A 72,089-nucleotide genomic window follows, 5' to 3' on the forward strand; every position below is an offset into this window, starting at 1 on the left:
ACCTGGCCAATTACCGCTCCATTAGTCTACTCTCCATCATCAGTAAAGTGATGGAAGGGGTCATCAACAGCGCTATTAAGTGGCACTTGTTTAGCAATAACCTGCTCACTGATGTTCAGGTTGGGTCTCTCAGCTCCTGACCTCATTACAGCCTTGGTTCAAACATGGACTAAAGAGCTGAACTCAAGATGTAAGGTGAGAGTGACTACCCTTGACATCAAGGCAGCATTTGACCAAGTGTGGCATCAGGGAGCCCTAGCAAAACTGGAGTCAATGGGAATCAGGGGGAAAACTCTCCATTGGCTGGAGTCATAACTAGCACAAAGGAAGATAGTTGTGGTTGTTGGAGGTCAATCATCTCAATTCCAGGACATCACTGCAGGAGCTCCTCAGGGTAGTGTCTAGGTCCAACCATCTTCAGCTGCTTAATCAATGACCTTCCTTCCATCATAAGGTCAGAGTGGGGATATTCACTGATGATAGAGGTGTCAGCTGTGGCTCAGTTCATAGCACCCTCGCCTTTGAATCAGAGGGTTGTGGGTTCATGTCCCACTCCTGGAAAACCAAGAACTGTGATTGTACTCAAAGAGTTGCAATCTGTGACTGTTGATAACTCGAAAGAGTATTCACTGATGATTACACAGTGTTCAGCACCATTTGTGACTGCTCAGATACTGAAGCAGTCCATGTCCAAATGTAGCAACACCTGGACAATATCCAAGTGGCAAGTAACATTCGTGCCACACAAGTGCCAGGCAATGACCATCTCTAACAAGAGAGAATCTAGGCATCGCCCCTTGACATTCAATGGCATTACCATTGCTGAATCCCCCGCTATCAATATCCTGGGGGTTACCATTGACCAGAAACTGAACTGGACTAACCATATAAATACTGTGGCTTCAAGAGCAGATCAGAGGTTAGGAATCCTGCAGTGAGTAACTCACCTCCTGACTCCCCAAAGCCTGCCCACTATCTACAAGGCACAAATCAGGAGTGTGATGGAATAATCTCCACTTGCCTGGATGAGTGCAGCTCCAACATCACTCAAGAAGCTTGACACCATCCAGGACAAAGCAGTCCTCTTGATTGACACCTCATCCACAAACACTCACACCCTCCACCACTGACACACAGTGGCAGCAGTGTGTACTATCTACAAGATGCACTGCAGGAACTCATTAAGGCTCCTTAGTACCTTCTAAACCCACGACTGCTATAATCTAGAAGGACAAGGGCAGCAAACACATGGGAACACCACCACCTGGAAGTTCCCTCCAAACCACTCACCATCCTGACTTGGAAATATATCGCTGTTCCTTCACTGTCGCTGGGTCAAAATCCTGGAACTCCCTCCCTAACAGCACTGTGGGTGTACCTGCACCACATGGACTGCAGCAGCTCAACACCAACTTCTCAAGGGCAAACAGGGATGGGCAGCCAGCGAAGCCCACATTCCATGAATGAATAAAAAAAATGGCTTAGAGACCTCTAAGCACAGAATTGTCAATGAAGCATGAAGAAATAAATAAGATAACCACTTGACAAGCACTGGTTCACAACTTGTTCAGACATGATGCCCAATCAATGCTTCGATGGGGTAAAATCAAATTAGTCCTGTGATGAGATCTGTGCATCCTGTCTGATTTGCAAATCAAAACCATCTGGTTTGTGTCCTGCAGGACAAAGCTTATTCATGACATGTCAGTCCTTTGGGAAAGGTCCATCTGTAAGCTCACAATCTTTGGTTATTTTATTTATTTCAATCAGACATGTGCAAAGTCCTTCAAATTACTCATAACTTGGAGCTAAAAAAACATGCAAAAAGGTATAATTCAGAAACTTGATGGTTTGAAATGAAATGGAGCTTTTTAATGCCTTCAGAGTCACCAAAACCTTTGTATTTATAAAACGGCCATCATGGCTATTGTGTTATAAAATGTTTAATAGTTGTTTGGTAGCACAGAGCTTGAGTATTGCTGAAAAAGGACGTTTTGTCAAAGCTTTTCGCCTTGCACTCAACAGGACAATCGCAAGAATACCAATGTCAGAGGGAGAAACAACTTTATACTGTAAGAGAAGAGTGTGCTGATTGGTTGGCAAGTGAGCTCTGATTGGTAGAGGCATTGCCATGGAGAATGCATCAGTTCTGATGACTGACAGATAACTGCCAAGCATCGTTTGAAATTTAAACCAGGCAGCTTGACTCCGATTGGTCAAGACATTGCCCTGAGGAATGAACCAGCGAACGGCTACCACTTATTTTGTTTAGTTGAAACAGGCGCAATGTGTGTACATGTTCTTTCTGTCTGCAAAGAACAGTGCCCTGTTTATTAATATATGTAACTTCCAGTACACACAAATGCAACACATTGCGAGCCTGATGGACAATCTTAAATTTGTCTGCATAATTCTTAGCACATTGAGGATTATTTAGCAAATGTTGTCCAATTGCGGAATCACACCTAATGTTTAATATTGAAAGTTATTAGCTGCCTATCCTAGTCATAGATTAAATCATTGTAGTTTGGTAAATAAAAGCAGTAAAGATATCCTGGGCAGGATTTAACCCTACGGAATTAATATCTCAATATTTCACCCACATAAAATGAAAAGGGTGATTTCGCCCTGGAAAATGTTGCATCTTAGGTTGATCTAGGTATCAACTTAAATGGGTTTAATGTATTACTTGATTCATAACCATTATTAAAATTGTTTTTAAAAACCTGGGCCTCGTAAATTTCTAGTTTTGGAATTTTAAAAAATAGCACCAAATTAGGGACCCAAAAAACAATTGTAAATTCAAAGCAATTGAAAATCAGTTTTTATTTTGCATCTGAAAGCTGAAGCAAACAGGCAAAGGGCTAAAACAGAAGCAATAATGGAGGTGGATCATGGAAATTTTAAACATAGGGCAGGGTTTTTCATATGGTAGGCGGGCTGGGTGGGAGCGGGCGCGTAGCCGATTGATGCCCGCAATTGGCTCCGCCCCACCATTTTACTTGGGCCCGCCCAGCGTAATATGTGACCAGTAGCGCTTAGCGCTACCTGTGCGTGCGAGGGGAGGAGGGAGAGTCGAGTCCAGCTCTCGTTAAACAATCTCTCTGAGGCACAGAGCTGCCTCAGGGAGATTGAATGGATATTAAAATAATTAAATGAATGATTTAAAGATTTATTTAAACATGTCCCCTCATGTGACACAGTCACATGAGATGGGACATGCTTTTATTTTTATGAAAACTTTTTTATTTAATAAAACCTTTAGGAAACCTCATCAAAACGCGAAGGCCACTTGGGCTTTTCGCCTGCCTGCCAACCTTAAGGTTGGACAGGCAGCATTTCTAATTACATGAATTACTTTTTTAAAGGCCTTAATAGGCCGTTTACATATCGGCGGGCGGGCAGCTGACTCCAGCGCACACCCACCGAATGAAATATCGCAGGACTGCGCGGTGACATCAGAACACACGCCCGACGTCATCGCGCATCATTTTACGTGTTGGTGTGTCAAGCCCGCCCCCGCACGTCGACTGAACAATTCTGCCCATTATGTATGAAAGAGAGATATCAAAAAACATGTCTGATCCGTCCAGACATGACATAGATTGAACCCCAATCATACAATCCCCGGGAAGAAGAAAAAAAGAAAAGACCTCAGGCCAGTTTAGGAAGAAATTCTGAGAAATTCCTTACCAACCCCTGAAAGCAATCAAGCGAGGTCTTGGAGATTGTTGTAACCAACATACTAATCACTGCTATTCACACCTACCTTCTATTGATCAAGATGTCTTCTACTTATTCAAGTTCCCTATGGTATATCCATACCCAGCACATATGATTCTCTCTGAAAATAGATAATCCCTGGCATCAAACCCAATTCTTTCACAGAAACACTGGGACAGGCCACTCAGCTCAACAGGTCTATGCTGGCACTTATTCTCTGCACAAGGCTTTTCCCAATATCAGTATATCCTTCTATTCCTTTCTCCCTCATGTACTTATCTAGCTTCCCCTTAAATGCATGTATTCTACATTCTAAACACACTCTAGGTAGCCAAGATTCTCCTGAATTCGCTATTGGAATTATTAATAACAATCTTCTTGCTCCTGGTTTTGGTCTTCTCAACATGTAGAAAAGTTTTGTTTATGAAACCCTTTCATAGTATTAAAGACCTTTGTTTGGTCGTCGCTCTCTTTTTTAGAAGGGTGCCAGCCTGTTCAATCTATCTTGTTATAATCTCTCAGTCCTGGTAGAATCATTGTAAATCATTTTTGCACATTCCCTAGTGCCTCTATATTCTTTTCATTCCCCTGCCACACCATCACCTCGCTGCTTCATCACACCGGGCACCATATTTAAAGTGCAGCCGCATGCACGCCTCTCAGTGCTTCCAGCCCAAGACTGCTGCACAGAAGACATGGCCCCAAAAGGCAAGATGACTGCAGCCCCTCCGGTATGTCCTTCGAGCACCTTTTGGATGCAGTGGAAGCCCGCCATGATGCCTCTGCCCCTGCTCTGGGCGAAGACCAGCAAGTAAAGTCACCAATCCAGCATGGGAGGAGGGGGCAGTGGTGATCAGCTCTAATGCCCTGCAAAACAGGACAGCCAACCAGTGCCGCAACAGGATAAATGGTCTCATCGTTCTGCCAGGGTAAGTCACTCTTGTCATCACTCTCAACTCAAACTCTCACAAACCCATCACACATCACAGGGATCTCACACGTCAAGGGACAACACCACTAACCCTCACACACACCCTCACATTCCCGTCAGGCTCATACCGTCTCGAGCTTGTGTCCTCATCCCGTCCACGGATCCGCTCACCTCACAAACATCCCACACAGTGCAATGTGTCCTCCTCACACTCTCTCCATCTGTTTTCATGCAGGAGAAGCTGGCTCATAACAGCAGGGAAAGGTCCGACCAGGGGTGGAGTGGCCCACATTAGGCCCCTCACTCACTTTTACAAGTGTGCCATTGCACTGATTTGCTGAGAACGTGGACCATGCCTGAAGTGATGGTGAGGTCGGCAGTGAACACCCTCGTGAGGATCCTGCATCACATCATCCCTCTGTCAACACAACTGAGAGTGCCCTCATTTCTGCTTGTGACTCTGCTGCGATGCACTAATTATCTCTATTCTGATTCACAGGGAGCTCTGCCAAATGACCCACACCCTCAGCCAGCCAGTCCCTCAGCTCCATCAAGGTCCTCACCTCCAGCCAAGAGGACACCTCCTCCATTGAAGAGCTGGAAATAAGCAGATTGGAATACCTATCACAGCGCTTACCCACACCCTCCACCAACACATCTCCGTGGAATCTGGATCTAGAGCAGGCTTGGGTTCACAATCTGGTGGTCACCGCGTGGACATGTGTCCACGTGGACATGCAGAAGGAGGCAGGTTTGGCTGAGCTCCCTGGCACTCAGAGGACTGCTGGGGAAGAGGCATCTGTGAGGTCCGAGTCAGATGATGAACCTCCGTATTAGGCCTTCCACCACATCCTGGAGAGTTAGCAGAAGGCGGGAGAATATCACGCAGAGCTGTTGGAAGCCCTCAAAAATGTAGCATGTGAGTCAGAGGGGTGCATCCGCATGCTCTCTGATGAAGTGATGCCCACATGTGCGCATATGGAGTTCTCCTTGGGAAGGATGGCGGACACCATGGAGACCCTGGTCCAGCAGAATGCGGAGATGCACGCAGACCTACACCCCATCGTGGTAGCTATGGGTGAGTTCCTGCAGTGGCAACGTGAGAGGGAAACGGGGCACCTTGATGTCCCAAGTGCTCTTTCCCCTCAAAGAGTCAGGCCAGGCCCGTGGAGACCTGAAGGGAGCAGGAGCAGCAGCTGGATACCCCTGGGTCATCCACTCAGGAATCTTAGAGACTGTCCTCTCCCTCTGAGTCCCCGTTGTCTGTGGCCCCCTTCAACCTCGTCCTCTGTCACTGCAGAAGGAGTAGCTGGCCCACAGGAGGACAGCCAAAGCAAGCCGGGGCCCCCAATGCCTTAGATCTCCAGAGGACCCATACCGAAGTCATCAGAGGCAACAGGGCCACCATTGCACAGGCTGTCTCCACCCCTGCTGTGGATATCAGGGCAGCACCTAGAAGTCTAAGGCGTTCAAATTTAAGAAATTCTGATCACAGTTGGTTGCACGGGTGAACACATTTTGTAACTTTACAATCTGAAAATATATTCACTTTCACTGAATAATGTGTAATGGTGTCTTTCAGCTTCACTGAGGCTTTGCGAGTCCTCCCACTGCACCTGCACCAGCGCCACCCTCGCCTGCAACACAGCCGGTCCATGAGTGAGTCTGGAGGGAGAAGTGTATGTGTGGCGGGCCCTTTTGGGGTCGCTTGTAAGCACTCTCCCATGCACGTGGATCCATCCCACATCACACTCATCTCAATGTCCTGAGCATTTTCAATGCTGCCTGCTGGGGTTCACTTTCAGTGACCATCTGAGCTGACCTGCATCTCCGCCCATCCAATGATCACACTCCCATGCAGCACCTATTCTCGCCCACCATGACTCATTTCACTTTCGATTTAGCAAGCATGATGCATCTAACATTTTTCTTCAGGTCCCACGTCCTTTCCCCTCCCCCAGTCATCCATTTCCCTTTCCCCATCACTTCGACCCCTCTGGCATCACCTTCCACCTCTCCACCATCACCTACCAGCCACAATCCCTTTCCTTCGGGGATGTCCAGGTGAACGTGCATGTTCCCTTCCTTCCCAAAAATCCCACCCCCATCAACATTAACCTCCCCAGCCTCCTCCTTCCCAGCCCCTGGGCCCATGTCTGCCTCCAAGTCCCTACGAACCATCCTCGCTGTCCCTTCTACAGATATCGTCGCACCCTCACCCTCCCAACCTACCACCTCACACTGCCCTCGGTCAATCTCACCATTCCCTCCTCTGACGCCCACCCTCAGTTTGCTCCGCAGGAGGCAGTCATGGACTCAACAGAGCCCTCCCTTGCACAATCACCTCGACATCTCCCCCCGTCCGGACTCCTTCCCCTCTTGGGACTCCTTCCCCTCTTGGGACTCCTTCCCCTCTTGGGACTCCTTCCCCTCTTGAGACTCCTTCCCCTCTTGAGACTCCTTCCCCTCTTGAGACTCCTTCCCTGCCCTGGATTCCACCACCCACCCCCACCTTAGTCCCCCCCTTCCTGACTCCTTTTTCCACCCTTACTTATTTCCCTCTCTGGACTCCTTCCTTCCCCTGAACTCTTCCCTCCCTTCGAACTCCTTCCCTTACACCTTCCTCCCCACTTACACCTACCTCCCCAGTTGCTGCCTTCTCCCCCGTTACCCCCCCGACACCTTTGTTCCCTGCCCCCAACCTTATCCTCCCAACACCTTTGTTCCTCCCAACCTCACTGACACATCTTTGTAACACCCCCTCCCAACCTCATCCCCCACTGACACCTCTTCCACTCCCAGTCGATCCTAGATGTTCCTCTCCCACCCCCCAATGCATCTTCCTCTCCAAAGCACAGCTGGAACTTCCTATCCACTCCCTTGACGATCTGTTGTGAGCAGACCCTCAATGGTGACTTTCCAACTTCCATGAATTGCTTTGGGGCAGAGCCATGTCCATGAGAATCCACCCAGCATGCGATGGATGTTCCTCCAGTGGGCTGTTGCTGTTGGGCTCCAGCATCTTCTCCTGCTCGGATATCCGCGACGTGAGCAAGGCTCGGGTGGTAAGTCCTGATTTCTGCATGTCACACTTGTCAAGATGTGTTCTGCACCGGTGTGTTTTGCTGATGTGGGCGGATGATCCAGCGTGGGGGGGTGATTCCGGCGGGCTGGGCTTATAATGATATGCAATTACAATGAGGTTCCTGGTGTGCGACGGTGGGAAACGTGGCCTGCCATTGAAGGACAGGGCGGACGATTGCAAAATGGTTTCAGGACGTTATGAAACTGATTTTTGGCCTTCTCGCCATATTGTCCGCTCATGCCATCAAACACACCTGATGCCAGAGGGCACTGAAAATTCCGCCCAGAAACTCAGCTACCAAGACAATAAGCATTAAGAAAGCTGTGGTCATGGGACAGCCGTGATCACACTAAATTGTCATTATTGGCTGTTCCTTGATTCCACAATGACGTCTACTCAGGGTTGTGAGTTTCTGACATGAGCCTTCATGTGACCACCAAACAGGCCAATTCTCAACTCACAGATCTTTGGGCACATGAGGCAGGATGCCCCACAAGATAGTGGGATCCAGAGTGCAAGATTTGCTTTCTTGTCTTTCCTTCTCTACACTACTCTGCCTCATCACCAAGACATTGTGGCTCAAAGCATAATGCAGCATGATAGACAAATTGTTGCCATTTTGAACAACGGATAGCAAGCTCCTCCCAGTCATTAATGTCAATGCTGCTGCGCTTCCAGGAGAGTTTCAGTGTCTTTGTAGTATTTACTTTGTCTTCACCTGGAATGTTCGCCTGTTGTGATGAGAAAATAGGATCTGGCGGTGGGGGGGAGGGGAAGGTTTTTGGCCGTCTGGACAGTGTCCAGTCCACTGAAGTTGATTTTTCAAGTGTTTTGCCCAGAATGCTTGTGGAGCTGGTTTCAAGAAGGACACTTGTGTTTGTTCGAAGATCCTCCTCTTGAATCCGGCAGAGGCATTGCTGATGGAATTTCTTTAGTGCTCGTGCTGCTGATGCATAGTCCGGGTCTCACCACAGGAATGTGGTGACGACAACTGCTCTTTACACTAGGATTTTTGCTGACTTGTGGAGGTCTTTGTTGTCAAACACTCACTGCTGTAGTTTGTAGAAGGCTGAGCTGGCACATCTGATCCAGTGTTGGATCTCCCTGTCAATAGTGGTCTTTTTAGAAAGGTCACTGCTGAGATATGGGGCATGCTCAACATATTCCCAGGGTCTCTCCTTCAACATATATGGGAGATGGAATATTTGGCCGACCAAGTGTGGGCTGAGTTTTGTTTTGGCAACATTCAAGGACAGGCCAAATCTCTTGTATGCAGACTGGCTTGCAAATCTGGTGTAGAGTGGGCAATGACACTGCAGTCATCCGCAAACTGTAGACATGTATGTCTATAGTGGTCGGTTTAGTTTTGAGGTTAAGAGTTTTCCATGTAGGCGACAGTTAATATTGACAACAGAGGGCAGTTGATCTTTGATGAGGTGCATACCCATTGTCAGGTAGGTTGTAAATAGTATGGGGATTATTACACAGCCTTGCTTGACTTCGATCTAGATTTCGAAGGCGTCTGTTTAAGATCTCCCATTCGAGACAATTGCAGTCATATCATCATGAAGTTTGTGATGAAGTTTCTTGGACATCCAAATCTTTGGAGCACAATCCACAGAGCCTTGCAATTTACTGAGTCAAATGCTTTGGTCAGGTGGATGAATGCAATGAAGAGTTCCTGGTGTTCTCAACATTTCTCTTGGATTTATTTGGCAACAAAGATCATGTCAGAGGTTCCTCTGGAAGGTCTAAAGCCACAATGGTCTCTGGGAGGATTTCCTCAGCCACAGAAAATAGGTGATTCAGCTGAGTGCGTGTCATTCCCCTCTGGACAAGAGGGGAATGCCTCGATACTTTTCACTCCCTGATTCATCTCCCTTCTTGAAGGTAGTTATAATTGTTGCATTCCTGAAGTCAGGGGTGGGACAGTGTGGGGGATGGGAGGGGTGGGGCAGGGATGGTTTCTTTTGCCTTCTAAATCTGTAGGGTGAGTGCATGGAGTCTTGATGTGAGCAGAAGTCCACCAGCTTTGAAGATCTCAGCTGGAATACTATTGGGGCCACAGGCTGTGTAATTTTTCATCTGTTTGATTGTTTGTTGCTGCTCTCCCATGGTTCACCCATGGATTCTACCACAGGATACTGGGGGATAACCTGGAGAGTATCAGGTGTGATTGTTGTCTCACAGTTGAGGAGTTGTTGAAAATGTTCTTTCCAAAGTGGACAGATGACACTGTCAACCTCAAGGGGAGAATCACAATCCTATGAGCGAAGGGGATTTTGTCCATTTGATCTTGGTTTATGGGTGGCCCTGGAGGCTTCAAAAAATTTTTGCATGTCTTGATGGTCAGCACATTGTTGGATCTCTTGGGCTTTCTCATCCCACCATATGTCCTTTATCTTCCGGATTTGTCTTTGGGCATCAGGCTTGAGCTGTTGGAATGCTGCCTTCTTGACTTACAACCTTGTTCTGCCAGGCAATGAAAGCGGTTTTTGTTTTTGTTCTAAGAGGTCATATAGTTCATCATCATTTTCGTCAAACCAGTCCAGGTGATGACGATGCTCAAATCCACTGGTACAGACACAGGAGTCTAGTTCAGCTGATTTTATTTGATTCCACTGTTCTAGAATCGAGTTGGATGTGTGAAAATTTTGCAGATTGAACATGAACTGCAATTCGAATTCCTCTCTTCAGTCGGGCTGCTTTAGGACTGAGACATCAATGCCAGGGTTAGCCATGATGCCAATGTCTGGAGTGGAACTATTGGAAAAAACAGGGTGGCAACAGCCAATGCAAATGGTGTCCTCCTGTGGTCAAAGTGTGCTCAGCATGGCCTCATTATAACAAACACCCTGTTCCACCAGAATGACAAATAGAGAACCACATGGAGACATCCAAGATCAAAACAGTGGCACTTCCTCGATTATGTCACTGTTTGGAATCGAAACACACATTTGGAATGTCTGTATCATTTAATCCACATGGGGGAACTGATATCGGCTTGGACAGGTCATAGGCTTGTTTGATCAGTAGTGAACATCCACCTAGCACCAAGACATCACAAAACCCAAAAGTCCAAGGGAAAGAAGATCAATGTCTCAGCCCTAAAGCAGCCCAATTGGACAGAGGAATTCACACTCAACAACACCCCGCTGGAAGCGGTTAGCAAATTCTGCTACCTTGGGTCCACGGTGACAATCTGTTTCTTGATGTAGAACTCAATACATGTATAGGGAAAGCAGCTACTGTTCTGAGTTTGGGTCCTTCTGTCTTGGACTCTAGGCACGATACTTGGTTCTTCAACAGACTGTAAACATAGTCTGGTATCTGTTTAACACTTGTTTATTAGTACAACATCTAAACAGGTTACAGAGTAGGCACGTAGCTCCTAGGCATGATTCCAACCTTTCTAACAAATGGCTGACTGGTGTCAGTGGTACATCATCATCTACGTCATATATTAGCATATCCTGTTAACCATTTATACTAAACCTCCTCCCAACTATACTATCCTACTTTTTAACAACATGAAAATACATATTTAACTATTTACATTACATTTCTGTAACTCCCTTTTTTGACAACCACAGATTTTAGCCAACTCCAACTTCTACTCTTTCCCTCCCCAAGTAACAGTCCTGGGGGATTCAGTCTCCCCCAGGATTCTCAGCTCTTAGGGAAGACTCTTGGAGACATGAGAGCTTTCTTCTGCATCTGGTAGGTCATCATCCTCCGCATCATCAATGCTGAGAGCATTCCTGGGAAGCAGAATGTAGGTTTCAGGATGACTGAACTGCACGAACAGTGAAGACTTCTCAGTGAAAGACTGACCCAAAAGGGTAGACTGAAGAGATTCAAGCTTTGGACCCTCTCGGACTAGAACAGAAGAACTCAGGACTTCCTGAAGATCTTGTTGCTCCTTTGAAGGACTCTGGGAAGAAGCTTCAGAAGAGGAATGATCTTCAGCTTCAGGGAAGACTGTCACAGTTGTATAATTGACTACTGTATCAAAGACTGAAAAGGCATTGAAGATCTGAGGTTTCAATGAACTTAGACAACAAAGGAAAAAATGACAAAATTCCTGTAAGCCTTTCAAGAAAAGAAGAGATGACTTTCTGACGATATTTCATAAGGAATATCTACTGTCTGTAGATACTGGCAAGACAGCCACACTTCTCTCTGTACAAGGTTGCTCCACTCTGGGCAATGGGAAAAATTGTTGAGAATATGGAGACAAGACAGCCTCATCTTCTGTACATACGAACATATGAAATAGGAGCAGAAGTAGGCCATTCAGCCTCTCAAGCTTGCTCTGCCATTCATTATCATGGCTGATCCATTTGTGTTTTGAATTCCACATTCCCATCTACTCATGATAACCTTTAATCCTTTATCTACCTCTGCCTTAAAAATATTCAATGACCCTGCCTCCACTGCCTTTGAAGGCAGAGGGTTCTAAAGTCGCACAACCCTGAGAGAAAAAAATTTCTCCTCATCTCTATCCTAAAAGGGAGATCCCTAATTTTAAAGCAGTGCCCCCTAGTTCTGGACCCACAAGGGGATGCATCCTTTCCATGTCCACCTTATCAATATCGTTCAGGATCTTATATACTTCAATCAAGTCACCCCTCATTCTTCTAAACTCCAGTGGAAGCAAGCCCAGTCTATTTAGCCTTTCTCATAAGACAACCCACTTATTCCAGGTATCAATCTAATAAAACTCCTCTGATCCACCTCCAATGCATTAACATCCTTTGTTAAATAAGGAGACCAAAACTGCACACAATATTCGAGATGTGGTCTCACCAATGCACTGTACAATTGAAGCATAACATCCTTACTTTTATGTTCAATTCCTCTCATAATAAAGGGTAGCATTCTATTAGCCTTCTTTATTACTTGCTGTGCCAGCCATACTAACTTTTTGTGACTCATGCATCAGAATACTTAGATCCCTCTGCACCTCAGAATTCGGCAGTTATTCTCCATTTAATAATGCTCTTTTTTTTATTCTTCCTGCCAAAGTGAACAACTTCACATTTTGCTACATTATACTCCATCTTTTTGCCCACTCACTCAACCTATCTTTTTCTGTCTGCAACCTCCTTATGTCCTCTTCACAACATACTTTCCAACCTATCTTTGTGTCACCTGCAAATTTAGCTACCATGTCTTCACTCCTCTCATCTAAGTCATTGGTCTAAATTATAAAAAGGTGAGGCCCCAGCACTTACCCTTGCGGGATTCCACTCATCACATCCTGCCAATCAGGAAAAGATCCATTTATGTATACTCACTATTTTCTGCCAGCCAGCCAATCTTCTATCCATGTTAATATGTACGCCATGAATTTTTATTTTCTGCAATAACCTTTGATGTAGCACCTTATCAAATGCCTTCTGGAAATCCAAGTACAGCACGTCTACAGGCTCCCCTTTATCTGCAGCGCATGTTATCCCTTCAAAGGACTCCATTAATTTGGCTAAACATGATTTCCCTTTTGCAAAACCATGCTGACTCTTCCTGATTGCCACATGTTTCTCTAAGTGCCCAGCTATAACCTCCTTAATAATCAATTCTAACACCTTCCCAATAACAGACATCAAACTAACTGGCCTATAGTTTCCTGTTTTCGGCCTCCCTCCCTTCTTGACTAGAGGGGTTATATTTGCAACATTCCAGTCTGATGGAACTTTATCAGAATCTAGTGAATTTTGGAAAATTAACACCAACGCACCTACTACCTCATTAGACACCTCTTTTAAGATCCTAGGATGAAGTCCATCAGGACCCGAAGATTTGTCAGCCCACAGCTCCATCAGTTTGCTCAGTACTACTTCCCTGGTGATTGTAATTTCACCAAGTTCCTTTCTCCTCTCCACCTCTCAATTTACAGCTATTACTGGAATGTTTTTGTATCCTCTGTAGTGAAGACAGAAGCAAAATATTTAACAAAAGCAGAATTACCTGGAAAAACTCAGCAGGTCTGGCAGCATCGGTGGAGAAGAAAAGAGTTGACGTTTCGAGTCCTCATGACCCTTCAACAGAACTGAGCAATATTAGGAGAGGGGTGAAATATAAGCTGATTTAAGGTGGGGGCGGGGGGGAGAGAGAAGTTGGGTGGGGGTGCGTGGTTGTAGGGACAAGCAAGCAGTGATAGGAGCAGTTAATCAAAAGATGTCACAGACAAAGGAACAAAGAGGTGTTGAAGGTGGTGATATTATCTAAACGAATGTGTTAATTAAGAATGGATGGCAGGACACTCAAGGTACAGCTCTAGTGGGAGTGGGGTGGAAAGACTAACAGGGCATTAAAAGTATAAATTTAAAAATAATGGAAATAGGTGGGAAAAGAAAAATCTATATAAATTATTGGAAAAAACATAAGGGAGGGGGAAGAAACAGAAAGGGGGTGGGGGTGGAGGAGGGAGTTCAAGATCTAAAGTTGTTTAATTCAATATTCAGTCCGGAAGGCTGTAAAGTGCCTAGTCAGAAGATGAGGTGCTGCTCCTCCAGTTTGCGTTGGGCTTCACTGGAACAATGCGGCAAGCCAAGGACAGACATGTGGGCAAGAGAGCAGGGTGGAGTGTTAAAATGGCAAGTGACAGGGAGGTTTGGGTCTTTCTTGCGGACAGACCGCAGGTGTTCTGCAAAGCAGTCACCCAGTTTATGTTTGGTCTCTCCAATGTAGAGGAGACCGCATTGGGAGCAACGAATGCAAGCGACAGGGAGGTTTGGGTCTTTCTTGCAGACAGACCACAGGTGTTCTGCATTGCGGTCGCCCAGTTTATGTTTGGTCTCTCCAATGTAGAGGAGACCGCATTGGGAGCAAAATATTTGTTCATTTCATCTGCCATTTCCTTATTATCTACTATTAACTCCCCACTGTTGCTCTCTAGAGGACTAACACTCACTTTAACTTTCTCTTTTTAAATACCTGTAGAAACTCTTGCTGTCCATTTTTACATTTCTAGCTAGCTTTCTCTCATCGTCTAATTTCTTTCTCTTAATGAACCTTTTAGTCATTCTCTGCCATTCTTTATATTCTGGTCGATCATCTGACCTGCCACTCATCTTTGCGCCGTTATATGCTTTTTCCTTAAGTTTGATGCTTTCCTAAACTTCTTTAGTTAACCATGGATGGTGGGTTCTCTCCTTAGAATTTTTCCTTATAGTAGGAATATACTTATTTTGAGTATTCTGAAATATTCCCTTAAATATCTGCCACTACTTCTCTATTGATCCATCCCCTATCCAAGTATCCCAGTTAACTTCAGCTAGCTCAGGTTTCATGCCCACATAGTTTCCCTTATTTAAGTTTAAAATACTAGTCTTAGACCCACTCTTCTCCCTTTCAAACTGGATGTAAAATTCAATCATATTGTGGTCACTGCTACCTAGGGGTGCCTTCACTCTGAGGTCGTTAACTAATCCTGTCACTTTACACAACACCAAGACTAATATAACCTGCTCTCCGGTTGGTTCCAGAACGTGCTGCTCTAAAAAAAACTCTCGAAAACATTTTATGAACTCCTAATCCAGGTTACTACTGCCAGTCTGATTTTTCCAGTTTATATGTTTCTTCTTGTATACTTTATCCTACGTTGTGGTTACTCTTAGGGGTCCTGTAGACCACTTCCACTAGTGACTTCTTTCCCTTACTATTCCTCATCTCCACCCAAACCAATTCCATATCCTGATCTCCTGAACCAAGGTCATCTCTAACTATTGCACAAATGCCATCCTTGATTAACAGTGCCACCCCTCCACCTTTACCTACCTTTCTATTCCTCTTGAATGTTATATACCCCCTCAATATTCAGGACTCAATCCTAATCATCCTGCAGCCATGTCTCCGTAATGGCTATCAGATCATATTTATTTAATTCAATGTGTGCTATCAATTCATTTACTTTGTTATGAATGCTGCATGCATTCAGATATAGAGCCTTTAGTTTTGTCTTTTTGTTATTTTGTAACATCTAGTCTTGACTATTGGTGTATTCTTAGGTTTCATCTCTCCATCCCTTCTTGCTTTTCTATGGCCCTCATTTCCTATATTACTATTACGAGCTTCTGCCTTGAATCTAACTCCTTGATTTGCCACATCTACCCAAGCTTAATCCCTCACCACTCCTTGTTTAATTTAAAGCCCTCTCTACTTCCCTAGTTATGCGATTCGCAAGAACATCGGAACCAGCATGGTTCAGGTGTAGACCGTCCCAATGGCACAGCCCCCACTTTCCCCAGTACTGGTGCCAGTGCCCATTTTTACCACACCAGTCTTTGAGCCACGCATTGATTTTATATTTTATATGCCCTATGCCAATATGCATGTGGCTCATGTAATAATCCAGAGATTATTACCTTTGAGTTTCTGCTTCTTAATTTGGTATCTAGCTACTGACTATGCAGAACCTCCTTCCTTGTCCTGCCTATGTCATTGGTACCTACGTGGACCACGACAACTGGATCCTCCCGCTCCCACTGCAAGTTCCTTTCCAGCCCTGAGCACATGTCCTGAGCCCTGGCATCGGGCAGGCAACACAGTCTTCTAGACTCTCGCTCTTTGCTGCAGAGAACAGTGTTAATCACCCTCACTATGCTTCCCCCTTCTACCTCTACATTCCCTTTTGATCCAGTGCTTGAATGGCTTCTTGTACCATGGTGCCACAGCCAACCTGCTCATCCACTTTGCAGCCCTTACTTTCACACAGGTTGTGAGCACCTCAAACCCGTTTGACAATTGCAAAGTCTGAAGCTCCTCCACTACTGTCTGCTTGGTCCCATTACCTGCCTCACTCAACAGTCACATCCTCTTGTCCCTTGCTGCTGACCAAAACAGATGACAGTCTTCTAAGAGGTGTGGCCATCTTCTGGAACAAAGTGTCCCGGTATATCTTCCCCTCCCTTATCTTGTGCAGTGTCTGCATTTCGGCTTCCAGATCAATAATCCTGATCCGGAATTCCTTTAGCTGCTTACACTTTCTGTAAATGTGTTTGTCATGTGTCACCTTGGTGTCCAAAAGTTCCCACATTCCACAGCCGCAACATAACACCTGTCCTGCCATTGTTACTTATGTTATTTAGTTAACTTAATTTAATTACTCACTTAATTAACTTACAATTATTCCTATGTACACCACACTACTTTCCCCCGAGCATTCCCACATGAACCTAATGAGGTGAATTTCCTGTAGACAATCAACTTGGAGATAAGATTGCTGTACAGTATTCTGCAGATTCACAAGTGCTAAAGATTCCACTGCAGCTTCTGTGCTGACCTCCAGCTCTGAAGAGACTTCCAGCTGGGACTGAAGTATGGGTGGTAATTGATTTTCACCCTGGGAAGGTACCAGCTCTTGAACACTGTGATCCTCTATAAACTCTGACCTGGGCTCAGGCAAAGTTTTCTCTGTAGATGGAACAGCAGCAGATAAAGTAAGCAATAAATTGGTAGATTCAGTGGAACTAATATCTGAATGCTGCTCAGCCACTAAAAGTACAGCTGATTCTTCTAAAAAGACAACAGAGGCTTCATAAGGGATATCCAACAGTGGGGAAAATGAATCATTCTCTAGGGCCTCAACCTCCAAGAGTTCACTCAGTACTGTAAGGGATTCTTCCTCATCATACTCCAGGAAGATCCAATTCAAGTCAAGCAGGTCATCATGCAGATGGTCACCATCTGCTGCAGTGCCTTACTTCATGACGAACTGAGAGGTTCACAACTTCCTTGTCTATCCTGGGTCTGGTGGATGGTGTGTTTATGAAAGAAAGGAACATACTACTGATCATATAAAGTTCCTCAGCTTCAGAAGTCTGAATTTCCACTGCACCTATAAAAAAGGATGAAGATTGTTGCATGAACGACATAGTGCAAATCTGGGATGATTCTGCCCAAAGTGCAGTCGTGGGGGTAAAGCAACATTTTACCCGCCGGCCGCGATGGTGGGTTTTCACACCATATCATCCCAAACCCATCACATTATTTATGCATTCCTGGGAAACATGCCATTTCCATGGCGGGCGGGCTCTCATTCACCTGCCCACCATCACCTCGCCGCTGCACCATGCCAGGCGCCATGTCTAAAGTTCAGCCACACGCACACATCTCAGTGCTTCCAGCCCACGACTGCTGCAGGGAAGATGTCCACAAAAGGTAAAAAGACTGCAGCCCCCAGGTTTAGCGACATGTCACTAGAATGCCTTTTGAATGCTGTGCAGTCTACCCCTGCTCTGCCTGCAGGATAGGCAGCGGCGTGACCAACCAGGCTTGGGAGGCAGTGGCAGCCGTGGTCAGTGCCAATGCCCTTCAAAAGAGGACATCTACCCAGTGCCACAAGAGGATGAATGATCTCCTCCGTTCCACCAGGGTAAGTCTCTCTTCTCATCACTCTCAACTCACACGCTCACAAACACATCACACATCCACAGAAATCTCACTCACTGCCAGTTCAAGGGACATCACCATTCACTCTCCCACACTCACCGTCATTGTCCTCATCTCGTCCATGGGACCATTCACCATCCCCACACACGCCAGGCACGCTTATCACCTGGCCTGGCAGGCATCTTGCTTACACAACAGGGGGAGGTCGCAGACCAGTGGAGGAATGCCTGAAATCAAGTTCCTTGTGAGCTTTGAAAAAAGAGCCATCCAGCTGACCAGCAACTATCTAGAACAAAAATAAAAATAAAAATACCTGGAAAAACTCAGCAGGTCTGCCAGCATCTGCAGAGGGGAACACAGTTAACGTTTTGAGTCCGTATGACTCTTCAACAGAACTAAGTAAAAATAGAAGAGAGGTGAAATATAAGCTGGTTTGGTTTGGTGGGGGGGGGGGGTGCGGGGAGATAACCAAAAGATGTCATAGACAAACGGACAAACTATCTAGACCGGTCCTGTGCTGACGGTGAGATCGGTGGTGCTATACCAAGTTAGGGTCCAGCAGTGCAATATCCATTAGACAGCCACGCTGTGAGTGATGTGTCCTGTTTCACAGGCCACTGCCATGCACTAATTATCTCTCCTTGCTTTTGCAGGCACATCTGGAAAACAGCCGACAGACTCCATGACCCAGGGTCTACAATCAAGCCCCAAAGAAACCTCTGAGAAGGAATCTGAAAGCACCCTCCTTGAAGACCCATCACAGCGCTCACCCACACCCTCCACCAGTGCAGAGACACACACCTCGGTGGGACCTAGCTTTAGAGTAGCCTCGGAAACACAATCCGGTGAGCACATTGCACTGTCTGATCCACAGCAGGCGGCAGCAGGGATTTCCCTCGTGTCCGGCGCTCAGAGGACTGCTGGAGGCCAGAAATTTGCTGGGTCCGAATAAGATGACGAGCCTCTGGACTCAGTCATGTCACGATTGCAAAGGCAGGTTTAGGAAGGGATGTCCGCTGCACTCCTCAGATTGCAAGGCACGATGGAGGAGTCTGTCCACATTCACTCTGAGGTGATAGTGTAGGCATGCCAATGCACCGAGGTCAACCCTGGATGAGCTCCAGATGGCGACCACCATGGAGACCTTGGCCCAGGACGTTGCTCCTGCACTGCTGCATGGACTCAACTCCATTGCTAATGCCATAGTTGGCCTCCAACAGTGTGTGCATGAGGAGTGCCAGGCAGCCCGATCTCACTCCAGCTACCCCTTCTCCTCAAGAATTCAGCCTGGGGCCCTCCAGCATCCATAGGGAGGAGGATCAGCAGGTGCACACCCCTGGGCCCATCCATCCAGGTGACTCTGGGAGTGTCCGGCCCATCCGAATCCCCTCCTCCTGTGATCTCAGCATCTCCAGCTCCACAGGCTGAGGAGGGTGCCCCTGCCACAAAGCAGGACCCCGAAAGCAGTCTAGGGCCCTCAAAGTCTCAGCCCTCCAGAGGGCATCTGCCAAGGTCATCACAGACAGAGCATAGCAGTCAGCAAGCTGCCTCCATCTCCGCTGTTGATGTCCGGGAGCACCAAGATGTAGCGGCAGGGTTAGAAAAGTTAAGAAGAATTAGTTGCACAGCCTGGGCACAGGTGTTAATCACTTGTACGTACTATTCACGATTGTTAATAAACTTGCAGGAATGTCTCCCTACCTATAGCTCCTTGTTCTGGTGAGCAGTGTTCTTGTCACTCAGATGTGAAACCTTTCTTCACAAGATAAAGGCAGGTATCTCAGTCCAGGGCCTCTTCCCTGTGCTCTGTGCAGCCTTCAGACCAAAGTCATGGTCCAGCCTCATACTCCCTGGACACATTACTGATGCCTGCGCCTCGGTGGTGCTGGTCATTGCTGCCAGAATGTTGTGGGCAGGCGTCACCGAGTTCCATCATTCTCTTTGTGTGCTCTCAGCACCTTTAAAGTGGGGCTGGCCCACACCTCTTCAGCATCTGTAACTACTGATGCTGTGCTCCAGCTCCTGAAGGGGTCAGGTGCTGAAGGTGGACAAAGGATCAGATGCTTCTAAAGTTTCATAGCTGCGTTTCCATGATATGACCCTGACCACAGAGCACAAGCGAGATGCCCTCGGCCAGACAGGAGTCAGACCTTCTCAGAGGCTACGTGAAGATCTATGGAGTATCCTCACTGCATGTCGCATCATTCTCCTGCAAACGGGCGACTATTTGGGCCTCCACTGCGTCTCCATGACCGGAACATTCTCATGGAGGGTATTCGCGCTGCCATAAGCCAGACTGGAGTCAAACGTTTACAGTTGCAATGTGAGGATCTATGGGGTCTCCTTTCTGCATGTCGTCATCATCCTCCACAAATCTAGCAGCTATGAGGGCCTCCTGAGCGCGCCTGCCCCGTCTAGACAGTGCAAGGACCTCATCCTCATCATCGTCACCTTCAAGGACTTCCTCACCCTCATTGGCATTCTCCTCATCGGAGGAGACCTCCAGCTCCTCAGCCAGCACCTCTCCCCGTTGCAGTGCCAGGTTGAAAAGGGTGCAGCAGACGACGACAATGCATGACACCCCCTGCAGACCGTATTACAGGACTCCAACAGACCAGTCCAGGCACTGGAATCTCATCTTCAGCATCCCGATGGTCTGCTCCAAGTTGCGAGCTGCAGCATGAGCCTCATTACACCATCACTCTGCTGCAGCCTGAGGCCATCACATGGGTGTCATCAGTCACAGCCTCTGCAGCTTCTGTGTTTCTGGTGGTCGTGCACCAGCTTCATATTCAGTGGGTGGAACCCCTTGTGATTGATGTAGTCGACTGCTTGTTGCGGTGGAGATCTGAGCGCCACGTGAGTGCAGTTGATCGCACCCTGCACCTGTGGGAAACCCGAGATCTGGACGAATCCAATCGCCCTTGCATCCTGGCTGTCCTGGTCCCAGGCGACATGCTCAAAGTTGTGTGCCCTCGCAAAGATGTCACCTCATGGATGCATTTGTGGGTGGAGGCTTGTGAGATCCCAGAGAGGTCACCAGTGGAGCCCTGAAAGGAGCCACTAGCATAGAAATTGAGCGTCGTGGTCACTTTCACAGCAGTGGATGCCCTCCATGGCCCTGTGGCACCAAATTCTGCAGTAGCTGACAGATGTGACCAACCGGTTCCCTAGACATGTATAGTCTTGAGCAACACTGGTTCTCAGTCACCTGCAGGAATGAAAGGCGGCATCTATAGACCCTGAATCTAGCTAGGCGACTACCAGCAATGGCTTGCTGTGGCTCTTCGGCAGCATGTGCGGAAGCCCTAGCCGCCTCTTCTTCCCGACGGTGCTGCTCCTCCCTCTGCACAGCCAGGAGTCTCAGTCGCTCTCTCCTCTGTCGTCTTCAGTCTCTGTAGACTTCACAGCCTGTGTCAAGGCAGTGAAAAGCTTTGGAGAATTTGGTGGCGCTTTGATACCTGTGTTGCTTGAGTGGGCAGATAAGCTAGAAGCCCAAATCCAATCATACCGATGTGGCTGTGCCTGAACTGTTTCAGTTGCAGAGGAATGGTCACTTTATGCAGGTTTTCCTAATGCATGGCCGCTTCCCTTGCCCACCCTAACCTCCACCCTGAATGCTTGTGCATTATATTCAACAGCAGGGCTGCCCTTGCCTGCCCCCCCACCCAAGTCACCTCAATATGGCAGGGATACCCTTCGTCTCCGCCCCCCAAAAGTCACCTTTGTTTCCTCCCCACCCCCCCACAAGTCACTTCAACCACACGGCAGCCTTTGCCCCCTTCGCCCCCACAAGTCACTTCAACGGCAGGGCTACCCTTGACTCCGCCCCAATGCTCCTCAATCTTGAAGTCCAATTGGTGACCCTGGCAAGTGTTGCACATCGTTACTGTGCACTTACCTCCAATTTCCCCTCAAAGTGCAGTCCGTCAAGTGCAAACCTCTTATGTGTTGTTGTGAAACATATCAGCGTGCTTTCCCGTCGACGTGGGTGGATGATCCAGTGGTGGGGTGGAAACAATACCAGTGGGCTGGCCTGATAATGATATGCTGATGTATTACAATGAGGCTCCCGACATCCGATGGCAGGAAACATGGCCCGTCGTTGGCGGGCTGAGGGGACGATCGCAAACTGGTTTCATGCCATCGTGAAACCACTCACACCACCAAATGCACCCAACACTGGCGGACACGGAAAATCCTGGCCAGCGAGTCGTTCAAATCATGAGCATCATGTATTTTTTTAAATGATTCCTAGAAGAATGCCAACATCATCACTCAATCAGGATAAACTTTGATTGTGAAGAACCTAGAGTGAATTAACGATTTTTTGTCCATTGTAGCTAAGAGCAGCAATAATCCTATCTTTAATTGGAAGGTCAAGTAATTTAATGTCTGATGGATGAAGGGCCATTGGCTGATACTAGTCGATGTCATCTATAAATAAGTTAACAGCTGCTCCAGTATCAATTTTAAAAGCAGTATTGAAGCCCTGAAGTTGGACTGTAACTGACCAGTAGTCTGGATTATGATTATCTACTTCCCCAGGTACTCTATAATTTTGTCTTTTTCTTGACATCCCATTTCTTGGAAAGAATGTGTTTCATAAATTCTTTCTGGTCTTTGACTTTGATTAGAATTACTGGATTTGCAGAAACACTGAAAGCATTCCACGCCATCCTGGCATCTATGCTTGTTTTACGTACCACTTCGCTTTCAGACCCTTTTGCCTGCTTTGGCAGGCTTTCTTGTGGGTGGGGTCACTTCCCGTGGGCCTACCCATTTAACAGAGTCATGTGAAGCCTCGGAGTTGGCCCGAATTATAGTTTGATTCGTGCTTGGAGCTGGGGTCGCATCACGCACTAAACTGCCTGCTCAATAGCAGGGTTCCGTGGTGGATTGAAAAAGGCATCAAAGGCTAAGAATGGACTCATTCTGTCTGTTATTGGATCTGCTGCATAAAGAAACTAACTTGAAGCTTTGGCTCCTTTTTGTGAAGACCTGACACCGCTTGGTACCGGAGAAAATGGTGTTTCCATAACTCCCACTGCCGGCCTCTCTGCGGGACCTCGAGGCAGTCAGATGGTTGGGGAAAGGGCAGGGCCTGCTCACTAGGTACGGCCATTGTTACCTCTTCCCAGTGTGCCTCCTTATCCTGCCGAAATTTCTTTGAGCTGCCTTCAAAGCTTTCTTTACTCTGTGGTTCCTTCAATAACGTCAATGTGTCTTTTTATATCGACAACTCCATGGCTGTCACCATGTTCTGAGATTGGGTCCTTCTGTCTTGGACTCTTGGTTTTGGACAGACTGTAGACATATTCTGGTATCTGCTTAACACTTGTTTATTCATATTACATCCAAGCAAGTTACAAAGTAGGCATGTAGCTCCTGGGTACGATTCCAACCTCTCTTTCTTGAGAGTCTAACACATGACTGACTGGTGTCAGTGGTACATCATCGTCTACATCATACATTAGAATTTCCTGTTAACTCTTTGTACGACAACTACCACTTTTGGCCGACCCACAAAGTATGTATGGAATAACCTCAAGCTGACTTTTAGGAGCAAGAACCGGGTTTATGAAAGCTGTGTTTGCAACTCCTTGTTGTATGACTGTGAAACATTGACAACTCTCAGCTATCAAAAAAGGAAGTTCAAAAACTTTTATCTTCGCTGTTTATGGCACATTCTGGGCACCTCATGGAAGGACAAAATCACAAATATGGCAGTCCTCTTAAAGGTTAATCTCCCAAGTATGTTGACATCTTGGCGCTCATCAAGCAGAGGTGACTTTGCTGGCTTGGGCACATTCGCCGGATGGAAGACGGCTGCATACCTAAGGATTTTCTCAATGACAAGTCAGCCAGAGGCAGATGACCTGCAGGATGCCCCAAGCTCCACTTTGGATGCTTACAAGCATGACATGAAGGCCCTAAATATCTATTCTTATACCTGCAAGATACCAGTTGTGACAAAGGAAAATAGTGACATCACCTGTGGGTCGGCAAGCACCACCATGATGATTAGTGGCTACACTGGCTTGACAACAGGGACCAACACCAAAAGCAAGAAGCCTAAAATAACACCTGATAACTTCACATATGGCACGTGTGGCAGAACCTGTTTCTCACAGATTGGTCTCCAGCCATCAGCAAAAGTGCACCATATGAAGCTCCACCACCCCCCTCCCCCAACCCAACAGACTTGACATCATCTTAAGCAGACAGAAGGATGACAATGGCAGCTCAGACTGTACAAGATATTAAAAAGAATAAGCCTCTAATTTCTTAGAAATTCAACTGACTAAAGTGCATTCAGTATGGTAAGTATTATTAGTAATAAACTGAATTAAATAATATCAAAGAGCATAAATTTGAGCTACTACAAATTGGCTTTGAGCCCATCAATGGTAGATACAGCAGGAACATATAATTGAAATCACATTTAACAGCAGAGTCACATACAACAGGAAAGCAAATATTGAAATGAGGTGATCAGAACATTGTTACACCTTGTGAAAAATTGAGTCATATAAATAACCATAAGCTAAAGGAAACACATATATTGGCTTTCTAGGCTTTTAAAAAAATGTTCTGCAGCACATAATTGTTACTTTGTCTGCATATAGACAAATTTCCCTTACATTGGTGTACTATTTCCCACCAGAAGGCATCAGTCCTTTGCCCAGAAAAGGCAGCAGCAAGACTTAAGACACCAGCAGTAATGGTGAACTTCATGAAAATTTATTTACAGGAATATAGAAGAAGCCATATTATGTGAAAGAAAAGGACAGGGGTAGCTTGGTATTCAGAAATTGGACTTTTCTGAAAGATGGTTACTATGTAAACATTATATGTATTTCAAAGGTGATTGATGCTATTCCAACTTGCATATCATGCAGTATTATTCTACCATTTTCATTTGTTCAGCCTCTACCAAAAAGTACGAACATAGTATATTAAGACAGTTGATAGTTCTTTATAGACTTCTTACATCATCACACCATCTTGAAGCAGCACCAATGTGAACCCATAATCTTAGTGTAAGAAAATAGTGGTTAGCGGAGACACACAAAATATTCCAGGAAGCATCTTTCCAATGCCTTCAACAGGAACTCTCCACATAATGGTCCAAGAAGCTGCTATAACAGTGAATCGCTTTTCTCTCTGACAAAAACCACCCAAATTCTGAGATGAATTTTTTTCACTCAAAGGGTTGTGAATCTCTGGAATTCTGTACCCCAGAGGATTGTGGATGCTCCATTCTTGAGTATATCTAAGGCCAAGATAGAGATTTCAGGTGGCTCAGGTAGAGGATATGGGGAGCGAGCAGGAGTGTGCTCATGTTTCTTATGTTATGTTCAACATGAAACAGGGTTGAAACTGGTATCTTCCCGGGCAGTCAGCTCAGAACCATACCTGGAAGTGTATTCAAGCACTAGAGGAACTCTTGCCAAATTGTCCCATTCAGGATGTCATTTGGTTCAATTACAGCATCGATTCAAAAAAGGTACACACAAGAACCACAATTAGCACAAGGAACTAATTTATGTATCGTGATTCAATTGCTCAATGTTACAACACTAAAACCTTTTAGAAATACTCTGACTTTAAGGTCAAAGATGACTTTAATCACTTTCTTCCCTTATGCTCGCAAACCCGTGATTTCCTGGCCATGAAAATTAAGGGACAATAAAAGTGGCTGGTTGATGACTGGATAATCTGTCATTGTATTTGTTTTTTCTTCTTCTCTGTGAAAGACTGTTCTCTGTTAATACACAAACAAGATACCCAATACCAATTATTTTTTAGACAAACATTCCTGCAATACTTTTCTAAACAGTGCGAAACACCATATGATTATGTAGATGGGCTGAAAGTTGTATAAAACTGATTAATATGGCTGGAACATAATCAATCATCTTGGAAAGGCATACAATGGAGTTTACATAGTAACCCACCAACAAGTAGAGGTTGTTAGTAAGTAACAAGTGGTGAAGGAATTCTATTAAATTATAAATATGGAACCAAAAGTACATCATTTTAAGATTAACATGTACATCACAAGTACGGAATTCTGCTGCTTAGGAGCAGGTGAAATATCCCTGACCTATTCTGTTGAGTAACCCATTGTTGGAATGTAAGAATTAACTCAATTGAAGCTGCTTATCAAGTTTATTACAAGTGCTAAGTTCATGCACCCTTTCCCATATTAAGTGTAAAGCTGTGCTTCCCAAACTATTTTCCAATGTGACACCTATTTTAAAACTTGAGCAATAATGTGACTCCAGGTGCCAGCAAAAAAACAGCAACGAAACAGCACAGTAACATTCTTAGACTTAGAGAGACCTCCCCATGTCTAACAAGAGGCAGGCAAAGCACACGTTCTTAAGTCTGTTTCCATAGCTAGTTTTCCCTGTAACAGGCTGCTAGCCTGTCACCTATTATATCAAGCACGGCTGACCAGGAGACTCTCCCACTTTTACTGGCTGACATAGGCATATGGGAAGGATTTACAGGTTAATAATTAACCTGCTTAGCCATGTTATGAATGCACCTCTGAGGGCCATCAAGTCCTGAAGTGGGACTTGAACCTGGAGCTTCTGGTTCAGAGGCAGGGATGCTACTTACTGCGCCACAAGACCTATTATAAGAACATTCAATATGTAATTATTAAAGTTATGCTGTATATAAATGAATTTTTTTTTAGTATTTGTAAAAATATTATTTTAAGTGCTCATTAGTCCATTACTTCACCTGAACTACTCCAGCTTGTGGACTTGGTCAGGAAGCAGCATACATTTGGAATCAGTATTATTGGATCTATAGCAACATCACACCAAGGTTCCCTGAAAGTCATCTTGACATCATTGATTTTAATGTGAGGCGAGCCAAACACAAAGGATTTAAAATGATAAAATAATATTCAGTCTCAGAGACTGCAGTTTCATTGTGGGTCCTGCTACACATAATGCAGCTTTAAAATAAAATGGATTTAGTTCACTAGGTAAGTTACCTGAATGTGGAGCCGTGCTCCTCCCAACCAGAGGCCTGTCTTTGAGGAACATGGTGTGCTTTTTAAATAGCCACAAAACATAAAGTACAAGTTACTGGCCACTGAGGTTTCAGCCAGGTTTTCCGTATGCCCGTGGACATGCCAGCTCTTCTTCGCCCACATACAAACTACTGTAATCAGTCCATTTCTCCTCCTCTCACATATACACATTCAGCCCCTCTCTTCCTTCCCAACCAGTGTGTGGGGGGTGGAAAAGCTAACAGCCACCACCCCCACCCTTTGGTCCAGTTGCCAGTGCCTCTAAAGCAGTCAGTCGCCCATGGTAAGATGCATGTACAACAGACAAAGCAGCAAGTTTGAAGTCGCCACTCACCTTCCCGGCTCAGCCACATGATCTCTGCTTTTCCCCCACACTCAATTAGTCACTGAGTTATGCTTGCCTGCCTCTGCCATGGTGATGCAAAAACATCCCAGGCCTGTTCAGCACTCACCACTCAAAATGTTTTCTAAGGTTAAAGAACACTTTAGGCTCACCAGCTAGCCTTTACTGTTTGGCAGTATCAATCCATTGGCTTTAGCACCTCTGGACTGGATAGTCTCCTCTCCAGTCACATTTCTGCTTTGGAGGTGGAGATCACGACCCAAATGCCATCTCTGTGACCCCAACCTATTAAACTTGAAAATATAGATTGAAGTTTTTTTCTCTTTAGGCCTTGCTGGGTGACATACCTCAAAAGAGGCCTCCAGGTTTGTCTGATTGAAAGGCAATCGGAACTTTCCAAATGCTAACAACAGAATAAAAGCAAATCTACATTCCTCCACTTGAGTACTGCAAGCTGGTACTCAAAGAACCCTAATTCCTGATATAAATAGATGACTGGTATCTATTTAGGCTTATGAATTGTGCCCCGTTACATTAAAATTGGTCATTTTAAATGTGCAACTAGTTGGGACGTGATGAGCCCAACATGGTAAAACCTGTAATAGCTTATTTTAAAAATCTCAAATCTATATATGCACTATTATAAACTTTTATGTCCAGTTATAATGGAAACTGTCGATGCAAACAGGCTCTGTTGTAATTACATCTTCCTACCTGTAGTGGTCGTATAGTATTTCAGCTTTGTATCCCTAGCCTTCACAACATATAAACCCCCTTATTCCAACAAACTCATACTTCCTAAATTATTCTAAGATTAGCTATTCTGGTTTTATTATAACTAGTTTTAAATAAACATTGTAAATTAAAAAACAAAAATTCTCATTTTTTTTTTGAAGAGAATGGGAGGGGTAAATGTCCAGCAGCAACCAATTTGCTCTCTTTGTTTATGTAGGTTGATAGATACACAATGGACTGACACCATTATTCCAATTTTTCTTCCTCATTTATCACATATAAAGGATGTTCATTTTAAGCTAAAATCACTTCATAAGTAATAGCAAACCAAGGCTAGCCTGAACGTGTGGGCAAGACCAGCTATAAATGATTGTTGACAACAATATACAATGTACAGTATTTTTACTAAGTGAGACAAGATTACAGAAAAAAGCTTAACAAAATGGTGCTGCATGCAAGTACTGTACTTCAACAAATCTGACACTTAAGCAATTATCAAAAAGTAAAACTGAGTAGCAACATTCATCAATACACGTACAGTGTGTGAAGGGTGATTTCATTACACTGATCTCCAATACAAATTATACAGGGATTTTGAACAATGAACTTAAGATAATACATGACCTCAAAAGGTAAAGACATGCCAAAATAATTTGTTCTCATCTTCACTTTTGGAGTTTTCTCCTTTAGTTTTCACGATCCAATGCTAAGGCAGTAATGTTGAATCTTATTATATCATGGCACAAATATACCTTCCCCAAGCAATATTCCTTTTAAAATGTTTTTATTGTGTGGCCAACTTTTTGAATGTGTGTTACCTTTAGTTTTGTATGTTATTTAACACAGCACATGGTCTTCGTGGTACCTTCCCAGCTGCTGCATATGCAGGCAGCTTAGCGAGAACATTATCCCCACGTCTTTTCTTCAATACTTTGATGGAATGTGGGTATCGCTGGCAAGGCTAGCATTTGCTGCTCCCCCACTCCCCCCTAATTGCCCTTGCAGTGAGTGCCATTGCAGAGGGCAGTTAAGAGTCAACCACATTGCCGAAGGTCTGTAGGCCAGACCAGGTAAGGGTGGCAGATTTCCTTCTCTAAAAGGCATTAGTGAACCAGATGGGTTTTTACAACAATCAATGATGGATTCATGCTCACTATTACAGAGACTAGCTTTCAATTCCAGTTTTTAATTGAATTTAAATTCCACCAGCTGCCATGGCGAATTTTAACCTATGTCCCCAGAAAATTAGTCTGGGCCTCTAGATTACTAATTTAATGACATTACCACTACACCACTGTCTGCCCAGGAGGGATCCATCAACTATGGAGGTCAGATATTAACTTCTAAAAGGTTACAGCAACAAATGAATTTTTCAAATTCATGATTTTCATTTAAGTCAACCAGCATTTTTGTTTGCTCCCCACTTAAAAGGTAAAAACCGAGTGTGTTGCCTACTATTTTATCATAAGGTCACACACTTAAATATAAAGTGTTAAAACCCATTAAACTAATAAAAACCTTCTTGAAACAAGTTGATGTCCAACAGCTTATCTAAAATAGCATTCTACATAATTATCTAAAAATAAGTTTCTACTTTTTCTAGGTTAGCTGCAGAAAAGTATTGTGTCACGTGGCGTGTTTCAAATGACAAAAACATGCACCACTAAAGAAAAGCATTCCAGCTTTGCCTTTGCTACTTTCTCTGCCTCTGTGAATGCCTTGTGGTCTTGACGGGTCCTTTCACCTTCTTTGGGGTTGCTGGAGACATTTTAGGAGACCCACGCCGAGGTTTTTTAATCGCTGTTGGCTTTTTGGCCAACTTCACTGGCATGGGCCTGGACTTTTTAGCCACTTTTTTTGCTGATACTTTCCTTGACGGCGTGCTCCTTTTAGTAGCGACTGCTTTCTTCGGCGTGGCAGCTTTTCGTTTTTGCAGCTTAGCCTTGGCTCGTGGAACTGCCTTGTGCCTGTTTCAGATTGTAAGCATGAAATGTCAATTAAGCAGTCTATAAACTGCAGTCAAATGGCAAAAAGCTGGCAATTTATGATCATCATTATTGCTGGTATATTGCTGAGCATCTAATAATTTTATGCAACTGGACTGGAAGTTTAATTAGAAGAGAAAGTTTTAAAACTTTCTGTCTGCCATAAGAATTGCTTAAATGTCTGTCGTTACAGTTTAACCTCCAACTTTCAGCAAGGAAATGCTAAAGGAAAGAAAAATTTTAAATTTCAGGTACATACCCTTTGTCAATGTTCTGACAAAGGCTCTATAGTTTTTCTCTTTCCAGGTGCTGATGGGACTTGCTGTGTATTTCTAATATTTCCTCTTTTTATTTCAAATCTCCAATGTTTCCAGTTTTATCATCTTAGTTGAGTCTTTGCCTCTTTCAAATGCTGGTGCACTCCACAGCTTCTAACCTCAATTGATGAACTGGATACACTGCCAGTACAATGATGCTTGTTTATTATACATAAATCTTTCCTTTGGCTCAAATTTAAATCCTCAAAATTTTTAGTGCAAACATAACTCGTATACCTTTTTTTAGGTGGCTCGTCATCAGATTCTTCCTCTTCTGACTCTGATTGCTCTTCGTCATCATCCTCCTCTTCCTCCTCCTCAGATTCTTCCTCCTCTTCCTGATGCTGCTTTTCTGGGAAAAGGATACCAGGGCTAAAGAAAAATGTTAGGAATAGTTAGTCACAATTAGTGTCTTGTTTAATACAAAGAAACCTTAGTGTCAACAATTTTTCTAGAGTTCTCTGGAGTAGCAGCTTGGGCTATCCTGTTACTATGCAGTAAAACAGCAAGCTATCACAAATAAGGATGATCAAAGGGTTCAGAGTATTTAAGGTTGTATAAGATTATCCTATCATAAAGACCTAAATGAGCCCCACAAGGAAATTAAAATTACTTAAACACCATAAAGTAACAGCTTAACACTACCATTATTGTTAAATAGAACACATCAAAAAATAAATACACTTGTTTAAAGAACTAAAAAGTGGCGATGTCACATTTTTTATTGCATGTGGCATTTCTCTTTCCTTCAAAACCTCCACATACATGATGAGGGGGGAAAAATTCAAGGACTCCATTCCTGCAAGAAATTCACTCCGTTTTAGTCTTCCTCCCATCTCGCATACACGAGGTTTCTTTTTGAATCACAGAATTTATTTATTTGCCTATAAAGCAGGGGTGGCCTGGGGGCCGGATCCAGCCCGTTGCACCTTTTCATTCAGTCCGCGGTGAGGTTTCAAAACGTGCACGCGATGCAGATGTCTCTGCCATTTTAGGCCTCGCACTTCCTAGCCCATCTCCCAAGAGCTGTTGAAATCTGGCCCAGCCTCTTCAAATCTTGGAAACCAAGGAGAACCAGAACTCGAAAGTCCAAATAGGCAGACGCTGCTTGAGCTCTAGCCTTCTGAGCGGGTTGAAGACAGCACAGCGACAAGCCCCAGTCGGTGAGGACTTTCTTCATTCTGCCCACACCATTTGTGCCACTTTAGAAGCAGCTCCCGCTCGCCAGACAAAATGAAGCACAGCCTCGTGGGAACTGAGTTCACTTTCTGGCTGCGCTTCTCTTGAACAGTTAGGAGATACCGATCACGGATGGTTGATTTCTGCATAATTGTGGAAGGCAGGCAATTAGCTGTACTCCCCCTTTGATGGAGCAAAAGTTGGTAGAATCGAAATTAGTGCAAATCCCTCAGGGAGCCTGAGAGTAGTCTGCCAGGAACACTGAGCACATCTCAATACAGGTAGAATTTCTTAAATGTCCGACTGCTTCCTTCCAGCTATTTTGTCCGGAACCCTCTGTTCCCACACAATACACATGCTTGGGCTTTTGTTGTGCATGTTATTCTCACAGTTTCCTTAAAAAAAAATTTGACCATGGATGGGGAGTGTTGTGTTTTTAATGAAAAATAGACAAACAAATTTTTTTTATGGAGGTGAAAGGCAATCCCATGTGCCTGATTTGTGGAGAAGCGGTTTCTGTCATGAAAATAGTCAACGTAGAAAGACACTACAGCATGAAGTACATCAAATATGAAGAATTTCAAGGACAAGTGCTAGCGGGCAAAATTAAAGCATTTAGAATGCAAGCAATTTTCACAAGACCGAGAAAGGCAATGGAAAGTGTTACGCAAGCCAGTTATGTGGTAAATGAGCTTATTCCAAAAAAAGCTTAGACCTAATTCAGAAGGAGGGTTTGTGAAGGGGTGTATCGTTGGAACCGCTGCTTTACTAGCTCCAGAGAAAATTATTTGAGAGTGTGAGCTTATCTCGCAGGGTCGTGTCAGGTCTAATTAATAATATGGCTCAAGACATTGAAAAGTCTCTGAAAGATTCTGCAGCTAATTTTGAGTTTTACTCTCTGGCCACTGATGAGACAACAGACATAACAAATACATGCCATCTGGTGATTTTTCTGCAGGGAATCACTGCAGATTGAGATTCGAGAGGGCTTGCTTGCATTAGTAGCAATGCATGGCACCACCAAAAATGAAGATATGTTTGCGAAGGTTACATCAGCAGCGCACAGGCTTCAGTTATCATTTGAAAAATGGCCTTAAGATGGCGCTCCAGCTATGGTTGGATCTCAAAAAGGATTAGTTGCTCTAACCAAGAAAGAAATGAATCTCCTCAATCTTGATCCAAGTGAGCTGAGTGTATGTCACTGCATCATTCATCAGGAGAATCTGTGCACGCAGTCCATGCAACTGAGCAATGCAATATCGACAGTAGTATTGAGGCTCAGCTAGGGGAGTATGCTGATGCAGTTTTACGAACTGAGGAACGAAGTGAAACTTTTCATGGAGACAAAGGGAAAACCGGTATCTGAGCTGAGTGACAAGCAGCTGTGTAACTTGGTTTTCATGGTCACCATTACACAGGATCTGTCTGAGCTCAATGTCAAATCGCAAGGGCCCAACCAGCTTCTTACTTCCCTTCTTTCAAATGTGAAATCACTTGAAGCCAAATAAAAGCTTTAGAAATGCAACTGGAAGAGGGCAACACAGTGCATTTCCTAACCTTCAGAAACAAAACCTGCAACAGTGGAGTACGCCAACTTACTTCAGAAATTTTGGGAGCGATTTCAAGACCTAAAAGTGAAGGAACTGGAATTAAATATTTTTGCCACACCGCTTAATATTGAAGCAGTCAATGTACCTGAAGACCTTCAACATGAAGTTATAGAACTGCAAAGCAACATTGAACTTAAGGCTAAATACAATAACCCGCCTCTGCTGGAATTCTACAGACTCCATGTAGGTACTGATAGAGTCATAGAGTTTTACAGCACGGAAAGAGGCCCTTTGGCCCATCGTATCCGTGCCTGTCATCAAGCCCCTATCTACCCCCATCCCATTTTCCGGCACTTGACCCATGGCCTTGTATGCTATGGTGTTTCAAGTGCTCAACTAAATATTTCTTAAATGTTGTGAGGGTTCCTGCCTCTACCACCCTTTCAGGCAGAGAGTTCCAGATTACCCCCTAACCTTCTGGGTGAAAATATTTTCCTCAAATCCCCTCTAAACCTCCTTTCCCTTACCTTAAATCTATACCCCCAGGTTATTGACCCCTCCAATAAGGGGAAAAGTTTCTTCCCCTATCTACCCTATTCTATGCCCCTCATAATTTTGTATACCTCAATCAGGGCCCCCTTGGCCTTCTCTGCTCTAAGGAAAACAACCCCAGCCCAGGCAACATCCTGGTGAATCTCCTCTGCACCCTCTCCAGCGCAATCACATTGTTCCTATAGTGTGGCAACCAGAACTGCACACGGTACTCCAGATGTGGCCTAACACTTTATACAGCTCCATCATAGCCTCCCTGCTCTTGTATTCAATGCCTCGAATAATAAAGGCGAGTATCCCATATGCCTTCTTAACCACCTTACCTACCTGTCCTGCTGCCTTCAAGGATCTATCGACATGCACATCAAGGTCCCTCTGATCCTCTGTACTAACTAGGGTCCTACCATTCATCGTGTACTCCAATGCCTTATTAGTCCTCCCAAAATGCATCACCTCTCACTTTTCAGGATTAAATTCTATTTGCCACTGTTCTGTCCTTCTTACCGGCCTGTTTATATCATCCCGTAGTCTAAGGCTTTCCTCCTTGCCATTTACCACACCAATTTTCATATCATCTGCGAACCTATTGGTCACACCTCCTACATTCATGCCTAGATCATTAACGCACACTACAAACAGCAAGGGACCCAGCACCGAACCCTGCGGTACGCCACTGGACACAGGCTTCCAGTCACAAAAACAACCTCTGACTATCACCCTCTGCCTCCTGCCACTAAGTCAATTTTGGATCTAATTTGCCAAATTGCCCTGGATCCCATGGGCTCTTACCTTCTTGACCAGTCTCCCATGCGAGGCCTGGTCAAAAGCCTCACTGAAGTCCATGATGAATTTCCAAACTTGAGGAGACATGTGAAAATTACATCACTGTTTGGAACTACATACTGCTGTGAGCAGCTTTTTCATAACTTTCTCTCGTAAAGGACTGTCTGTGTGCCAGATTAACAGACGTGAATTTGGAAAAGCAGTTGCAAGTAGCATCATCAGACAAAAGAAGGCTCATTAAGGAAAAGCAAACTCAGCCATCGCATTAAAGCAGTGGATGACTTGAATGTTTCTGTATTCTCTCTAAAAAAATTAAGTTGGCTTTTGAATGTGCGCGGCCCGCAACTGATTTTGTCTATGTGTCAGTGGCCCTTGCTAAGAGAAAAGTTTCCCACCCATTCAATAAAAGGTACTAGATACACTTCCAGAGTAACAAATGATATAACATATTTTCAAGTGAACAGCACTAAGCAGCACATCAGATGGATGGTGCAGCAAGTTAGATAGTAGAAGACCTAATCTTGTCATCAAGCATACAGCAGGATTCATGATTTGAAAGAACGGTATACATGCAGGTCAATGTTCAAAAGATGAGGAATTCCTTATCTACTGTAGATAACTTCATATTCACATTGTTCAACGTCTATAGATGTACACCAAAGTCATACCAAAACTAGCAGCACTAAACAGATGAGAATGGAACACTTCATCACTGAAGAACTTTGCCTGGAGCTGTCTGATTAAGACAGCACTTCTGGGTCAAAGCATTCAAATTACTTCAGGAAACTCCATGCAAATATTGAATTCTCTACATCTTGGCCCAGGAGCTGGCTATTACACAGTGGAACAATCTAACCTCCCCTGATAAGTTCTGCTTTATGCTTGATCACAAGGAGACTTTCTACTATCTAATTTACTAACCTACCAGCAAATTCAAGAAAGTCAACTGGTGCACACAATTAACCTCAGGCAATACTAGTAGAAGCCTGGGCTCTATAGGTATGACTGCAAATGATATAACACCAGTGTAACTAGCTGTAAAGGTCCTGCCATATCCTAAAACATTCATTGCAGTGGACAAATGATGCTGATGGAATCTCTCAGGGCATCATAATGGGGCTGTTGATAGTGGTTTAACTCTTGACACCCCTGATAAATCAGGGTGATCAGCTCTGGTCACATAACCTTTGTCAGAAAAAGTGTAAGCAACATGATCCACTTATGCTGACTGCTGTGAAGCCACTGAAGGGAAAGAGAACTTTTTAAAAGCCCAAATCATTGCAATGTGTCAAAAGAGAAAATAGTGACCAAAGTGCAGCTATTAGTAAGTTTCAAAACCAAAATTGTCAAATCAAAAGCAACATTTACAGAACTAAGGTGTGCATACTACAAAATACATCATAAAATCACAGAATGGTAATAGAGCACAGGAGGCCATTCAGCCCATTGTGTCTGCACTGGCTGTCTTGTAATAGCAACTCAGCAGGCCCCACTCCCCAACCTTTCCCCATAGCACAGCAAATTTTTCTCTTCCAGTGTTTATCCTATTCCCTTTTGAAAGCCACAATTTAATTTGCCTCCGCCACACTCTCGGAGTACAATCCAGATCCTAACCACTTGCTATGTAAAAAAGGGTTTCCTCATGTGTTTCTGGTTCATTTGTCAATCACCTTGAATTGGTGTCTTCTGGTTTTTAACCCTTCTACCTACATGAACAGTTTCTCCCTATCTTGTTTGCCCTTGCACTTCTTGATTTTGAGTACCTCTATCAAATCTCCTCTCAACATTCTCTTCTCAAAGGAGAATAGCCCAGTTTCACCAATCTATCCACAGAACTAATGTGCTTCATCCCCCAGGACCATTCTCGTAAATCTTTCCTGCACTCTTTCCAATGCCTTCACATCCTTTACAAACTGTGGTGCCCAGAAAGTGACGTAATATTCCAGTTGAAGCCAAACCAGTATATTCAATGTAACATTAAAAACTGCGAGCAACTTCCTTTGGGTGGTTAACTGTCAAGCTAAACATGGGACTAAATAAACTTGCGTGTTGGAATTGACAAAATGATAAATTTCTTATAGACACTGTACAAAATTGTTAACTCTACCCGACCCCATTTTTACCTTTGGATATTCAATGAATGAGAAAGTGGCGTTTTTGAACATAAAATCAACCATGGAACTTATATTTGCTTAACTGAAATAGAACGCCCACAGAAAATGGCCAAATAAGTGTGAGATCAGAGGTCATAACTGTTACAAGCCCTTTGATCAAAACTGTAAATGCCGGTACAATAAGGGATGTGTTCTAAAATCTTTTAATTAAAAGCTTCCTTGCCTGGGGTAGAACGGGAAACAAAGTTGGAAAGAGCCACTGAATCCTTTCCCAGAAATCTGTTCAATCCATCCGTTTTTTTCACACTTCTGCAGGGTTCTCTTCAGCATATGCACTGGAGATGACAGCACAGGATAGTCATCAAAATTGTAATGCTAAAAGTCACCACTTCCACACACATTCTGCCTACAATAGCACGGGAAAAAAGCTGCAAAAGAAAGCTTTAGTTTTTGCATCCCAAAAATTATATGGTTGTCTAATTGCAACATTGCTACAATGCAGAATTTTATCACAAAAGTTTAAACTTCCATAACTATGCATTCCTTAAATAAAGAATTAATTAACATGGAATTCACTTCTGAAGAGATGTTATTTTGAACACTTGCTGCAAGAAAGCGATGGGCTACGAGTTGGGGCTTCTTGGGACGTCTGATTACCTTTCAGGAGTTGGAGAAGAATTTCTGGCTAAAGTATCCTGAATTGGCCACATGGGTCTTTTTGTTTCATCTCTTCCAGGAATATGTGAAGGGTGGGGTGGAGGGAAAAGGCACCCACAGGTGCAGTAAAATTGGGGGGAGCATGTAAAAATATACTAAGAATCCAATATAACTAGAAAGGATATTTTAATACAAATATTTTTTAACCTAACAGCAACATTTATTCTGCTCTGGATTTAAACAAAAAACATTCCAGGTAAAACTGCAAATTACCAACTCTCCAGATAGCAGCAACAACCCAGGAGAAGCTTACCCTGCTTTCCTAATTAAGCTATCAGTTTCCAGGAATGATATCAAGTCTGATCTCAGACAATAATTCATTTAAAAACTACTTTTACTTAAGTAATGCACAAATTATAGATGTAAAAGATGGTGTGTGACTTACTCTGGAAATTAGAATTTGTTGCAGGAACTTTCTCAGAGACATATTTTTTAAGAGCTGTTGTTGAGCAGGTTTTAGGTTCATTCATGGCAGTTATGGCACTAAGGATTGCATCCTCAAATGGGCCTCCACTTAACAATGGCTTGTCTCCAGCCTTTTTGAGCTGCAATGGGAGATTTAAAACAGTAAATGCAATCTTAGTCTCCAGGGCCAATTTTTTTTTTTAAAACAAATAAATGATCTTTGCATCCGTCAAGCTTTGACACTGTACTGCATGTGCAGCCAAAGTGTAGACTTCTCTTTGCTGTTCAGAAATTTAGAGATTATGCAATTTAATAGATGCAACTGCAAATATTCCTTTCCCTCAGGTGAATCACTACTGTAAAGTGCTCCATCTTGTGCTCAAACTGAGAACTGTCATGGGAGCTAATAATCAAAATGTCAGATGAGGTTTACAACTAAACAAAAACTGCCAAGATGCTAGTCTTCACTAACTTGTTCCGACCAGTTAATAGAATTCCAACCAAAGGGCAAAATACTCAGGATGACTTCCAAACACCCACCAGAGGGTGGTTGGCCAAAAATCCATTCTAATACAGCAGGATCATGTGTGCACCCCAAACTGGCAGTGACACAAACCAGACCCAAAGAGCTCCTGATTACACATATTCCACTGACTACATAGCTTGGCATCCATAATACTTACCTGGAATGTGCCCGATGCTCCCTTGCCAGTGATCTGCTCCAGCTGACCCTTATCTACTGCTCTTTGCAAAGCCTGTTTGAGTAAATAGGGCCTGCAATCAAGCACACAATAAAATCATTTTCAGTACAGGAACTGATTTATATATAGTACTTGCATACAACACAAGTTCTTAAAAAAATGAGATAAGAGGAGACATGGTGGCCACATCCAGAAGCATTAATGCCTTGCAAAATTGAATTTACTGACTAGTTTACTCTGTATTTGGAAAAAGGCAGGTTTCTGAGAAAAATCTCTTGCCAAAAATATAATAGAAGTAACATATACAGGCATCATTCTTGATTATTAGTTGCTTGATTTCTATCTGCAATCTTCTCAGCCCTCCCACTTAAAGGAAGAGGGAGAGTGCAAGCTAGGGACAGGAAGAATAGATTGGGTGAGGGGAAGAGAAAGAGAGAGAAATAGAGCGAAACACAGAAATCGATGGGGGCACAGGGTGAAGAGATTGAAACTTCAATTCAATCACTGCTCTTTTTACCCATGGGTCAAAGGGTTCTTTTAGTATTACTATTACACAAACGTCATTGCTGCTCTGCCTCTTCTTTCCCATCCCTATACTCGCTGACCTCTGTTATCCTCCCTTCTCAACATTATTTAAAATTGAAGCTTACTCCTCCCTCCTGTGACTCTGCTGGCCTATGTCCCATTTTGGAGCAAAACCCATATTTCTGAAGTTCAGTTAAATTGGCTGAAGAGATTTCCAACCATTTAGGAGACAACATTAAAGTTTGACCTGGTTACATCACTTGAACAACTGGATAATTTTAATATCTTTCGTGATTGACCTTTAAGAAAGAAAACCAGGTTAAGTTAAAGAATTGGCCCGTTTTCAAAGCAGGGATTTAAATGTGCTTCACATTGGTTGTAGCCTTGGGCAAGAACGCAAACAGGAATCTTTGCTTTCATACCTGCTCTCAGCATTCAGTTTGGGGTAATATTGAAGAAGATATTTCTTGATAAGACTGTATGATGCCTCTTTAGGTTCACACAGCTTTGTGAATGCCAGTGGTAGAGCATCCTCCAGTTTTATTGGCTGCTCCGTTGGTCCAGATGAAGTGGTTTTCTATTAAAAAAAAGAATACTAGGCTTGATCAAAAACAAGAGCTTTTGTTTGCAAAAAAAACTGACCTTCTGTAAAGTCCATGTTAAGTTTTCTGTGCAGAGGTATTATATGCAAGTTTTGAGGCGATCAAGATTCTACTCCAACTGGAAAAGCATACGGATGAACTGAAAACTGAAAACAGTTGTCAATATGGCTATTAGCTGAATCATGGAGGACTCTGGCCAAGAAGATTTTGAAAAAAAAAAGGGCAGAAAAATTCTGAAGAAAAACCGCTAACACCAAAGAGAAAGTTCATTTACTGTATGAAAGATCACCAAGATCTCTCCAATTAAAATCTCCCAGTTTTGATGGCTGGAATCCTGAGAGTGCATAGCGAGACAAAAATAACAGGAAACTATAACACCAGTAATAACTGAAATGCAGTTCAAAAAGCTACTGCCAGTGGCTGCCTCTGAACATATACCAAAATTCAAGTTGTAGCCAATAAAAGCTTAACAGACATGTTGAAATTTTCAGTTAGGTTAAGGTCTGAATTTTAGCAGGACTGATTATACAGCAATGGAACCATTGCTAGTTAGTTCTGCTTAGAACAAAATTTCACACCTTTTCTTAGATAGTTTGGTATTTGGAGAAATCCTCCTTACACAATGTCAACAACAGGTATCAGAATATTCAAAAAGCATGTCAGACACCAACTGTGACACGAATATCTAGGTTTTAGACCAGTAAATGTTTCCTCAGTTGAAAATGCAGCCAGCTTAATATTAGAAAAGTAGAAAATGACTTAATAGACCAGAGGGTTAAAAACACGTTTTAGCAAAAACAGAGTCTCATTCCTGTTTGCTTGGTATATATTTTCAATTCCTCTGGCCTCATCAGCATAAATTATGAACAGCCCAATTAACTTAAATATGAAATACTGTAGGCATGTCAGTGCGCTCTGAACTCCAACAATTCTTTCTTGTCCAGCATATTTCAGGTTTCCAATATGCTGGGCTGGATTTTGCAGTCAGCACTGAAGCAATGCAGTGGTTTTCCTCCTTCCCAATTGCATTTAAATCTGGTGCTAAGTCAAGAGGACCTCCAGGCGTCAGGAGCACTACTGTCAGCAAGCAGGGTAAGCAGCTAAACACATTTAACAATTCTAATAGACAGAAAATCAAGGTATTGAAAGTATTTTACTTTTCCCTTTTAAATTAAGTTTTCAGATAGCAAAACAATAGTTGAATTTAGACAGAAGCTGAAAGGTCAATATAAATAAACTAAATTGTAATGTGGAATTTATCAGAATGGAGGAATCTGACATTCCCCAAATACAGAATTAGCTTTTCAGGACCAGTGACTTCAGTAATTATGTAATTTGTATGCTATTAAAAACCCAGTTACACCTCATTCAATGAGGTGCAACTTTTTCAAGGATTTTTAAAAGTGTAAGAGTGGAAGCTTTCATATTTATAGCTTTCCCACTGATTGCTTTCTGGGAGTCCCTTAACAATGTACCCTCTAATGAAGAGCAGAATCATTGACAGCAACTTCTGTATTTTCACATTATTCTGTGCTTGTGCAGACTCCTGAAGTCATTGTTAGTTTTGATGGAGTAACGATGGTGAACGCTGACAGTTTCACCATCGTTATAACCACAAAAACCAGGACTTTATAGGTGCAAATATACTGGAGCCAGCAAGATTAGTTACAAATTCTTGGATTTGCCTAGTTTGACTATTTTCCCCACAGATATTACTGGAGCAGTGGTCTTAAAAGATAGAGCAGGCTTAGCACAGTTGTTTTACACCAGCTAAACACAACTGCACTGCCGACTGACTGAACAATGCTCTAGGCATTAGCTATTACGGTAGAAAAATGGGCAATGGACATGTAAAACATCTTTAATTGCACTTTTACACCAGTTGCAAGCACTTCTTTACCTTTTTATCCTGTTTTGATTTATTTGCTTGTTTTCCTGCATTTGCGACCACCACAAAACTTCCCGAAGCACCTTTTCCCTTCACCTGAAAAGGGCACATGCAAGATTACTGCACATTACATACAGGTAGAATGCTTTGAACCAGTTCAAACAAAGCTCAACAATAGCACTATTCTGTACTTGCATATTGAACCATCTGGAAAAAATATTTTTTGCTCAGCACAGTAAGTGCACCATCCCCCACAAAAGTTTAATAAAACAAAATCCCTTGCAGTCAGTGTCTCAGCATAGTGGAGTAAAGATTTCACTGAAATTCAGACTTCCATTGCACTCATCAAAATGACAGATATCACAGCTGGCAGAAGCTTGTACTACCAAGCATACCCAAGTCAAGCACAGCATTGGTTGGATGCAGAACAAAGCCTCAATATATCAGCCTCCAGACATGATCCCCCTAGTATCAGAGAGCAAGAGAAAGAGAAAAAAAGAGGCCACAAGACTTGCTGGACTGACACTCATCTAGGTCACCTTCCACCATCCTGGTAATCACAAAAAACGATAATGGAGTTGTTGATTAATCATAGCAATCAGTCTCTAACAATTAAGTCTACAGAGACCCTAGCTGGAGGCAAGGAAAACCTCAGACTTGTGGGAATAGGTCCAAAGTTACTGTCCTATTTACTTCAAAGCGCGTTACACTTGCCGCATCGTATCTCAAATTAATCATAAATTGCATCCCAGAATATCATTTTCTGCAAGAAATCTATCTAACTTACATTTGAATTAATCAATACTAACAGCTTCCATCATCCCTCATGGGAGTATGTTCCATAGATTGACCACTTGCTCATTGAAGTGTTTCCGCAGATTAGTTTTGCGATTACTCCCTTCATTCGTAGGCCATGCCCTTTGATTCTGCTGTTCTTGACATGAAAAAGCTTGTCATTGGTCTCCAGTAACTTGTCCCTTAAACAGTGCACTTGAGTAACCTCTCAACCTTCTCCTTTTCAGTATGCCCAAATATGCAATTTATATAATTGCTCCTCAAAATCTAGTCTCTTAGCCCCTTAATCATTCTTTCAATAGCTGTAGTATCCTTTCTGTACTGTGGCAGCAGAACTGTACAGAATATTCTAGGTGCAGTCACACTAATGATTATTAGAGTGGCAAGATCTCATTCTGGAAAGAAAGGATGATAGAAAGAAATATAGAGAGAGAAAGAAAGGTGAAAAAAAGTTAGAAAAAGAGAAGTGATACCATCCTTCCAGGATGTATTGAAACTTCATAATCCATTAACTACATTACCAGATTGAAATCCAGTCCTATTCATCTGGTTGCCTCTACATTTTACTTCATTTCCATTGATATATTGGGCAGGGGAGTGGGGGGATTTCTCATAAAATAATCTAATAATTACCTGTTTGATAGCACCACGTTGTATTTCCCGTTTTAAGGCTTGTTTTAGTATATATCCCCTGCGCTCCAATTCCAGCGATGGATACTTGTTAATGATATATTTTCTTATGGCAACAACGGAAGCACCAGACTTCTGAAAACAAGCCTGAAGAAAGAAACACTGAGTATTTTTAAAATGCTCTCTTTACAGCATGCTGGATTGAAATGGCTCACTACAATGATCATCCTACAAAGAGGGCATCCTGTTTTAACCAAGTTACTAACTTGATTGTTGACAATTACCACCAATGACTGATAACATCCTACAGCAGCAAGCCACACACTTTAAACATTTGTTTGAATTTCTAAATCATGTGCCAACATTCAGATACAATATTATTGCTTATAAGTTGGGAAAACTTGCTGTAACTATTATACAGTCTGCGAAGTCCAAGGTGCCAATCAGGCAGCTACAACTGACCTTTGTGCCCAGAGCTGGGGTGAATTCCTAATTCTGAAGCTACAGTAGTTGCTTGGCCTCGAGTTTTATTCTTCTTTATTCTCCGTGACAACGTTTAGTGGTAGCATTCTCACAAGAGTCAGGCGGCATGCTTTCAAGCCCCAGTTAAGGCACTTGAGTACAAAATTGAAACTTGCCTTCAGTGCAGTACTGTGGGAGTGTTGCACTGTCAAATGCGCTCCAAAGGGGAACTGGGGAGATCTCCCAGTATATTGGCCAATATTTATCCTTCAAATCCATCTCTAAAACACAGTTTATCTGGACATTGATCTCATTGCTGTTCAACAGAGCTTACTGTGTGTTAATTGGGTGCTGCATTTTCCAACATTGCAATAGCGATAATAAACACCATTGGCTGTAAAGTGCTTTTGGACTTGAGGATGTGAGAATTGCGATATAAATTCAAGTTTTAATTCATCCTTTCAGCCAACGGAGACAAAGTTGAAAAAAACAAAGTAGAATTGAGTTTCAGTTGTCTACAGTGATGGTAAAGCCCAAGTACTTAAATAACTCTATATGGGCATAAGGGAAGCAGACAAATAATCAACATTCAGCAGCAACTTCAAGTTATATTTTTGCAAGAAGCTTTAATTATTGACATGACTGAAACCGTCACAAATACTGTACTCTTGCCACCAAATCCAACCTCTCCCTAGTCACTGCCCCAGGCTCAACCAGGCTGTTCACAATATCAGCAGCCTGCTCAACAACGAGCTGAGCTCCCAACCTCATATCCTCTCCAACTCAAAGACTGCCTACTTCCACAACCATTACATTACCCACCTTCCCTACTATCTCCTGCTGAAAACCCTCAATGTCTCTTTCTGCCTCAGGACTCATCTATTACTGAGGGTGCCTCCCATCTTCTACCCTCCAGAAACTTCAAAGCTCAGCCGCCTATATCCTATCCATCACTAGATTCTGCTCATCCATCACCCAGTTTTCGATGAACTGTCCCTCAACACCTCAAATTTAAAATTCTCACCCTTTTATTGAAATCCCACCATAGTATCACCAAAACCCATGGCTGTAATCTCTTCTATCCCTATAACGCCAGTCCAATACTCTGTTATTCTAACTGCCCTTTAGTTCATCCCCACCTCACCCCATTGTTGCCAATGGTGCCCTTAGCCACCTGGGCTAAATCCTCTGCCTCTCCATGTTGGATCATGTGTTCAAGACTCCAGGGTTTAAACTCATGACCGCCTGTCTTAAGAGATGAAAGTGCTATCACTGTGCCAACAGTTGCAGATTAACATTGTTATGGGCATTGCCATCAACAGAATGTGGGCTTTAAAGATCGTTGAAGTTACGCTTGTTATGTTTCTATGATTTAAATATCAAGGAAAAATAACAAAGCGATATAAGTTGCTTAAAATACAATGAGAAAACTTAATGGAAGTTGCTCGTGTAGATTGCAACACCTCTAGGAGACTTTCCACCATACCTTAATAGCTTCTACGACAATAGCATCCATTTTTGGTCGTGCTGTAGCACTGATCTGAGAATTTTTCTGCACTCGAGCCAGTTGACTGGCAGACAATGTAGCCCAAGATGGAATGGTCTTCTTAATCTTCTTATCCTTGGTTGGCTCCTTTTCTCTGTAAGGGTCACAAATAATAAAGCTTTAATGCTATTCACTATATATTCTATAGGAAACAATTTATTATCTCATTTACGTAAAATATTAATGGATTTTTCCTTCAATTTATTCTTTCACAGGATGTGAGCATCGCTGGCTCGGCCAGCATTTATTGCCTATCCCCAAGTGCCTTGAGAAGGTGATGGTGAGCCACTTTCTTGAACCACTGCAGTCCACAGTACTTTTAAGGCAGGGCGTTGCAGGGTTTTGACCCAGTGACAGTGATATAGTCCCAAGTCAAGGTGGTGTGGGGCTTGGGAGGGGAACTTGCAGGTGGTGGTGTTCCCATGCATCTGCTGCTCTTGTCCTTCTAGGTGGTAGAAGTCACAGGTTTGGAAGGTGCTGAAGGAGCCTTGGTGAGTTGCTGTAGTGCATATTGTAGATGGTAGACACTGCTGCCACTTTGCGTTGGGTGGTGGAGGGACTGAATGTTTAAGGTGATGGATCGGGTGCCGATCAAGCAGGCTGGATGGTGTCATGCTTCTTTGTTGGAGTGGAGAATATTCCATCACACAATTGACTTGTGCCTAGTAGTCGGCAGGCTTTGGGGAGTCAGGAAGTGAGTTACTCACAAGAAATAGCAAGAGCAGACCATTTGGCTCATCAAGCCTGCTCTGCCATTCAATATGATCATAGCTGATCTGGGGCTTCAATCCCATTCGCCACAGAACTCCCAGCCTCTGGCCTGCTCTTATAGCCACACTATTCATATGGCTGGTCCAGTTCAGTTTCTGGTCAATGGTAACCTCCAGGATCTTGATAGTGGGGGTTTCAGCGAAAATAATGCCATTGAATGTCATGGGGAGATGGTTAGATTTTCTCTTGTTGGAGATAGTCATTAACTGGCACTTGTGTGGCGCGAATGTTACTTGCCACTTTTTGGCCCAAGCCAGAATGTTGCCTAAGTCTTGCTGCATACGGACACAGACTGCTTCAGTATCTGAGGAGTTGCAAATGGTGCTGACCATTGTGCACCGAACATCCCCACTTCTGACCTTATGACGGAGGGAGGTTCAATAGGCCTGGAATATCACCTGAGGAACTCCTGTAGCAATATCATGGGACCGAGATGATTGATGTCCAAAAACTACAACCACCTTCCTTTGTGCTAGGTATGACCCAACTAGTGGAGAGTAACACGCCCCACCAGCCCCGATTCCCACTGACTCCAATTTTGCTAGGACTCCTGTCACATTCAGTCAAATGCTGCCTTAATGTCAAGGGCAGTCACTCTCGCCTCACCTCTTGAGTTCAGTTCTTTTGTCCATGCTTGGATCAAGGCTGCAAGGAGGTTAGGAGCTGAGTGACCCTGCCAGAACCCAAACTGAGCGTCAGTGAGCAGATTATTGCTGAGTAAATGCTGCTTGACAGCACTGGTGACGACATCTTCCATCAGTTTGCTGATGATCAAGAGTAGACTGATAGGGTGGTAATTGGCCATTTTGGATTTGCCCTGCTTTTTGTCGACAGGGCATACCTGGGCCATTTTCCACATTGCCAGGTAGATGTCTTTTGAATGCTTCACAGCACTCATTTTCATCAAATGAATAACTTCATTGAAAAGAATGATCGTTTGACCAAAACATTGGGAGAACTCATTACTCTCCATCAGATTGAACATCCCATAGCATTATGTCCGCCACACCACAGGAACAGGCAGATGGGAATTTGATTCAACACCTCAATAGAAACACCACCATGGCAGAACTTCTCCCATTATGCACTGAGCTGACAGCTCAGATTACGACCTAAAACATCTGATATTGTGCTCAAAGGAACAATCTTCTGTTTAAAAGTTGACAATGCTATAACTCAGCTTGGAAGGCACATGATTCACTGTAGAATAGCACAACAAATATAATTATCAATTTAACCCAAACTCCCCTTTGGCCCACTGCCAGGAATGGGGATTTGTAGAATCCCACAGCTCTAGCTTTTACAAGTCTGAAGCCCATATTAGCATTTTAAATTGGTTATTGGCCATTATCAGTTGGCCTGAAAATAAGTTTTCATTTACAAATAACCTTTTCAACCGATGCATATTAACTGTTTCATACATGATTGCTGGGGTCAGGAAGGAAGGGAGTGAGGGTGGTGACAACGTAGAAATGCTGTTCTTGAAACTGACACTCCCATCTCCTCCCTCCAGAAAAGTGCACATTGGTTCGGGTGCCCTGCATGCTTCTATTCAGTGTCCAACATTTAAATGTTGTATTTTGGGTTCTCCTACCTTGTCTGCTTTAGAAGCGAAAGGGGCTATTCAGCCCTTGCAGCCCATGTAAAATCAGTACTCTCAGAGACAGATTTCACACAATCCCATTTCCCTGCCTTCTCCTTCCAATCGTTATACTCTTCATGCTCAGCTGGGTTTTAATGGCTCCATTCTGACATTTGTCTTCCTTAAGTTTCCCACTCTCTTGCTTTCACCCCAAGCTACCCATTTAGAACGAGGAATGGGAAAAACTACATTAGCAGAGCCAGATAATAAATTCTTGTTTTGTTAAAACATTGGACTGAGGAAAGCTTTAACTGAAGACACTGAAAAGTAAACACACTCTTTCGTAATATGTTACCATCACAATTTGGATTTGTACATTTCTCAATTGCCATGGATTCACTTACTCCTTTTTAGGCTCCTCTGAAGATTTGGTTTCTTTCTCTTCATCGCCACTTTTTTCTGCTTCTTTCTTTTCCTCCTCTTGGGCTGAAGTGTCATTTTCTGGTTCCTCCTCTGCTGACACAGATTCTTCAGAAGTCACATCAGCATCTTATTGTAGAGAAAAAGGCAATTATTTTAAAAGAATGTGAAATCTGAACATGGTATCTAACAAATCTAGGTACTGAGCACCAGAATTAAGAGTCTCTGAAATAAGCTGAAATTATGTTTTCCCAGTCTAGACTGCCAAAGGGACACACCCTGCTTATTTAAGTCCAGAGCACTGAGGAGCAGTTGGGTAGAACCAATGCTCAAGGTATCTCCTTTCTAATGCTGGGGTACAGTTTAAATTTAACCAGATAATAACTTGCAGTTTATTGGTGTAGAATTCAGGGGAGGCAGTGGCATTGTCACTGGACTGGTATTCTAGTGACCTAGGGTAATGCTCTGGGGACCCAGGTTCGAATCCCACCATGGCAGATGGTAAAATTTGAATTCAGTAAAAATCTGGGCTTAAAAGTCTGATGATAACCATGAAACCATTGTCAATTGTTGTTGTAATATCTGCCATCCTGGTGTGGCCTACATGTGACTCCAGACCCACAGCAATTTGGTTAAAATGCCCTCTGAACAAGGGCAATTAGGGATGGGAAATAAATGCTAGCCAGCGACGCCCACATCCCATGAACGAATATAAACAAAAATTAGTAAGCATCCTATTGCTAGCTAGCATGAACGTACCAATTTTCTTGGTAAAAGTGAATAATTCCAGATAATATTTGCACAACAACCATCTTAAACAAGAGACAGCCCAGGTATATGCCCTAACATTACAAAGCACCACAACTGCCAGGTACCCCACCAAAAACAACTGTGGGGTCAACAGTGGCCAGAAGTTTAATGTGTTTGCCCATATTAGCGCGACTGTTAGGATATTAAGGCAAGTGGCTGTCATTTGTGGCAAACTCCTGACCCGCTCTCCAATATCAGCATGGCTCAAATCAGAAGTGTAATGGAATACTCAACACTCATCAAGATAGGGGCAATCAAGTGCTCAGGAAGCTTGACACCATTCAGGACAGAGCAGTTTGTCTGATCTGCCCCAATGCCATTAGTTGTATATACAAACAGAATGCACTGCAATCAATCACCAAGGTTACTCTAACAGCACCATCCTCCTTTGAAATCAGCAATCACCATGTTGGAAACAAGATTTAAATGCAACTTGTACCTGCAGTAGGTTTGTTTTTCACAGGAGTTTCCTGTGCAGAAGGGCTAGCATTCCGTCGAATAGGCATGTCTGCAACGTTATTCACAGTGGCCTGTTAAAGAGACAGTAGGAGATGGATTCAGCCAAATTACTATTCTGAATGCAAACCTGGCAAAATAAACTTTACCAACAATGGACAGGGAACTGATAAAATGACAGAAGGTCTAGCATACATTGGCCCCACAACTGCCCAGTTTAGTGAGTCAGAAAGTCTAACATTTCCAGTTTCAGTAAACAAGACAGAAATGTTCAACTGGAGTTTTTTAACTAAACGAGAAAGAATTAAAACAAAAAGTGCACATATAATGGAAATAATACTAACTGAAAAATGAGCTAATATAAAAACACTTCCCTGTTTCATCAATGTCTAACGAAAATGGATCAAATTTTGAATTTGAAGACTCAATTGTCAGATTGAGCTATACGATGATAGCCATGTCTTTTGATATGATAATTAGATTGAGTTATCAATTCAATGGGCTTAGACTGGCCTTTTCAATAGCCCACAAAAACCTCGATTTGTAAGAGTGAAATTAAATGGCAGGCTTGCCTAGTTTCTCAAGTCAACCATTTCTGCAATTAGAGGTTAATATTAAATCTTTTTAGGTGCATGTGTACGAACTCCAATGAACAAATTTGAAAATGACTTCACACTTACAGAAATTGGATAAAATCTTCAAATTACTGAGGTAATGACAAACTATAACACAGAGTCATATTTGTCATCATACAGGTGAACCCCGGCACACAAAGTAAAGTTTGTGCCAATTATGACACTGTAAAGATCAAACACTTGCACCATCTGATTTTTATCCTTCGACAAATGAAGGCTGCCCTGCTGAATGCTTTAGAACACTGTAAAAGGTAGCTCAGGTGCCCCAGAGCCTGAAAATTGTGAGGTGTTTAAGCTGACATTCAGAGTGCCCATTTCTAGAAAATTGCAAATGGTACAAGCAAAGCAAACAATGTCACTCAATGCTTTTTTGCACAAAATCCCCAAATAACTTCGATTCCTTCAACTATCTCTGAGTTACTGAGATTATGGGAGCATAATGATCATGTTGCTAGACAGCTGGTGCATAGGCCAGAGAACGTGGGCTCAAATCTCAAACAACTGAGAATTTGTTTTTACAACAAATTGCATGTATATACTTTAACACAGTAAAAACATCCCAAGGAACTTCACAGGGGCAATTACTTAACAAAATTTTACACTGAGTCACATAAGGAGATAATGTGGCAGCTGATGTAAAACTTAGTTGGAGAGGTAGGTTGAAAAGGGGGAATGAGAAATGCAATGATTTTCCAGGGAATTCCAGAGATTGCGGCTTCAGCAGCTGAAGGTACAGCTGCCAATGGGGGAGTGATTAAAATCAGGGATATGCAAGAGCTCAGAATTGGAGGAGTGCAGCTATTTTAGCTAGTTAGGGATAGGGAGCAGTGAGTGGAAGGTGGAAGATGGGAAACCTGCCAGGAGTGTGTTAGAATACTAAGATAATAGCAAAATATTGCGGATGCTGGAAATCTGAAACAAAAACAAAAATTGCCAGAAAAGCTCAGCAGGTCTGACAGCATCCGTGGAGAGAAACAGAGCCAAGATTTCGAGTCCGTAGGAGGGGAGGGGAGGGGGCGGAGGGGAGGGGGCGGAGGGGAGGGGGCGGAGGGGAGGGGGCGGAGGGGAGGGGGCGGAGGGGAGGGGGCGGAGGGGAGGGGGCGGAGGGGAGCCGGCAGCCGGAGGGTGGGTAGTGGGGCGAGCTGGCAGGGGGGGGGAGAAAGAGTTGGGGGGGGGAGGAGAAAGAGTGGGGGGGGGGAGGAGAAAGAGTGGGGGGGGGGAGGAGAAAGAGTGGGGGGGGGGAGGAGAAAGAGTGGGGGGGGGGGAGGAGAAAGAGTGGGGGGGGGGAGGAGAAAGAGTGGGGGGGGAGGAGAAAGAGTGGGGGGGGGGAGGAGAAAGAGTGGGGGGGGGGGAGGAGAAAGAGTGGGGGGGGGGAGGAGAAAGAGTGGGGGGGGGGAGGAGAAAGAGTGGGGGGGGGAGGAGAAAGAGTGGGGGGGGGGAGGAGAAAGAGTGGGGGGGGGGAGGAGAAAGAGTGGGGGGGGGAGAAAGAGTGGGGGGGGGGAGAAAGAGTGGGGGGGGGGAGAGAAAGAGTGGGGGGGGGGAGAAAGAGTGGGGGGGGAGAAAGAGTGGGGGGGGGAGAAAGAGTGGGGGGGGGGAGAAAGAGTGGGGGGGGGGGAGAAAGAGTGGGGGGGGGGAGAAAGAGTGGGGGGGGGGGAGAAAGAGTGGGGGGGAGAAAGAGTGGGGGGGGAGAAAGAGTGGGGGGGGGAGAAAGAGTTGGGGGGGGGAGAAAGAGTTGGGGGGGGGGAGAAAGAGTTGGGGGGGGAGAAAGAGTTGGGGGGGGAGAAAAAGTTGGGGGGGGGAGAAAGAGTTGGGGGGGGGGAGAAAGAGTGGGGGGGAGAAAGAGTGGGGGGGAGAAAGAGTGGGGGGGAGAAAGAGTGGGGGGGGAAAGAGTGGGGGGGGGAAAGAGTGGGGGGGGGAAAGAGTGGGGGGGGAAGAGTGGGGGGGGAAGAGTGGGGGGGGAAGAGTGGGGGGGGGAAGAGTGGGGGGGGGAAGAGTGGGGGGGGGAAGAGTGGGGGGGGGAAGAGTGGGGGGGGGAAGAGTGGGGGGGGGAAGAGTGGGGGGGGGAAGAGTGGGGGGGGGAAGAGTGGGGGGGGGAAGAGTGGGGGGGGAGAGTGGGGGGGCGAGCTGGGGGGGGGGAAAGAGTGGGGGGGGGGAAAGAGTGGGGGGGCGAGCTGGGGGGGAAGAGAGTGGTGGGGCGAGCATGGGGGGGAGCGGTGGGGTGAGCAGGGTGGGGGGGAGCGGTGGGGTGAGCAGGGTGGGGGAGAGTGGTGGGGCGAGCGTGGGGGGGGGGTGAGAGTGGTGGGGCGAGCATTGGGGGGGGGTGGGTCGAGCATGGGGGGTTGTGGGGGGGGTGGGTGGAGCATGGGGGGTTGCGGTGGGGCGAGCAGGGTGGGGGGGGGAGAGTGGTGGGGCGAGTGGGGGGGGGAGAGTGGTGGGGCAAGCGGGGGGGGAGAGTGGTGGGGCAAGCGGGGGGGGAGAGTGGTGGGGCAAGCGGGGGAGAGTGGTGGGGCGAGCAGGGGGGGGGAAAGAGTGGTGGGGCGAGCAGGGGGGGGGGGGAAAGAGTGGTGGGGCGAGCGTGGGGGGGGAGAGAGTGGTGGGGCGAGCGTGGGGGGGGAGAGAGTGGTGGGGCGAGCGTGGGGGGGGTGGGGCGAGCATGGGGGGGGGGGAGTGGTGGGGCGAGCATTGGGGGGGTGGTGCGAGCATGGGGGGGTGGGGCGAGCTGGGGGGGTGGGGCGAGCTGGGGGGGTGGGGCTAGTGAATGTGGAGGAGAGCTGTTGGGGAGGGAGTGGGGTTCCCCTCCCCAGTCCCTGAGAGTGGCGCATGCTCAGTCCCATCCCACCTCGACAAAAGCAAACAAACCAACAAACCCGTTCATTCAAAACACAAACTGGGCACAAACCCCAACACCTCCATCCACAAACCCAGGCACATCGGCACATAACAGCACTCAGCACAACCTGCCCAGTTCTCCCATATCCTTTTAAAACATTTGCCGACGAAGGTGATGTAGCCCCGAGATATTTAAAAAAAAATCCCAACCACAAAATGGCGCTGCGAGATCAACATTGCGGCCTGAAAGACTGGGGCCCTCCGGCCGCCAGGAGGATTGCTCGGGGTTGCAGCTGGGGCTCTGAGCAGCGCTATTTGAGCCTCTCGGTGCCCCTACCTTCCCTCTCTCTCAGTCTCTGTCCCTCTTCCTCTCCGGCCGCTGCTCCCGCTCCGCCGCCTCTTTCCCCTCGACCGGAAACACCGTCACCCAACGGACAGTGCGCGCGACACATTCAAACAAAAACAAAGCCACAAACCCTGTTCCAAAATTCGAAACAGCACCTCTGGCGCGATACCCATCGGGCGGGCAGTCTGGAGGAGTCCGCCCCAACTTATTCGTGTTTTTAAAAAAAACTCTTGCAACGACCCTTTATTATTCTTTTGCCCTCATCAAGATGGCGGCCGAGGGGGTTTGCCACTCACCAAGATGGCGGCGGCGGTTGCCGTTCTGGTCGGCACGGCCGTTGGGGGGAGGCTTTTGCCCCGTACAAAGATGGTCCATCATTTTCAAATTTCAAATACATTCCTTCCGTTTAGTTTTTTTTCTCACTATTTGCTGTCGGTCCGACGAAGAATGGCATTTTTGTGTGCCAGGTTTAAAGTTCAGCAGCAAGCATGGAACAGTGTTTTTGGAGCTACTGAGAATTTAGTCAAAAACAAAGTAAAAGGAAGACCATCCGCCGAAGGTAATGGATCAGACAGACTTCACTAAATATCAGGAACCTTAGTGAAGAGGATCAGCCTCTGATCCAGGCAGCCTGTTTTCAATTTTTACTTTAGTGTTCTAGAGGGGAAAAAAATACTAACTTCATTAAATAGTTTGTTTCATTGTTGTTTTAATTTCTCCCATTTAAAAGAGAAGAGCTTCAGCAGCCAATCTGAGCCAGGAGGTGGGGTTTGGTCATTGTAAATAAGGCCGAATCTCTGCTCCATCAACCAAGCAAGCAGAATCCAACCTATCAGCTCACACAGTTTACATTTAAAACATCCAATTAAACGGCCACCACGTCAACATTTTTCAGATAAACTAGTGCATCTTTTAGGATGCAATTTACAAGACAAGTGTCGGCTCATATGACTGCTTAGACAGCAACATTAAGTGGTCTAGAAAGCAAATCATTCAGGTTTTCTTAAACTTGTTTATTTTTAAGCTTAAAATAAATTCGGTAAATGGGAGAATTTAATTACATGAATAAAATTGAATCAATAGTTGAAATAATAGTTCACTGGATGCCTTTGGGTGCTTTTGTTTTAATGTGTGTAGTAAACAAGTTGCAATTGTGGTTTTAGACATTAAAAACAAAATTCAGCAGGTCTGACAACTATGGAGAGAGAAACAACTAACGTTTCGAGTCTGTATGACACTTCTTCAGAGCTAAAGAGAAGTTCTGCTCTGGACTACACTGGTTATACCACAGACCCAATTTCTGTTGCAGATCTATTCTTTTGTTATATTTAAAGTATCTTTGATCAGTACTTTTCCTTCCATGCTACTGCTAATCAATCTCCTGCACAGACTAAGATTGGCCACTGGTTCCAATTTTTTTCAGCTTCAGTCTGTTCCTGGCCAGAATATCACCTCCCTGGGCTGAAGAACAAACCTGTGCTGCTTATGGATTTCATGAAGACCTCCAACTTTGCCATCATCTTTCCAATCCTGCAACTGACTCTGGAGCCCCTTCCTGGATCCTCATTCCCAACAAAATTTCTCTATCAGTGTGTCCTCCGATACTCTACCATCAAACAGCTTGTCAACTTCAATCTTTACACCCATCTCCAACTCAGACAACAGTTCATTGATGCACTATGCTGATTCCATCATTATTCTATTATGGAGCCTCCAACTTAACTCTTTTGCCTACTATTGATTTACAGGTTGAATCCTTTTGTCGTCCAACGTTGACTTAAATCAGTTTCACTGAAAAGTATGGAAATTAATAAGACCAGGATAGCCTCTAAACAATATTTTTATTTATAAAGGAAGATCAGAGGAGACTGAGGAGTGACCTTTTTGAAATGTATACAATTATGAGGGGTCTAGATGGAGCAGATAGGAACACCCTATTCTCTTTGGTTGAGGGGTCCATAACCAGGGGCACAGATTTGGGATAAGAGGTAGGAGGGTTAGAGGGGATTCAAGGGGAAAATTTTTTCATCCAGTGGGTTTGGTGAAATCTAGAACTCACTGTCCAAAAGACTGGTAGTGACAGAACCCCTCATAACATTTAAAAAGTACTTGGATTGAAAATTGAAGTGTCATAACCTGCAAGGCAATGGTCCAAAAGTTGAAAAGTGGGATTAAGCCGAACGGTTACCTGTCAGCTAACACAGCCACAATGGGCCAAATGGCTTCCTTCCAATCTGTAAAGTTCTATGGTAAGGATATAGTGGCAGAGAATAAACTGAAGGAAAGACTGATGCAGCTGCGACTGGCAGTTTTCTTTCATTCATTTCTGGGATGTGTGCAATGTTGACAAGGCTGACTTTTATTGATCATCCCTAATCACCCTTGAAATGGGGGTGTGCCACCCTCTTGAATGGCTTGCTAGGCCATTTCAGAGGGCAGTTAAGAGTCAACCACAGTGCTGGAGTCACATGTAGGCCAATCTGGGCAATACTGGCAGATTTCATTCCCTAAAGGACATTAGTGAACCAGATGGGTTTTTACAATGGTTTCATGGTCACAATTACTGATACTAACGTAAGAGTGCAAAAAACAGAAATAAGGAGGCTATACAGCCTGCTCCACCATTCAAATAAAAGACAATAGGTTAGATCTTGGCCTCAACTCCACTTTCCTGCCTGCTCTCCATAACTCTAGACTCCCCGATATTTCAAGAATCTGTCTCTCTCAGCCTCAATGATTCAACCTCTACAACTCGCCAGGAAAAGAATTCCAAAGATTCTAGCTTTTTAATTCAAGGTTTTTTAATTAACTGGATTTAAGTTTCACAGCAAATGAGAATTTAAGTCTCCAAACATTAGTCAGAGCCTCACTATGCTACCATACTCCTTATAGTGTACTTGCTGCTTTAGTTGGGTTCCCAATGTATAAAGTGACGCATTAATGTGGCTCAGAGCAATGAGAACATCTGCCAAGTACAGTACTCAATTTCCATTATCTATAGTTGTCACCCTGTGCTCCAAGTAATCCAGATCCATTTTTTGTTTGGCTGGAAAGTAGAGGTCAGTTCATAGACAAGTATATAGGATAATGTGCCTTTGTTCTAGGAACACAGGTCCAGAACTGTGTCACAACAGCTTAATTGAACTAAGCCAATCTAAATCTAGCCCTAAATGCGGTCTGTCATTTCTTCCAAAAGTTTGAAAAATGACACACATCCTCACAGGGCTTCAGAACCGAAATTGGATTTAAAAAAAAAAGGAAAGTGGTAATGAAAAACCAAGCAACCCAGCATCAGAATATTTTGGTTGACTTTGAAGATGTCACCAATAAATCAAATGACTTATCTTGTCGAGTCTTTATTCAATCTTTGAATATGAAGGATAATTAGAAATGAGGGATCAATACTGAGCAATTTCCTCTCCAAATGTCACAATGCCATAACACCAGGCCCATTGCTCAGAAAATTCTTGTTTCTAACTGTGCCCTATTAGCTCTACAATGAAGATTTTTGTGTCAATGTCCATGTTTCTGGGGTCCAATGTTTTGCCACGTTTTCATTCACATGCCTAACACCAGTTGACAAAGATGTCACAAAGTCCAAACTAAAAAGGAAACCAAAGATCCCTCTTGAGCCATGCCTGTCTCTTTAACACTACACACTTGGGTCATCAACATCATTTCCTGGCGTTAAGTCCCATTTTCAAGATGTAGAATCATAGAACAATAGAGCACAAGTGGCGGCCCTTTGGCCTATTGTACCCATATTGACTCTTTGAAAGAGCTATCCAATTAGTTTCACTCCTCTCCTCTTTTCCCCCTAGCCTTGCAAAATTTTTCCCTTCAAATATTTATCCAACTTCCTTTTGAAAGTTACTCTGGAATTTGCTTCCCTCACCCTTTTCAGGCACTGCATTCCAGATTTTTCAACTCGCTACTTAAAAATATTTCCCATGTTGCCTCTGGTTCTTTTGCCAATTACCTTAAATCTGTGTCCCCTGGTTACTGACAATTTTGTTTCAAATTATCTCAAAGTTTCCTCATCACCATTATTAGGTACACTAGGCTGTAGTCACCAGATTTATTCCTCTTCCTTTTTTGAACAAGGTGTAGTATTTGCAATCCTTCTGTCTTCTGGCACCACATCCTTAACTAAGGAAGACGGTAAGATTGTGGCCAGAACCTCCAATATCTCTACCCTTCTCTGAACAACCTAGGGAGCATTACATCTGCACCAGGTGACTTTACTACTTTGGGAATATTGTCAATCTTATGAATACCACCTTTATTTTTATCCTTTACAATTTCTCTACTACATCCTCTTTTCCTGTGGTATGGGCAACATCCTCTTCGGTATTCTATGCTCAAATTCTGGCTATTTGAGCATACCTGATTTTAATTGCTCCACCATTGATGGCTGTATCTTTAGTTGCCCAGGCCCCAAGTTCTGGAACCCCCCCCTCCCAAAAATTCTCTGCCTCTTTTTCTTCTTTTAAGACTCTCTTTAAAACATACCTCTTTGATCAAACTTTTGGACAAATGCCCTTCTATCTTTTTCTGTGGCTCAGTGTCATATTTTACTTTATCATGCCTGTGTGAAACCCTTTGGGATGTTTTATTATACTAAAGGTCCTATACAAATATAAGTTGTTTTGGTTCAGACAGATGCAAAGTTGTCATTTTGTAGCTGAAGCCATGCCCCTGCCTCCACAATCTAATTGGCCCCACACTTCCTTTAACTCCCTTTTTACTATTTCTGTTTACACTAATATTTTTCGGTTCCATTGTGTATTACCTGATCATCTATTCTAACACGCTCTCTGAGCTCCTCATTTCTTTTCCCAATCTCTGTATGTTTTGTATCCAGCTTGGTTCACTGCTATATTACATTTATCATAAACCTTTTCCTGTCTCATTTTAAGTAACCAACTGGAGGAAGGCTAAGTTTAGTGAGTTTTAATCATTATATCTTTAGTCATCCAGCCTTTGTATGAATTTCGTTTTGCTTTATTGGGATTGGGCCTAGTCTGTATCCATACTGTGCTATTTGAAGGCTTCCCATTGGTCAGTTACTGTATTACCTGCCAATTTTTGATTCCAATACATCTGGACCAGATCTTTCAACTCACTGAACTTAGCCTTCCTCCAGCTGGTTACTTTCACATTTGATTGTATATTGTAGACCACAATAGACCCATAAGTAAGCCGAGCAACAACATCCATCATTGCAAAAAGTAGTGCCGTAATATCTTGATAAGTGGAACATATATTCTAACATTGTTCTATACAGTGTCACCTAACACATCACTGATGTAGGGAAGCCCACCTCACTCCTCTTTGAAGAGAGATTAATTCAATGAGTCTCTCATCATGCCTGCAATGTTCAGAGCTGGAAGCCACATTCCAGGGTAATATTCCAGACTTGGCCATTCCATGATTCTTTTGCTTTCTCATAAAGGTTGCATAAAAAGCTTGATCAAAAGCCTTACAAAAATTAATGGAAAGCAGTTAAGAATACAAGAGCACAGGAAATAGGAACAGGAGAAGACCCTATTGCCCATGCAGCCTGCTCCGCCATCCAACATGATCATTGTACATCTCCTGGATCAGCTCTACCCTCCTGCCCAATCCTCATATTTTTTTGATTCCAAGAAATCAAAAGTCTGTCCATCTCAGCATTGAATATATTCAATAATGGGAGCATCCACAACCCTCTGGAGTAGAAAATTCCAAAGATTTACAACCTCTTAGTGAAGAATCATCTCCTAAATAATCAACCCTTTATCCTGAAACTGTGCCCCTGTGTTCTTGATTCCCCATCCAGGACAAACAACCTCAGTGTCTACCCTGTCAAGCCTCTTCAGAATCTAGTATCATTCAATTAGGTCACCTCTCATTCTTTTAAACTCTAAAGAGTGTGGGCTAAATTTACTCAGCCTCTCATCATAGGACAACCCTCTCACCCCATGAACCAATCTAGTGAACCTTCGCTGCACAGCCTCCAAGGCAAGATTATCCTTCCTTAGATATGAAAACCAAAACTGCACTCAGTACTCCAGGTGTGGTCTCACCAAAGCTTACACAATTGTAGCAAGACGTCTTTTTTTGTTTACTCCAGTCCCTTTGCAATAAATGCTAACCCGTCACTTGCCTTTCTAATTGCTTGGTGTACCTTCATGCTAACTTTTGATATCCCTTGTACATCCAAGACTCAAACACATTCAAAAGTATTCTGCTTTTCTATTCTTAATACCAAAGCGATAAATTCACACGTCCCCACATTATACTCCAGTTGTCATCTTGTTGCCCACTTACTTAACCTGCCTCTATATCTCTTTGCAACCTCCTGCGTCCTCCTCACTGGTTGCAGTCCCCTCCTAGCTTTATATCAGCAGCAAAATTGGATACATTACTCTCACACTAATATAGCTTGTAAGACTGTAGATTGTATAGATTCAAAGAATAGGAGAGCGAGGACCCAGTAGCAGACAGCAACACCTGAAAGAGCTATCCAATCCATGACTCCAGAGTGGACCAACCACAGGCTCCCCCATCATTGAGGATGGGGATATTTGTGGAGCCTCCTCCTCTTGTTAGTTGTTTAATTGTCCACCACCATTCACAACTGGATGTGGCAGGATTGCAGAGCTTTGATGTTATCCATTGGTTGTGCGATCGTTTAGCTCTATCGCATGCTGTTTTCACTGTTTGGCATGCAAGTAGTCATGTTGTAGCTTCAGCAGGTTGGCACCTTATATTTAGGTATGCCTGGTGCTGCTCCTGATATGCCCTCCTCATTGAACTAGGGTTAATCTCCTGGGGCTTGATGGTGATGATGGAGTGAAGGATATGCTGGGCCATGAAGTTACAGATTGTGGTTGAATACTTGTTTGCGGTGAGGGTCGAGGGCACAGAAAATGGGATTTAAGTGACAAAGAGAAAACGGGGCAGTTTTGGCAGAGGATAGTAGGGCCCAATAGCGATCGGTGAATCCAGTTTTGCACCATTAGCATTCAAGTCTGCATCTTTGGACTGAAGAGAGTAGAGATAAAGGCTGTACCAGGGCAAATGGCCAGTGTGAGTGTGTGTGATGGTTTTGATGGGGACAAGGGCATTAAAGGTGTGATTGAGCAAATTGGTGGCTGCAAAAATGTTGCGGTGAATGGAAGGCCAAAGTCTGGATCGTCTTTGAGTTTAAAAATGCTGTTGCAAGTGCCTTGGGAAAGATATTTTCTGAGGAGGGACACAATGAAGTGATCAGAGATGGCCTTATCTTTGATTGACACAAAAAAGAAAAGGGGTGTGAGAGATGGCAAATTTGATGGGTGGCTGTGAATATGGATAGATGAGTGTATATGAGAGAGAGGTTGAGGGAGGACACGATGGCAGTGATCCCAGAGAAGAAAGGGCATGATGAGTTGAGGTGAAGGTTGAAATCACCAAGGATGAGAAGTCACTCATTGCAGAGGCTGAAGGAGGAAAGCAGTGATGATATCTTGCTGAGAAACTTAGGAAGGCAGTGGAGAATGAAGATATAAAAGGAGGCAAGTAGGGTTCAAACAAGATGAGATTGTCAGAGGAAGAGAAGGTTCCAGAGGAGTAAATGGAGAGACATAGGTGTGATTTTGTGATAAGGGCCACAATGACTTGGCGGGGCAAGTGGTGAAAATACAGCTTGGCAGACTTCATTGAAAGGAAAGGTGTCATCACCTGGAAACCGAGGGCAGCATATTACGGTGGTGTTGGGGGGTGGGGGCGGTGTAGGTGGCTCGCCCCATTCCAGAAGCAAAGTCGGTGTGGAGCCAACACGCTGGATGCCAGCCTGCCTCACAGCCATAACATGCTGCAGGTGGTAAAAATAGGATGCCAGTGGAACCTCTGCCCCTCATTGGGGAGGAAGTCCTGCCTTTGGGAGCTGCCAGCCAGTTGCAGCTCCAGCAGTCCTGGCCGTGCCAGGAGTGCATTAGCAGGTCCTGCTGGGACTGCATGCAGGCCCAAGAAGGCCTAAAGGACCCTGGAGCCAGATAGGTCCAGGGTCTTGGGCAGGGTGGGGATGGTGTGTTTTATAAAGCAGATGGGTAGGAAGAAAGTGGGGTACTATCTCAGGGGGACTGCCCTCCACAATGCGCAAAAGGTTTCCCCAAAGATAATACCCTCCACTTCCTTTCTGCCCTTTTGAAATTTTTTTTTTTAAAAAAAAAGCCTGCCCACTCCTGCCCATGCCAACTGTATTATGGGGGAGAGTGGAAATGTGGTGGGGTTGGCACACACCCTATTTTATGTGCACCCTGTTGAAAACACACACAGCCAGGCCAGGTAAAATCCACCTCAAGTTTCCATGAAGGCTATGATATTAATGCTTTCATCTGCTATAAGCTCACAGATGGCAAGGGCCTTTTACACAAGTGTAAGGAAGGGAAAGCTCTTTGTGAACCCATCTTTGAAACTGGACATTCAACCAGCATGCTTTGGAAAGCTGGGAACAGTGGTGATGGGGGAAGAAGCTCATTTTAAAATCATAGTCTGCTGGGCTGCTGCAAAGCAGCAAATCCAAACATTGGCCAGAATTTTCCCGCTGGCGATCTGGGGGCGGGGCCTGCTCACTGACGGGAAAATGATGTCCCGACGTCATCCCGGTCCTTTTAAAATTTTAGAAAGGCGGGCGGACAGTGAAATCAGCTGTCCACCCGTCAATGGCCAATTAAGGCCATTGACAGGCTCATTAAGATCATTAAAGACCTGCCCGTCCAACCTTAAGGCTGGCGGGCAGGCCAGGAGCCCCAGCGGGCTTCTGATTATTCATGAAACTTCATCCACTGGTGGGATGAGGTTTCATGTCTGTTTTTAAAAAGTTTAATAAAGTTTATGTCATTTTAATTAACATGTCCCATCTCGTGTGACATTGTCACATGAGGGGGTCATGTTAATATTTTTATTTTTCTATTTTTTAACTTTTGTGCACTGTCACTAATCTCCCTGAGACAGCACTTAGTCTCAGGGAGCAGTGCGCTCTTACGCACGCATGCGCAAAAGAGTACACTTTGACAGCTGGTGATTTCCCCCCTCCGCCCCTGCACAGGAAGCGCATAGCACTTCCTGTCGGGAAGGCTGCTGGGCGGGCAGGCCCGCCCACTCAAAATGGCGGCGGGGATCGGCTGTCTGCCCGCTGCCGAGCCCGCATGCCCAAGGGCAAATTTCTGCCCATTGTGTAGTTAAAGGTGATGTCTGTGTAAATGAGAACTCAGTGGGCTTCTTCAGTCATCAGGAAGTTCGCCAGCTAGACTATTGAGATTTGTATGATCTATCCAACCAATGTGGTCTTCACATAATGGAATTTACTCAAAGGAAATTTAAGTTTTTTAATTCATTCACAGGGTGTGGGCTTTGCTGGCTCGGCCAGCATTTATTGCCCAGCCCTAGTTACCCTTGAGAAGGTGGTGGTGAGTTGCCTTCTTGAACTGCGGCAGTCCATGTGGTGTAGGTACACCCACAGTGGTGTTCGGGAGGGAGTTCCACAAATTTGATCCAGTGACAGTGAAGGAACGACGATATATTTCCAAGTCAGGAGGGTGAGGGGAACTTACAGGTGGTGGTGTTCACACCTATCTGCTGTCCTTGTCGTTCTAGATGGTCGTGGTCGTGGGTTTGGAAGGTGAATTCCTGCAGTGCATCTTGTAGATACTACATACTGCTGCTGCTGTGCATCGGTGGTGGAGGGAGTGAATGTTTGTGGGTGTGGTGCCAATCAAGTATGATCACACACGCTTTAACTTCTAAGGTCTAAACAAAAAAAGACACGTTATTGATTATGCTGATCTAAGGCTATCATTGATAAACCAATGAGGCCTTAGCGATGTAACATCCTGTCCACCATTGAAAGGGAAAGATGTAAAAGCAGCTGTTGAGGTAACCTTGTGACTGCAGACAGAGTTGAAAGGAGAGCTGCAGTCAACAGGAGCTGGCCACTTTGGGGTGATTTTATGACCATTTACTTAGAATATATTTGGGCATTGTTGTGCTACAGCCAAGAGTTTATTCAGAAGAGCATTGTATTGCTATTTAAATCTATGAGTGTTTTTTTCTTTAATAAATAACCTTACTTAACTTAAGAACTATTGAGTGATTCATTCATGGATTTTCCTTGTAATTTATGGGTCAAAGTGAACTACAAGCCTGAGAATAGGGCAGTAAGGCAAACAAAAGTGAACATTCTGGATGGAGATGCAAAGAAGGGCAGTGATAGCAGATCCACTGGATAGGCCACCAAACAGTAGTGGTAATGTAGGTAACGGTATTAATCAAGAAATTGGAGGTACATGTAACAAGGGTAATACAATAATCATGGAGGACTTCAATCCACATATTGACTGGGTAAACCTAATTAGCACTAATGCTGTGGAGGGCGAATTCCTGGATTGTATGATTGTTTTCTAGAACAGTATGTTGAGGAACCAACTTGAGAACGTGCTATTTTAGATCTAGTATTGTGCAATGAGAAAGGGCTGATTAATAACCTTGTTGTAAAGGAGCCTCTCGGGAAGACTGACCATAAGATGATAGAATATGTTAAGTTTGAAAGTTAAGTAGTTCAGTCCAAAACCAGGATCTTAAATCCAAATAAGTGAAACTACGAAGGCATGAGGGGTAAATTGGCTACGGTAGATTTGGAAATTACATTAAAAGGTATGATGGTAAACAGATAACGGCAGTGAATACATGGATTACAACAAATTTACATTCCTTTGAGGCACAAAAACCCAGCAGGAAAGACGATCCAACCATGGCTAACAAGTTAAAGATTACATTAGATCAAAGGAAGAGGCTAAGGAAGTTGCCAAAGCAAGTAGTAAGCCTGAGGTAAAAGCAAAATACTGCGGATGCTGGAAATCTAGAACAACAAAAATACCTGGAAAAACTCAGCAGGTCTGACAGCATCTGCGGAGAGGGATACAGTTGACATTTCGAATCCGTATGACCCTTCATCAGAACTAAGACATATAGAAATGAGATGAAATATAAGCTGGTAGAGGGGGGTGGGACAGGTAGAGCTCTATAGGGGGCCAGTGATAGGTGGAGGCCGAGAAGAGACTGCCAAAGAAGTCATAGACAAAAGGACAAAGGGGTGTTGATGGTGGTGATATTTCTAAAGGATGTGCTAATGGGGACATTTAGGGTAGCAAGCAGGACAAGCTAGTGGCTGATGGCCCTAGTGGGGGTGGGGTGGGGGGAAGGGATCGAAATGGGCTAAAAGGTGGAGATGAAACAATAGATCGAAATAAATTTTAAAATAGGAGGGAAAAGAAAAATATATTTGTAAAAAAATTATAAATTATTGGAAAAAGGAGGATCGGAAAGTGGGTGGGGATGGAGGAGAGAGTTCATGATCTCAAATTGTTGAACTCAATATTAAGTCCAGAAGACTGTAAAGTGCCTAGTCGGAAGATGAGGTGCTGTTCCTCCAGTTTGCGTAAGCCTGAGGATTGGAAGCATTTTAGAATTCAGCAAAGGAGGACCAAGGAACTGATAAAGAAAATAGAACATTAAAGTAAATTAGCGAGAAGTATAAAAAGATTGCAAAAGCTTCTTTAGGAACATAAAAAAGGAAAAAGATTAGCAAAGACAAATGTAACTACAGGCAAAGACGGGAGAATGTATAATGGGAAATAAGGAAATGGCAGAAAAACAACAAATTCTGTGTCTTCATGGAGGAAGATACAAAAAGCCTCCCAAGAATACTAGAGAACCAAGGGACTAGTAAGAATGAGGAACTGAAAGAAATTAGTATTAGTAGAAAAGTAGCATTGGAGAAATTAATGGGACTGAAAATTGATAAATCCCCTGGATGTGATGATCTTCATCCCAGAGTGTTGAAAAAGGTGGCTGTAGAGATAGTGGATGCATTGGTGGTCATCTTCCAAAATTCTATAGATTCGAAAATGGTTCCTGTAGATTGGAAGGTAGCAAATGTAACCCCACCATTTACGAAAGGAAGGAGAGAGAAAAGGGGGAACTGCAGACCTGTCAGCCTAACAGTAGAGAAAATGCTGGAATATATAAGAAAGGATGTGATAACTAGAGGCTTAGAAAATAATGCTAGGATTAGGTAGAGTCAACATAGATTTATGCAAAAGAAATCATGTTTGACAAATCTGTTAGAATTTTTCTGAGGATGTAACCAGAAGAATAGATAAGGGGGAACAAGTGGATGTGGTGTATTTGGATTTCCAGAAGGCTTTCAATAAGGTCCCACACAAAGGGTTAGTAAACAACATTAGAGCACATGGGATTGGGGTAATATACTGGCATGGATTGAGAACTGGTTAATGGACAGAATCAGAGTAGGAGTAAACAGGTAATTCTCAGGTTGGCAGGCTTTGACCAACAGGTACCGCAAGGATCAGGACTTGGGCTCCAGCTATTCACAATCTATATCAACGATTTGGATACGGGGACCAAATGTAATATTTCCCAGCTTGCTGATGACACAAAATGAGGTGGGAATGAGAGTTATAAAGAGGATGCTAAGAAGCTTCAAGGGGATTTAGACAGGGTGAGTGAGTGAGTGGGTAAGAACATCCCTGATGGGAAAAATGTAAAGTTATCCACTATGGTACGATAAACAGAAATCAGAGCATTTCTTAAATGTTGGGAGTTTGGGAAGTGTTGATGTCCAAAGGGATCTGGGTGTCCTTGTTCATAAGTCACTGAAAGCTAACATGCAGCAAGCAATTAGGAAGGTAAATGGTATGTTGGTCTTTATTGCAACAGTATTCGCTGCAATCGTATAGACCCTTGGTGAGTTCTGCACCCAGAGTACTGTGTACAGTTTTGGTCTCCTTACCTAAGGAAGGATATACTTGCCATAGAGGGAGTGCAATGTAGATTCACCAGATTGGTCTCTGGAATGGCAGGACTGTCCTATGAGGAAACTGGGCCTATATTCTCAAGAGTTTACAAGAATGAGAGATGATCTTATTGAAGCATACACAATTCTTACAGGGCCTGACAGGGTAGATGCAGGAAGGATATTTCCCCTGGTTGTGGGTGTCTGGAACCAGGGGACACAGTCTTAGGATAAAATGTAGGCCATTTAGGACTGAGATGAAGATTTTTTTCACTCAGAGGGTGGTAAATCTTTGGAATTCTCTACCCCAGAGGGCTGTGGAGGCTGTCATTGAGTATATTCAAGACAGAGATTGATAGGTTTCTAGATATTAAATTTAGCAAGAGATATGGTGATAGTGCAGGAAAATGGGGATGAGGTAGATCAGCCATGATCTAGTTGAATGGCAAGGCAGGCCTGAGGGACCAAATGGCTCACTCCTGCTCCTATTTCCTATGGTCCTATGTCGCAAGGGTCAGTGTTGGGGAGGAAGAACCTTGTGTGTAATGTGACTTTTGGTGTCCAAAGTTGAAGTCAGACATCACTCTCAAGAAAGCCGGAATGGCTGATTACAGGCAATGTTGGACTGGAAGATTACTCGGCTGATCCCTTGGTTTGGTGGGATGGAGTAGAGATCCCTGAAAAAGAGAAAGTCATCAAAAAATAAACCAATAAAAATATCAGCCTGTTTAATGCTAATTAGCAAAGAATATTCAGGAAATTCAGGAAGTATCATTTTCAAGCTTATGCACAACTATTCTGAAATCAGTCTAAGAATGTATTCTGATTTTATTTTTAAAAAATTCTCAGCCTTATAACTTTGGAAAATTAATAACCGCTTAAAATAAACTCTTGAGTGTTAATTTAACCACCTTTAATACTATAACAAATACTATTAGGTAGTTTATAACTAATGCCATCATTACCTGAGCTCCACTTTCCGTAAAATTCAATTAATCCAAAATTCCATTGCCTAGAATTTGCCCAACATCCTCCTCAATACTTACTTATATGATGGAAGTTGGGGTGGAAATAGCATTGGCACCACTTCCATAACCAGGAGGATTGAGAAATGCAGCCCGAGCTCGAGGACTGGAGAGTCACCAATGTTACAATTCTGTTCAAAGAAATGGAGAAAGAGAGAGAAACCAGGTAATTACAGGCTGGTCATCTTAACATCAATGATGCAGAAACTTCTAGAGACAGTAATCCAGAATAAAATTAATTGTAACTTTAAAACAAATGTGTTAAATGACAGCCAGCATGTATCTGTTAAAGGCAAATTGTGTCTGACAAATATGATTAAGTTCTTTGGTGAAGGATAGCGAGGGTTGATGTACAGTTGATGTTGTGTATATGGACTTCCAAAAGGTGTTTGATAAAATGTCATATAACAGACTAAATTGAAGCTGATGGCATTAAGAGTGATGACAGTTTGGATAAGAAATTGGCTGAGAGAGTATACAGGGAATAATTTCAATGCCTGGAGATAACACATACAACAATATGAATTAGGAGGAGTAAGCCACTCGGCCATTCAAGCCTGGTCCGCCACTCAGTAAGAAGATGGCTGATCTGATTGTAACCTCAACTCCACATTCCTACCTACCCCCTTGTTAATCAAGGATCTAGCTAGCTCTGCCTTAAAAATATTTGAAGACCCTGCTTCGACCAACTTTTGAGCAAGAGAGCTCCAAAGACTCACGACCCTCAGAGAAAAGAAATTCTCATCTCGGTCTTAAATGAACAACCTCTTATTTTTAAACAGTGACCCCCAATTCTAGATTCTCCCACAAGAGGAAACACGCTCTCCACAATCACTCTGTCAAGACCCCTCAGGATCTTAAAGGTTTCAATCAAGTCGCCTCTTACTCATCTAAACTCCAGTGGGTACCTGTCCAATTTTTCCTCATAAGACAACATATTAGTAGACATATTAATCTAGTAAACCTTCTCTGAACTGTTTCTACACTGTGTGGGGAAAAAAGTACTTCCTGATTTCCCTCAAATGGTCTGGCTCTAATTTTATTGGCCCAAATGGTCCAGCCTTCATTTTGCCAGAGACCAGACGTATGACTGAAGATGTGCATCGGGATCCTATGGAAGTCCTGACGTGGGAATTCCCTTGCTCCCTGGACCCTGCACAAATGTCTCCCGCACTGATCAGAATTAGTGTTGGAGGCTTCGGATGGTTATTTTGTATTTACCTGGATAGTTACCCAGGAAATATTAGACAGATTAAAACCTAGTCTAACATCTGACCGACTGCCCTTTCACACCTCCCTGACACACCTACCAATTCACTCATCCACTAACATTCAAACTGGACATTTAAACTTACCATAAAAAGGGGGTATTGTCTTCCCCCTGACTCTACTCTGCTTCAATAGAGTTCCTCAATGGACACTGCACTGTGCATATCTCTGGAAGCTGGGCTCTGAAAGTCCCAGTAGAAACAGGCAGCAACTTCAAGTTGGGGGAATTTTTGATTGCAGCGGCAATACGGCTATCATTGCTGCTGCTAAGGATCTGGGCCATGTTCCCTCGTTCTTGATTCATCCACCAGAGGAGTTTGTCTGTAGCTACCTTGTCAAATCAGGTTAACATTTTAAAAACCATAAGATCACTCCTCAAATCTTCTACATTTGTGGGGATATAAGCCATGTTTATGCAGTCTGTCCTCACAATTTAACTCTTTAAGCCTGGTATTATTTGGATGAATCTCCACTGCATCCACTCCAAGGCCAACATAGCCATCCTGAGCTGTGGTGCTCAAAGCTAAAGGAAGTGCTCCAGACGGACTCTGATTAAAACTCTGTACAAGCATAACTTCCTTCCCTTTGTATTCCTCTTCAGATGAAGGTCAGTTACATTTTTGTCTTTTTGATTGCCTTTTGTAGCTGCCCATTAACCTTAAATGATTTGCGTATTTGGGCTCCCAAATCACTTTACTCCTCTACACAGTTCTTAGTTTCTCATCATTTAGAAAATTTGATTTATCTTTCTTGGATCCAAAGTGGATAACCTCACATGCATACAGACATAGATCAGTGTCTTACTTATTGGTGACAATATGGTGTGACCAATCCCATTTCTGAAGATGGAGCACTTGGCTGTGTCATAAACCTTCTCAATTCTTCACTATTCTTATTCCAGCTCCCATATATATTGCACATCACTTCCCAACTGTCAAAGAGTATAGGGGGTAGACAGGAAAGTAGGGACCACAATCAGGTCAGCCATGATCTTATCAAATGGCAGAGCAGGCTCAAGGGGCTGAATGGCCTAGTCCTGTTCTTAATTCTTATGTTCGTAATTGAGTGTGCAATGGTAACTTGCTTTCAAGCTGAGAATGACGGTTAGATCTTAGATGATAGTTTGAGGAACTCACCTTGTAGGGGGGCATCATAGATGAAATTTATACATTACTCCACAGTGTAACCCAACGAGGCACTCAACCAACGCAATATTGCCTGTCATGGTACATCACTGGTTCTTAAAACAAATTCTCCCAGCTGTGATCTTTTACACACTTTGGTTTAACCGACTAGACATTTGTATTTCAAATTTACAATAGGTACCTAATGCAATTTATGCCATGGATATGCTAATCCTACACCATCTGATTTGAAATCTGAAGTGTTATATTACTGTCTTCACATTTTAATACATAAAGAGATACAATAAATACCTTTCCCTTCAAACTTCTGCTTTATGTTGTTGGACAATGCTTCACCTATAGTTATTGTTGTGCGCTGAGAGTTAAAACTTCTTTCTCTTGAAAAAATGTTGCTCCGTAATTTGCTTGAAACACGAGCTGATATCAATGGGGTGAGAGTAATAGGGTATCTTGGAACTTAATGAATGTCAGCACTTACAGTATCTTTCCCTTCACTGATGAGAAATTAAGCATTGAGCAATAAACAGGAATAACAGAAGGAAATAAGACAAACTAGAGTCAACTCAGGTACAAAAAGAAATAGAAGGAAAGAAAGATTGGACTGAGAGAGGGGAGAGAGAAACATTTTAAAATTTGACATTAAAAAAAAATCAAACAATTGACTACACACAAGCATTAGGTTGAACACTTAAATTGTTTCTTTTCTGGGTCAGAGAGGTTGATTGACATTGGATTCACAATTATATTTTTAAAAAGTTACTTACACTTGAAAGTTGCAACCTTAACTTTCTGCGACAAGTCTAATGACAATTATTGCACAAATCCATCAAACTCTTAAAAAGTAATGGGTTTGCTCAGGGAAAAATGATGTTTGTGTAAAGCAGATCTGCACCTTTGACTCAATCTCCTCTCCATTACTCAATTTCATCACAACAGAAGATCCCACACAAGAAAAATCAGAAACTGTTCACTTGATTAAAACCACAGTATGCAATATTACTGGAATTTTGTTATTTGAGGTTAAAAATGTCTATGCTGAGCTTTACTCTTGCAATATTCAATGTCAAATGTACTGACTGCCTTTAGTATGCTCCCATTCATCAGTCAATCCACAACATCTTTGAAAAAAATATTGGGCAAATCAAAATGAGCAGTGTTTGGAGAATGGGTCATTTTCAAAATAAATCTCAGTTGCGTCCAACATTTTCAAGGTTAAGTCAGTTGGAAAGCAAAGCTCCTATATTGCCTGCATTTTCTGATACAGCGAGCCTGCTCATCACTTTACCATGATCCATTTGCCATTGAACCCAAAAAGTTCAATCATATACTGCTCCGATCGGCATCGCTAAAGCATAGAGGACTGGCAGTGAGCTACGACGGAATATTTCCCCAAGTGAGACTAACTAGTATAATATAGTGAGATTATCACGTGATATTTGAGAGATTCGAAATAGGTTTTCCTACCGCATTGCTTTCAGGACAGAACTAGAATTTTACGGCAGTGGGAGAACATTCAAAGCAGCACACCTGAACCGACTCAAAGAACTAGCCAGTTTAATTTCCCTCCATTTCTTCATACTCTTTAAAATCGGTCAGAACATTCTATATTAGGCTAAACAAATCATTTGTGTAGGTTTAACATTTTATATTCTGTGCTCCTGCAACAAAATGAACATTTGTACGTATTGTATTTCTTTCCGCTAGCAAGTGATTCTTTTAAAACCCTCGGCTCTCAAATGATTGGGCATTTTCAATATACAACAGCACAAATTCAGATTAGTTGTCTGTAATACCATCCAACACCGTGCTCATGTACATTGATAATTTTATGTTTGGTTCCTGCTGGGCAACAGCGAGTTTAGTTTTAATTTATTAGTCATATAAAGTAGCCAGAAATCTTGGTTCGTCAAGCCTTTACTCTGGCACATTTTCACAAGTTAGAGAGTCAGGCTGTTCAAAGTTCTGATACAGGTCAAAAAACGAAGTCTACCTTCGAGGATAATGATTTTGACTGGCAACTATATCCCAGGTCGATGATTGATTGCTTCGAGTCCTGTGGTCAGAAGCCTTCATTCTGGAAATTCATTTGGTTGCTTGACCATTTGGCAGAAGTTCAGCAAGCAAAAAAAATGAATTGCTTTCAAAATCCACAGAAGCGGTAACTCGGAGACCCTTTGTTTTGATAAAACTGAGGACAATTACATTAACATGTACTAGTCTGCACTGAGTTATACCTACCAGTTGAATTTAAATAAATTGTAAATGCATAGCCTGAGTATCAGTCTGATGGCGCATATATTGATTATTCTATATACTGAATAGGGAAGAATCACCTGGTGGCATTTAATAAGCAAGTGGCAAGGATTTCATCCCCTCACCGTTGTTGAACAGGTAAACTCTCTGGGTTGCAGGCAATGTGAGGTCTTCGCAACTTCACAATCCTGTGTAAAGCATAAAAGTTCCAACTTATAAAACCTAGGATCCCATGTACATCACTTCAGAAGTTTTATCACCACGCGTTCCCACTTTCAAAAGGACTGTATACAAATATTAAGTCTGTGCTTTTAAAAAAAGCTTTACCATTTTGTGCACATTTTTTATTCATCTTCCCAAAATCTATCACTTCACATTTTCCCATATAATTTTCACCCGACTAAGCTATCGTTTTCCAGGACTGAACCACCTTCCTTTCCACACGGTCACATTTCCTCTTATACCGTGCTTATGTTTAGCCTCTTGTTAGTCTGCACCCCTCAGCCACAACTAGCAGCAAAACAGATCAGTTGCTCATTTAACTGCAGTTTAAAAATAGTTCATTGCCTTTGGGATGTCCTGGGGGGCATGAAAAGCGCAAAATAAATGCAACTTTTCTCACTTGTTAAAGATTGTTTGAAAATCCATATACATAACACATTTCATTTCCTTTATCAATACATTCCTCT

General features: G+C 43.6%; 1 protein-coding gene across 4 annotated transcripts; it reads right to left on the reverse strand.

The window, feature by feature from the left end:
• Positions 1-28,652: 28,652 nt before the first annotated feature.
• Positions 28,653-53,521, reverse strand: hp1bp3 (heterochromatin protein 1, binding protein 3). Of its 4 annotated transcripts, none has more exons than XM_078558236.1 (12): positions 52,998-53,521; positions 49,041-49,131; positions 47,776-47,920; positions 44,959-45,112; positions 43,014-43,157; positions 41,598-41,681; positions 39,518-39,672; positions 38,553-38,643; positions 37,850-38,009; positions 36,971-37,082; positions 30,807-30,941; positions 28,653-30,234 (listed from the first exon to the last, which is right to left on the reverse strand). In XM_078558236.1, the coding sequence occupies exons 2-12, from the start codon at positions 49,105-49,107 to the stop codon at positions 29,961-29,963; spliced, it is 1,521 nt and encodes a 506-aa protein (XP_078414362.1). In that variant the 5' UTR covers positions 49,108-49,131; positions 52,998-53,521; the 3' UTR covers positions 28,653-29,960. The 4 variants fall into 4 exon arrangements, with proteins under 4 accessions (XP_078414362.1, XP_078414360.1, XP_078414361.1 ...); XM_078558234.1 differs by having other exon boundaries at positions 53,023-53,099; XM_078558235.1 differs by having other exon boundaries at positions 52,859-53,064.
• Positions 53,522-72,089: the final 18,568 nt, after the last annotated feature.

This window comes from Cetorhinus maximus, chromosome 15 (assembly GCF_964194155.1).
Source record: "Cetorhinus maximus chromosome 15, sCetMax3.hap1.1, whole genome shotgun sequence".
Lineage (NCBI taxonomy): Eukaryota > Metazoa > Chordata > Chondrichthyes > Lamniformes > Cetorhinidae > Cetorhinus > Cetorhinus maximus.

Bases quoted from the DNA above. Each gene is read 5' to 3' on its own strand.
- hp1bp3 (XM_078558233.1), bottom strand. From the start codon at position 52,758: ATGTTGATCTCGCAGCGCCATTTTGTG. The intron at 41,682-43,013 runs GTAATTATTAGA...TGCCCTTTTCAG, and splicing joins AACGTGGTGCTATCAAACAG to GTGAAGGGAAAAGGTGCTTC. The intron at 30,235-30,806 runs GTATACGAGTTA...AATCTGAAACAG, and splicing joins GACGAGCCACCTAAAAAAAG to GCACAAGGCAGTTCCACGAG.